The sequence below is a fragment of the Brachyhypopomus gauderio genome, chromosome 17 (genome assembly GCF_052324685.1).
Source record: "Brachyhypopomus gauderio isolate BG-103 chromosome 17, BGAUD_0.2, whole genome shotgun sequence".
In the NCBI taxonomy this organism is placed as follows: domain Eukaryota; kingdom Metazoa; phylum Chordata; class Actinopteri; order Gymnotiformes; family Hypopomidae; genus Brachyhypopomus; species Brachyhypopomus gauderio.
Genome location: NC_135227.1, coordinates 17,357,579 through 17,427,589, shown reverse-complemented (window position 1 = coordinate 17,427,589; position 70,011 = coordinate 17,357,579). Strand labels below are relative to the sequence as shown.

The 70,011-nt window shown below is 45.0% G+C and overlaps 5 protein-coding genes across 6 annotated transcripts; 2 read left to right on the top strand and 3 right to left on the bottom strand.

Moving 5' to 3' along the window:
* Window positions 1–21,557: 21,557 nt before the first annotated feature.
* Window positions 21,558–30,166, bottom strand: exoc5 (exocyst complex component 5). Its single transcript, XM_076977723.1, has 18 exons — window positions 29,993–30,166; window positions 29,295–29,389; window positions 27,928–28,075; window positions 27,647–27,841; window positions 26,134–26,198; window positions 25,807–25,835; window positions 25,564–25,673; window positions 25,436–25,480; window positions 25,174–25,314; window positions 25,002–25,081; window positions 24,674–24,883; window positions 24,196–24,343; window positions 23,958–24,066; window positions 23,757–23,877; window positions 23,536–23,622; window positions 23,076–23,184; window positions 22,737–22,952; window positions 21,558–22,509 (listed from the first exon to the last, which is right to left on the bottom strand). The coding sequence occupies exons 1-18, from the start codon at window positions 30,017–30,019 to the stop codon at window positions 22,321–22,323; spliced, it is 2,124 nt and encodes a 707-aa protein (XP_076833838.1). The 5' UTR covers window positions 30,020–30,166; the 3' UTR covers window positions 21,558–22,320.
* Window positions 30,167–30,335: 169 nt separating this feature from the next.
* On the top strand, window positions 30,336–34,039 carry ap5m1 (adaptor related protein complex 5 subunit mu 1). The gene is made up of 8 exons (XM_076977718.1): window positions 30,336–30,650; window positions 30,860–31,526; window positions 31,627–31,854; window positions 31,964–32,103; window positions 32,193–32,278; window positions 32,385–32,497; window positions 32,656–32,752; window positions 32,880–34,039. The coding sequence occupies exons 1-8, from the start codon at window positions 30,583–30,585 to the stop codon at window positions 32,960–32,962; spliced, it is 1,482 nt and encodes a 493-aa protein (XP_076833833.1). The 5' UTR covers window positions 30,336–30,582; the 3' UTR covers window positions 32,963–34,039.
* A 634-nt stretch (window positions 34,040–34,673) lies between these two features.
* naa30 (N-alpha-acetyltransferase 30, NatC catalytic subunit) lies at window positions 34,674–40,130 on the top strand. Its single transcript, XM_076979265.1, has 4 exons — window positions 34,674–35,890; window positions 37,077–37,200; window positions 38,322–38,377; window positions 38,827–40,130. The coding sequence occupies exons 1-4, from the start codon at window positions 35,081–35,083 to the stop codon at window positions 38,962–38,964; spliced, it is 1,128 nt and encodes a 375-aa protein (XP_076835380.1). The 5' UTR covers window positions 34,674–35,080; the 3' UTR covers window positions 38,965–40,130.
* Window positions 40,131–40,621: 491 nt separating this feature from the next.
* On the bottom strand, window positions 40,622–46,762 carry LOC143481285 (uncharacterized). Its single transcript, XM_076979266.1, has 5 exons — window positions 45,018–46,762; window positions 44,637–44,701; window positions 44,459–44,521; window positions 43,107–43,233; window positions 40,622–42,962 (listed from the first exon to the last, which is right to left on the bottom strand). Exons 1-5 carry the CDS (start codon window positions 45,202–45,204, stop codon window positions 42,433–42,435), a joined length of 972 nt encoding a protein of 323 aa, XP_076835381.1. The 5' UTR covers window positions 45,205–46,762; the 3' UTR covers window positions 40,622–42,432.
* A 3,127-nt stretch (window positions 46,763–49,889) lies between these two features.
* slc35f4 (solute carrier family 35 member F4) lies at window positions 49,890–68,372 on the bottom strand. Of its 2 annotated transcripts, none has more exons than XM_076979263.1 (7): window positions 67,794–68,372; window positions 56,273–56,573; window positions 55,371–55,590; window positions 54,578–54,703; window positions 54,262–54,454; window positions 53,681–53,770; window positions 49,890–52,277 (listed from the first exon to the last, which is right to left on the bottom strand). In XM_076979263.1, exons 1-7 carry the CDS (start codon window positions 68,008–68,010, stop codon window positions 52,036–52,038), a joined length of 1,389 nt encoding a protein of 462 aa, XP_076835378.1. In that variant the 5' UTR covers window positions 68,011–68,372; the 3' UTR covers window positions 49,890–52,035. The 2 variants fall into 2 exon arrangements, with proteins under 2 accessions (XP_076835378.1, XP_076835379.1); XM_076979264.1 differs by lacking the exon at window positions 67,794–68,372 and adding an exon at window positions 60,916–63,288.
* Window positions 68,373–70,011: the final 1,639 nt, after the last annotated feature.

The following is a 70,011-nucleotide window of genomic DNA, read 5'->3' as shown; positions in this document are numbered from 1 at the left end:
TCAATGGCAAAAAAATCACGTTGATAGCACAGCGGTTCGTTGGCTGTACTGGTGTGTGGAACTTCAAGCGAGTGGCTGATGACTGAAATGGCATTTTCAGCTTTGGAACAGACATGGTGAATTATGTCATCCACTTTGAGATGCTTTTCTCTTTACGTTGTGGCCTCTTTCATGCTGTTTAAAACATGCCACTGACATTTAACAAAAAAAAAAAACACAAAACGTTGCTACATTCTCAGATTTCAAACTGTGCGTGCACTCTGGACATAATGTGCAATAATGAAATAATCAAGTGTGTAAGCAATTAAGAGAAAAATGGAAAACCAGACAAGGAGTAATTGGTGTGATGACGGTGGTTTTTTCTTCCTATTGGTGGGAACATGAATGAGTGCAGTATAATAGTCAGAGGCATTCATTTATTTTCAAATCCTCAGTTAGCAAAGACATTTTATTTAGAATTACTTGATTACCTTACTGGCTGGTAATTTTATTGAGAATTTTATACATGACAAAAAATAATTAACCAAAATAAAATTACAATAAATATAAATCTATAAAAAAATATACAATTCCTTTTTAGATGCCCTAAATACACATCCAGCAATTACATAAAAGTAATGGCTGAAATATTAGGGTTAAAATGGTTTAATGCTATTATATAGAGGATTTTGGAGGCCTAAATAAATTACAGACAGTGATGAGAGTCACATATGTACCGTCAGAGGTGCTGGGGAAGGCCTCACTGCTGTGCAGTTCTGTTCTGCTTGGCTGGAGTTTGGGCAGGCGATATCCCCACAGCTCTCCTCTCCTTATTTGATGCAAATAACAGTCATCTAGAATCTAATGCAATTCCTCATAGTCGCACATTGCCTAATCAATGTGAAGTGCGGTGTAAAAAAAAAACATTGGATCTCTGTAATAGTTGTTTTTGACCGAGTCAAGTGTGGATGCTAGAATTAATCCTGACCTGAGATTCAATTATGAGTGCTTGCCCAAGCAGAGACAAGCTGAGGAGTGAGTAGGAGGTGTTTGTGTGTGTGTTTTGGTGTGGTTAATTTAAACGGTGAATTGTACAGTTCATTTTCTGAGTCATGGTAAATAAAATTTGATAGTATTGTTGCTATAGTGTACAACACACTGTATATGTGTTCGAAACAATTTAAACGTCCTAGTGGACACGCCCATGGTGGACATGCCCATGGTGGTGTTTGTGTGTGGGTATTTGCCATATTTACTGCATTCCTTTGGGGGAAAGTTTGTGTTTCATCTTGGTTGAAGCTACCACGGTGCCATTGTTAGTCATTGTATCGACAGTGCTGGTGTTAGATAGCTCCCCCAGTGAAATCCCTCCAAGTTCATTCACGTTCAGCCTATATCAGATGCTCGTGTGCAGGATACAAAGGAGGCATGCAGCTCAAAATCTCATTGCCACCTTTTGAATAAGCTCCCTCATTTGAGAAACGCATAATGTTTTCAGGAATTCATTATCTGGGGGAGATGTTGTGGATGAGGGGAGGGGCACTTACAGCGTCACTCAGGGTGTCACGACATCACGCACACCTCTCTCCGGAAATTGTGCACGTGGTTTGACAAGCACATTCGTAGCCTGTGTGGCATCTTAAGGAGATGCACAAGAGAATTCTGTCACATCTGCGCCCTGCCTAATGATATCGGCTTTTAGTTACATTAATTTGGCAAATTCCACTTTGACTTTCCAAAGTAACTTGATTCGAAACGTGAATTCACTTGAGACTATGCAGCTGTGAGGCCGTCTAGTCCTGACGCGAGTAATGGAGAAGAAGACCAAACAGAGGGGAGATGCTGAACGCAGGAAGAGAAGAAACACAAGCTATGAAGTCGATCTTCGCTTCCGGCCCAAGGACGCCAGGCAGCGTCTCTCGCCGCAAGCCCCCTCTGGGTTCCAATTCGTCCTGACGTCCAACAACAGTGGGCTAATGACAACATACATGCAAAGAAAGAAAAAGGCAATTTAGCTCCTTGTTGTCAAACTACTTTGAAAATAAAGGAATTTTAATTATGGGACATAGTGGGGAGGAAAAAAAAGGAAAAAGAACAGAAAAGAGAAGGAGAGACCAAAAACACGCACAGTAAACAAAGCTGAAACAATTATCTTCTGGTGACCAGTTTGTGTTTTTAGAAACACTCATTTAATCTTTTATTTACAGTGGGGGAAGCGCGGGTGTGGGGGGGGTGGGGGGGTGGTGCTGGGAGTTGGAGCAACGACGACTCGTGGGAGGAGGGGGGGGCAGGAGCGAGGAAGAGTAATGGTTTAAAGAAGCAGAGATTCATGCTCATTTTACACATACCCCACCCTCTTAATCAAAGGGTACATTTTTTATGAGGCGAATCATTCTAATGCTATTTGTTTTTGCAGGCTGTCCAACTATCACCCCCTTCGTCACCATGCAGTTATCTGTACTGTAACATTGTGGATGTATAACAAGAGGCAATGGAATGTCATTGGAAGCATAGCAAACTGGACTAAATATAAAGAACAACAACTCCAGATAGTGTTGGGGCCGTATCAAAGTGGTGTTGGGGCGGGATCAAAGTGGTGTTGTGGCGGGATAAAAGTTTTGTGGTTGGATAAAAGTGGTGTTGGGGCGGGATCAAAGTGGTGTTGGGGCGGGATCAAAGTGGTATTGTGGAGGGATCAAAGAGAAGTTGGGGTGGGATCAAAGTGGTGTTGGGGCCACTAAACTCTAAAGTGCTAAAAGTGCTCATAATTCTGAGCACTTTAGAGTTGCAGCTCACTGCATAGGAATATCTGCATATCACTATCACAAGTTAAAAATGATAAAGCTAACCAGTTTTTGCCTTTGTCGGCCTATTGAAAGTTATGATTTAAAATGTAGATAAACATTTTATATGCATTTCAGACAGATGGGTGGAATTATGGCTTGTTGTTTGACTAATGGCCCAAATTATATACCACATTTATGAACTGCTACCCAGAGAGTGTGTTCCAAGAGCCACAGCATCAACCCATTACAGTGTGAGAGAGCTGAAATTGTGTGGAAGTTATGTGGGCGGTACACAGGAGGAGGTGTTGCGTACACAGACCACTTTTGAATGGCACATGCTGATTAAACTAAGTGGATGTCCAGCGGGAGTCTGGCGTATAGGAGATGTAATTAATGCTATCGCTCTCAGCTACCCCGTTGTGAGCTTCATCGACACCCAGGTCCACGTCAGCCGCTGGCTCCGGTCGATCGGTATCGCAGCCTCCTCGCTAACGGGCCACTAGCGTCTCTTCTGAGGAGTGTTAAACACAAACCAAGGCATCAGCGTTGTCCCTTTCTCTGCCGTACTCGTTGACTGACGTTTGTGTGTGTGTGTGTGTTTGGTGCGATTGGCAAGGAGAAAGTGCAGCAAAGGCCACAAATCTCCATTTGCAATGAAGAGAGGAGGAGGAGAGGTGAGGGAGAAAATTCCATAGGATTAATTTGGTGTGAAGAGCCCCCACCCCTACCCTCGTGCAGTCCCCAGCCACCCCTGGCCGTAACTTCAGCTGTGCAACCCAGTGTTAAAAGGCCCAGAGGAATACCGTCTTTGTCATCCCGTCGATTTGGGGGGAAAGAATAAGAGAAGTTTAATCCCCATTGTCCACTGGTCGGGTCGGGAGGGGGGGGTTGGCGGCTGTAAGATGATCCAACCGGCCCCGCTAATCCCCACATACCCAATGGAAACCACCCCCCCCCCCCCCCCCCCCCCCCCCCCACACACACACACACATACACACACACACACCTCAACAATGGCACAGTCCTAACTGGGAATCAGACCCCAATGGGCACGTTCTAAAGGAGAAAATGGAGTGAAGTAAAAGTTGCCACAACAGAGAAGAATAGTGTGAAAGATAGCAGGACGGGATGGAGGAGTGTAAAGGAGGTGTGGGTGGCAGAGCACCTTGCGTCCCCCCCAAAAGCCCTCGTTGCTCTTTTGTGGGCTCCTTGGCAACAGGGTATATTTTCCAGGACACACACTCTCGTTCTGAGAGCAAGACCCCACATCGAGGGTAAGAGAGTGTGAGGCTAGTGAAGGACCAGCACCCCTCCAAACACACAACTCCTCCCATGGTGTCTTCAGCGGTGTCCAAAGGACCTGGTCTTTCCTCCGCAGCTCCGTCTTGGTCCGCACATGCTCAGTGAGAGGCCCATGTCCGCACACACTCTGTGTCGGCTGCAGGCTGAACGCCTGATGTTTGACACTTAAGGCAGTCTGTGGACTGTAGGAACACGGTTCTTAAATTCTCTCTGTGTACTTTGCCTTCAGTCTGAGTTCAAGCACAATTTCATGAACACACTTGATCTCGAAACATGACATTTATTTAAGTGCACTGACCAAGTATGTCAAAGCTGGGATTGGGAGCAGTGCAGAATTTAATTTAACTGTTCAGTTTTTACATTTTTATCCATCATGTTTAAGTTTTAAGTGCCCATTAGCGGTGCATGTGCTGCGTGCTCAGGGCACCGCAATGGGCCAAAATGTTAGCAACGAGGATATGAAACAAGAAAGCATGAGGTGGCAGATGGAGAGGTAAAAGAAGAACAAGAGAAGGAAGAAAAGATGAGAAATTAGAATGATACCTAATTGTGTGTGTGTGTGTGTGTGTGTGTGTGTGTGTGTGTGTGTGTGTGTGTGTGTGTGTGTGTGTGTGTGTGTATGACAGAGAGACAGAGTGAGAGAGTGAGTGAGAGAGAGGGAGAGTGAGAGAGAGAGAGAGAGAGGGAAAGAGAGTGAGATGACTCAGTGAGACTTTGGGGTCTATATGCTCCTCCTCAATCCACCACTAGGAACATCCATACAGTGACTAAATCTGATGAAGTACAGAGAGGTGGAGAACCAGAGACAAACAGAGGCGTGCTGGGAGGGAGGGTGTGTGTACATCTGTGTGAGAGCGAGCCAGGAGACAGCCGTTTCAAATTCAGTTTCCTGGGAGTGAAGAGTCTAATCCTGCCCTCGTAATTCCCTGCAGCAAAAGCCCCACACCCCACCGCTCCTTCTCTCCCCCCAACATCATCACTCTCCTCCCTTTCTCCTTCTCTCCCCTAGCTCTGTTTTTGCCTGTGTCTCTAACATTGTCTCTCGCTCGGCCTCGCCGTGTCTCTGCTTAATCTCTCTCTGTCTGTCTGCCTCTCTCTCTATTCTCTCTCTCTCTCTCTCTCTCTCTCTCTCTCTCTCTCTCTCTCTCTCTCTCTCTCTCTCCCTCTCTCTCTGAGTGACAGTACAATGCCCAGGGCTCTCACATGCTTATCTAAGTCTAGCAGATGGTCGACTTGGATCAATGCACACATGCCACGATCAATGGCTGTGATAAAAAGCGGCGGGGATGGTACTTCTTTCCTGCTCTCTCTCTCTCTCTCTCTCTGTTTCTCTTTCTGCCTCTCCCTCTATTTCCCTCCCCCTCGTGCCCACCCTGCTGCCTAGCGCGATTGTCTCTCCCCGATTCGCGTCTGCATCTGGACGGGCATCCAGCGAGGGAGGTCCTGCACGAGCGCGGTTCCTCTCGGCCCGGACGGCCGCGGGAGGGGGGGAGGGGGCGGCAGCTGACGGGCCCTGCTGGCCCACGGGCCACGCCCCCACGCCCTCCTCTCGTCCTGCTCTCCGCCGCGCTGATCCCAATCATCAGCTCACTAGGCTCTGAGTCATCATGAGATCAGCCTTCCACATCTCCGCTCCCGTCCCGTCTCCCTCACACCTGCCTTCCCCCGCGCCCCTCGTGCCCAGACCAGACATGCAGGGCGGCTCGTAGCGCATGCAGAGTGGTCCCCCCACAAGCCCTATTACCCTACCTTACCTACCCCCCCCCTGCCTACCCTACCTTACCTACCCCCCCCTGGCTCTCTTGCCCCCGTTCATATATGACCTGCTTTAGGTGTTTGCTACATGTTCAAATGCTACGTTTCTTTTTTCGATCCTCAAAAACCATCTTACCGAGGAATTGTGGGAGTTTGAAAGAGAGAGAATTTTTCGCTGGATGTCCTGTGGATGAAGGCAGGATCGCGAGGCCGTGCTGACAGCCTGTCCTGACTGCCATGTCACTGAGACTCTTCATGTGCTCATAGGTCATCCTGCAATAGTAATTCGGGCAAAGCTATTTAAACTAACTCTTGTTCATGTGCAAAATGGTTGGTGTTCATTTGAAGAATGGATTGTGTTTACACAATAACATTGTTGTTTATGCTTGAATGTTGGTGTTGTGGCATTAGGCGAGGCATCAGGGGACTAATTATTCCCAACTCCACAGCCTTGTGGAGTTCACCATCCAAAGTTCACCATTATAGTGCTTTCTGAGGGTCAGCCACATGACGCGTCCCGTGCAAAGGACCCTACGATGACGACCCATGTTCACCAGCACTACAAGGCAGTGCCCTCCTGTAAGCCCTGAAGAGGTGATTTTGGATCCACACTGCTGACTTAAACACACTCCCTCATGTCTCCCAGCTGAGCCTATAGCTTCACACACTCAAATCACTTTTTACGTACGACTTCTCCAGTGGCCTGCCCCCAAGTTTGCCCCAAAAATGCCGGCCTCCTCCTGTACTATTTGCTAATTTTAATTGGGCATTGGTGATGTAATGTGTCTCATAATCAGCCCATTAGTCTCTCTCTCTCTCTCTCTCTCTCTCCCTCTCTCTCTCTCTCTCTCTCTCTCTCTCTCTCTCTCTCTCTCTCTCTCTCTCTCTCTCTCTCTCTCGTCTTCTTCTTTCTCCTGTGCAGATTGAGAGCGTTGTGGCAGTGCGGACACCTCTGCTATTTATACCTCCTCAAATCCTCATGAATATTTACAGGCCTGGGTGTTGGGGGGTGTTGGGTGGGTTGGGGGGGGGGGGGGGGGGGTCCTCACACTGGGAGGATTTCTCTCTGGCGGGAGTCGCAGGCTGCACCAGAGCTGCTTCTCAGGCTGGCCTGCGCCTCCACTGTGGGTCAGAGTGTGCGGCCCGTCCACCCGGATTAAAAGTCAGTTCTGTGCAGAACGTTTGGGATTAAAAGGAGGTGGATCAACACGTTTTTACAGGATACTGACTGTAGTAGAAGCGAGAGAATATAAGGAATGAATTTGTTGGACGTTTGAATTTTTTCAGTGAAGGGGACAAGCTAATCTTGATGAATTTGTTGTTGTAGTGGTATTTTAATTAAACTGTAAAATACTTTAATTTCATTGATCAAATGCCCTGTTTATCTATTTAATTCAAATGGATTAGACGCTGATGCAGACGTGTGTTTGTGTTTGTGCGTGTGTGTGTGTGTGTGTGTGTGTGTGTGTGTGTGTGTGTGTGTGTGTGTGTGTGTGTGTGTGTGTGTGTGTGTGCCGCGCGCGATCGCGTGCTGGTCATGAGGCCTGGCCAGGGTGTATAATCCTTGTTTGGGGTGTATTGAGGCACAGCAGATTAGCTAGGCTGCTCCCTCTGCCACCCACAGTCACACACAACACTCTCACTCTCTCTCTCTGCCCTCCGTCTCCGTGTCTTCTCCACTTTCCTTCACAGCTCCTTCGCATTTTATTTTTATTCTCAGGCAGGGCTTAGAGATGGTTCAAAGCTACTGAAACAAACAGCATGCTTCCAGGAAAAGAAATAAACACAAATTCAATTGATTTTCAGTGTTCCAGAACATGACTATTAATTAAAAAGCAGGGCAGTCGAGCACTATTTTATTGTATGAAGTGATTTGACTAATTTATTACCAAATTTGTGTTGAGATTAAAATACTCTGGGTGCATGGGAAGCTTCTGGAAAGCCAAAGATCAAACAAGCGAGCAAAGACATCGCGCCACCAGCTAGTGGCGTCTTATTAGGCCGCAGTTGTTATATCAGGAGCTATATCTTAAAACGGTCTTATTCTGAATGCAAACTTGAACTTAAAGTGACCGCAGCATCGGTCATTAGTAGAACATCAGCTGGGACCATCGTTCCAAAATGAGGGTTACTAGGCAGACTGAATGGCATACGGTTAGTCACCTGACCCGAACTCCAACGGACCCAGGACAATACACAATGACACCCCACACACACGCTCACCTCTTAACCCGTTTAATCCTGCTTAATTTGAGAAGAAATTTACATGTGCCAGAGAGAACATTTTGCAAGTACACTGCCTCCATTTTGCCCAGCTGAAGTGAAACGCAGCTTAAGTGCTAAGCTTTATTGATCTCTCAACTTCATAACACGTGAGTGTGTGGGGTTTATTTAAGAGAGTCCACCTTCAGATTATGGGCTACGTCACGCCACTCCTGACCGACGGTCTGTTAGCAGGACGGCCGGAGGATGTCGGGGGGGCCTCACGGGAACTTCAGGCTCGTTTGTGGAGCTTTCTGTGGTGGACCAGCCTCTGCTGGCACTCGGCTGTGTGCCTTTTTGATTAAGAATATCTGCTCACTGCTCAGCGTGAATGTGTTTACCTGAGAGCGGCAGCACGTTCTCACAAGCGACGCGGATGCGTGACTGTGTTAGCACGCCAGCTACGCTACACTGGCACCACACACATAGGCAGAGGTGGTGTAATGGGTTGTAGACTCATGGGGGCTGTAGAAACGTGTTCACATTCCTCTTCCTGTTCAAATTTTCCACCCATTTCCCCAAACCTACGTTCTGTGGGTGGGCAGACAGCTCTGAGAGATGACTGTGACCACCCAGAAGCTGTTCGTTTTAAAGGTACTCGGTAGGTTTTTTGAAAACGTGTAGGATATCTCCCACAGCAGAAAGGCTTGCCATTTTGCAAAGGTTCTCAGTGAATCTCCAAATAAACTTTGGTAGGTGTGTCAGAGCGATATCAGATTATAGGCTTGTCCAGAAGAACTAGTGTGTAGATTAGAGAGAATAAGTGTTATAAAAGTGTCATAATCTTCTAACATCTGTTATGTCACAATCTGGGCCAAACTACAGGTACCTCAGAACTGATCTTGAAGTCAGTCTATAAAACATGTTTTGGCAGGATAATGTTACGGTGAAATTAAAATGATGCTTCGTGAAGGGCTGTACTGGTACTGGAGCCTACTGGAACAAACCTGGCACGATGTTTTCTGGAGAAATGTTTCCTTTTCATTTCCTTTTCATCTTGCAATTTTTTTGTTTGTTTGTTTTTTATTCCTATGAGAGGTCCAGAAGGAGACCCACTGGAATTACACTAGACACTTAACCCCAACCAAGAGCAGAGGAGGAGTGTGTGGGGCACCAGAGCTGCTGGTGCGGGGGGGACAGTGGGAACTGGGAGAGGGTGTCTGAAAGGTCCAGGCTGTTTATCTATCTGAATGGGAAAAAGATCTGCGTGTAATGTTTTCGCTTTCATGAACTATGAATCAAAGTTGAAAGGTCCATTAGGTTAATTAAGCACTTCAGTAAACACAAATCTTAAAATGCTGCCAATTTAGCATCACAAGCCTCAGAAGTGAAAATAAGGATGGTTTTAAGGACATAGAATCTCATTCCTAAACCTTGTGATGTGTAAATTGGTATTGATAAGTGTGTATATTTTAATTTATTTTCTCTTGTATATTAAGCACGCTAAAAATAAACCATTCCAGTGCTGTCGGTCCACTTTGCCTTCTAACCACTGTACATTCCAGCAGACTGTTGCTAGTGATGTAAGACCACCAGACACCACTGCAGGCGCATGAACCAACAGTGCTGTTCAATGTGAGACTGACATCACTAGAAATCTAAAAAAGTCCCAAAGCAGTTTCTAATGTAAAACCCAGTAAGAAGGTGAGCTGGTATGTTGGTGATGGTAGATCAGATTCTGAAAGGTTTGGAGCCAGTCCTACATACATCATTAAACACAAGCCCTGATTCTGGGACTCGTCAACCTGCCTCACAAACACAGATACAAAAACTCAATTCTTATCTTGCACCAAATATTCAAACTACTACAAATGGCTCCAGACTGACTCGTGGCATTTTTGAATACCGCAGTGAAGAAATGCGATTGTTAAGCAAAAAGTTTCATATTCTTAACACAGAGAATAATAAAAAACCCGCAATATGTACCACAGCAGGCCGTCCTAAGGGCAGACAAGCCTGATTGGCTGACAGTGATTGATGTGTACGGGGCCAGCATCATTACGAGCATGCAGGGCTTTGCTGGAGCTTGCGGCTCACGCCGGCCCCGGCCCGGGGGGGCTCCTTTAATTGAATGCCGTCTGGGTCTGGCGGCCGTGTCGTGGCGTTCTCCCCTCGCCCACACGCCAGCACTCGCACGCCGCTCGACGCTCCCGACCGCTCGCCGCTTTGTGTTTGGGCCGGACCCACCGCCGGCCGCCCCATTCTCCCGCTCAAATTCATTTAGCAGAAAGTAATTAAACCTTTGCATCCACAGCCTGCCTTGCTCACAACGCGCTGGAAAGGTGTGTGGTGAGGAAAGTGGTGGTGGTGGTGGTGGTGGGGGTGGTGGGGGTTGAAATTAAGAGAAGTTGGTGCCAAATGTCTGTTGGAGGTTAAAAATAATATGAGAGGCCAGAGTGGGTTAGGGTCCCTTAATAATGGAACAGCACAAGCTGGCAGAAAACACTTAACAGGCTGCGTTGTTTTTTGGCACAGTGGTTGAGGTCACAGAGTGTGTGTGGTTCACTGGTAAGGATTTTGTGGGGCTCGCTGGTAGGGAGTGTGAGATTTGCTGTAAGGAGTGTTTGGTAAGAAGTGTGGGTACTGTGGGGAATGTTTCATAAAGCCATAACACATCTGGCAGGGTTTTATTTCCTCCTGTTTTTTGTTTGTTTGTTGGTTTGTTGAAATTACTGTGATATTTCCCTTTGTAAGAGATAACAAAGGTGTTTTTAAACTAATTAGATTGCAATATGATGTGTTTTCTCAAACAGGAGCATCAGAGACACAAAAATCTGAATAATTATGTTGGTCGGACTGGGTTACAACAGTACTAACTGCTGTATATTGGGTTTTATATGCCCTTATAGAGACATATAAAGAAAATAAATATTTTCTGGATTTCTGAGCTACTTAAACTCTTGCCAAATGTCTGAAGTAAGAATCTTGGACCTGCACAGCTGGTGATTCCATTAGCACTGGACAAATATGGAGCACCTAAATATACACAAAATGTGCACTAATTAGCAATGGAAACTCTGTTGATCCAGTAATATTCGAACCCAGACCTGGGATTACCATTTAACATTGCATACTACAAGAACAACTCAGATGTTTGGCTAGTCCCACTGTGTGTGTTATACAAATTGAGTTAACCCCTGTAGAGGGTTGCTGCGGACCGTGTAACAATAGCTACACACTGGTCATTAGGGAAAGGGGGTAGTTGTGCTCTGTTAGCAGTCTGGATGATTCGTAGGAATGGGTTTAGGGCTTCTCACTCGAGTTCAGCAAGAGCCTTTGAACTACGTTGTGCTGTGTACTCAGACAGCTAAAGCAGGTATTTGTCCAGCAAATATTTTAATCCCCAACTAATCACTTGGTACGGTTTAGCGCATGAGGAGAGAGGAGGAGAGAGGAGGAGAGAGGAGGAGGGGAGGTGGGAGGGGAGGTGGTCGCATGGCCTCGTGGTCCGGCACATTCCTGCTGTCAATGATACCTTTGTTCCAGAGGGATTGGGAAACGATTCTGACATGGCGAGCCCTGCTTACGAACCACGTACATGCTCCGTAGAAACTCGGTCATAAACAAACAACACGTACTTTAAATTAGACTAACTTACTGTTAGACAGCTGCAGGCTAACAGAGACCCGGCTGCACACGGAGGATGTGCAGTCTGTATCGGGGCACTGAGATGGGGCCAAGCCTGTCACCCTGATACCGGCCGGTCCATGGCTGGCCCAAACCTCCCCTGTGACCAGTTCTCCATCCTAGCTGAACTTGTAAAGTCTCAGGTGTGTATGCATTCTGGTAGTGGGAAGATGATTGGTGGGGTGGGGGGGAGGGGGCACCAGGACTCCACCTTCACCTTCGTTCACACTCATCCTGCAGCCAGAGGCAGGAGGGCAGATGGTCAAGAGCAAAGGAGGAGAGATGTAGGCCGTCACGGCCTTCAAACGGAAGCCATAGACGGGGAGAGTGAGAAGGGAGCAGAGGGCCACGGCTGAGTTTCTTCGTCCTCGCGCGCGGGGAGGTTTCGCCAGAGCGGCGTGCCAGATCACAGCCCACTAACTGATGGAGAGGCACATGAAGGCAGAGCTGTGGCAGCAGATAGGGCTCTGAGGGAGATGTGAGGCCTGGAAGCGAACGTGCACGCCTCATCGGAGCTCTTCACAGCTCTCACCCAGCGGGCTTGGCTCTCAGAGCTGAGCACAAACACCCAGAGATACGTAGCCCATTACCAAAGCACAACTCCAGCTCTTTACCCTCATACAAACACACACTCAGCCACAGCCACCCAGCGGCACAAAGACGGTCCCTCACCAGCCCCACTGTGTCTTCTGTATCTGTCCCTTTAACTTTTTGATGGTTTTGCTGGAAAACGTGCCCCTGTACCTCAGCACACTTTCTATGCATGAGATTATACTGTGTCTGTCTCAAAGACCAAAACGAAAAATTACACTACTCTGCCAAACGTGTCTGCTCATTTCAAAGGAAGAAAACCGTTACCAAATTGGGCTGAGTTGCAGCAAAAAGATGGCAGAGCACGTATTACTTTGTAAAGAGACTCCAATGAGGCAATCTTAATTATCATGAGCTTGGGAAGATGGCCTCTGGCCTGCTCACGTCACCCTGGTGTGTATGTACAACCCGCCCCGTAATAAGTCTCATAATGGATGCAGTCGGATCAATTAGTTAGTAATCTAAAATAGGAGAATCTCACATTGTTCATGTATACACATAAAATGAGTCTTAATTGATACATTTCAAAGATAGTATGGTAAGACCTTAAACAAATGTGAGTGAGAGAGAGAGAGAGGGAAATTGAGAGAGAGAGGGAAATGAAGAGAGAGGGAGAGAGGCAGGGCAGAGAGAGAGAGAGGGAGATGGAGTGATGGAGAAGCAGGGCAGAGAGAGAGGGAGAGGCAGGGCAGGGAAAGAGAGGGAGAGGCAGGGCAGAGAGAGAGAGGGAGAGAGAGAGGGAGAGGCAGGGCAGAGAGAGAGGGAGAGGCAGGGCAGAAAGAGACAGGGAGATGGAGAGAAGGAGAGGCAGGGCAGAGAGAGAAAGGGAGAGACAGGGCAGAGAGAGAGAGGGAGAGGCAGGGTCGAGTGAGAGGGAGATGGAGAGAGGGAGAGGCAGGGTAGAGAGAGAAAGGGAGAGACAGGGCAGAGAGAGAGAGGGAGAGGCAGGGTTGAGTGAGGGAGAAGGAGAGAGGGAGAGGCAGGGCAGAGAGAGAGAGGGAGAGGCAGGATGGAGAGAGAGGGAGAGGCAGGGCAGAGAGAGGGAGGCAGGGTAGAGTGAGAGGGAGATGGAGAGAGGGAGAGGCAGGGCAGGGCTGGATTGAGATCTCTGGGCTCCCGCTGACACTCCCGCAGGCAGATCACAGACTCATCACGCTGGCCCTGTTTGCCCCGAGCGTCCCTCATCAAGCCTCACGTTTACCGCATGTTTATCTTTACCAGATCTGCACAGAACAGGAGATGAGAGGAGGAAGCTGGGAGTGTGTGTGTGTGTGTGTGTGTGTGTGTGTGTGTGTGTGTGTGTGTGTGTGTGTGTGTGTGTGTGTGTGGGAGGGAGGGAGGTTGGGAGTACGAGTGCACCTCTTTCTTTGTTGCTGCCATCGCCTGGGGCCCAATTACCTTCACTTCCGACAGTAGCAGTTCATGCCTAGTTCTGTCATTCTCATTCTCTCTCTCTCTCTCTCTCTCTCTCCTCTCTCTCTCTCTCTCTCTCTCTCTCTCTCTCTCTCTCCTCCTCCTCCTCCTCATTCTCCTCCTCCTCCATCACAACCACAGCAACATCTGGCTCTGAATATGCAATAAACTTGTCACAGAATCAGAAAACACACACACGTCTGATATTTACTGACATCAGATCTGTCTGTTCTCCCTCCCTTCCTATCCAGTGGCTGGAGGCAGAGACAGCAGGGGGGGTACTGCCCCCCCGGGTCCCCAGACCCGCGGGTCTCTATCATAAAGTATGACCATGGACCTCAGAGTGAAACCAGCACCAGCACCAGCTCACCCTTCTTCTTCACCAGCACACAGCCTAGACTGCAAAAGCGCTGCCTTGACTTAAACTAATTAGTAACCCAAAATGACCATGGAGGTCTCAGTGTCGAAGCTGCACCACAAAGCCAAGGAGGACTATTATCTGTGACTAATTACTAATTGTGCACTAATTGGCTGGCTGTGCAGTCAAAAAGACTTAATAATAGTCGAATGCTCGGCCCCATATTTAGTTGGTCAGGGGGTGGGGGGGGGGGGTTGTAAGTTTAAGCGGTCGTGTTGGGCTGGATGAAGTTTTGAAGAAAGAGCAAGTGACTGCTCATTGTCAGTGTGAGAGCAGAGTTGGAGATTGAGAGAGAGGGGCAGAAAACAGAGGGACGACATAGATTCAGATGATCCTCTTTTCCGTTTGGCACTCAGAGACTGCAGGAGCCCTTCAGATATGAGAGAGAGGCAGACAGGGGGGGGGGGAGGTAGCAGGAATGTCTAATATTTTGACATTGCCTCATTGACGAGGCCACTCGCTACCACAGTGCTCTGTACCCTGAAACACAGATCCATGTAGAGGGCTGCTGATCGTCCCTTACTGCTGATAATGAAGGAGAGAGCAAGCGTACAAAAGACAGACTGCACAGTTAGAGAACACGGAGTGACTAATGGAAGAGCAGTGTAGAAAAAAGTGGAAAGGAGAGAGAGAACGAACGAGAGAGAGAGAAAGAGAGAGAGAGAGAGAGAGAGAGAGAGAGAGAGAGAGAGAGAAAATTTGCATAATGTCCTCCACTTTAGTTGAAGCCCGGGGCTAGCCATGCTGGATAACAGAGGGCCAATACTCTTAATTCAATCTTGTGCCCACCCCCCCCCCCCCCCCCCCACCCTCAATGCTTGAGAAATTAATCATTCTGGCCCCCGCCTCCACAAACCACCGTTAGTGTGAGCATCAGAGAGCTGCTGAAGTTTAGAACTTTAACCCGTGCAATTGATGTGGGGAGACCCTTCAGGCAGACCTACTAATGAATGGATTGTGAGAGAGGCAAAGTTAAAAGATGGTCTTTTATAAAGTAATTTAAGAAAATCCTGTTAGCTGGATCAAGTACAAGAGCATAATGTCTCAAAACGGGGGAGGAAGTGAAGTTTTTTTTTTCCTCCGCTGCTTTTGCTCACATACTCAGATAGGTGCTGGAATGTACACACACACACACACACACACACACACACACACACACACACACACTCGTGCTTAATAACACATGAACTAGAAGTGAAGATCAATTACACTGGTTAACAGTGATGATGGTTTATGGTCTATGAGAGAAGGAAGGTGTTAGTACATACACACATGGTCCCAGATACCATAATTCACAGCATCTAACACACACACACTCACTCTCTTAGTTACACACGTGCACATTTGTATACGTTTGCAAGATGCACACAAACAAATGCAAAAAACACATTTAGTAGCATCTCAGACACTGTATTCTCACACTTCAATACTTGCTGCAAAATACTAGTAGTGTTAGTAGTATATCATTATTGTATTAGAAAGGTAACACAGCCTTTTAAAATAGTACCATTAGCATTAATTTGTTTATAATTTGTTATAAATTCGGTCACTACTTTTCTTTGCGACACAGTCTATACCTTCTTACAGTTTTCGGGTTAGGTAGCGATTAGACTGCTTCTCCAAAAATCCTGTTACATATGATAATCTTACACAAGAATTCCTATTATAACAAATGAAATATGAGTGGATTCATTTATACAGGGGTTTGTGTTGGATGTTTTTTTAAATTGAATATATATTAATGTGTTTACATATCATGGATGGCTCACAACATACTGAAAGATAGGTAGTAATAAGCTGCCATTAATGATAATAAAGGGAAGTGAGAGATGGTTGACACAGATTTCTGCTCATACAATGGTGTGTCTGTCTCACTCAAGACAGGAGAACTGATATATAATCACCCTGTTCTGAAAAATTCCAAAATATCATCAAAATACCATCTTCATGAACTCTGTACGGAGAGGCTCACTATTAAATTCTGTCAGCATCACAGTAACGGAAGAACCTTTTAAATGACTGTCCTCATCTACCTCATGGGCTTCACGTTGTACCAACAGAATGTGCTACTACAAATTTATCCAAACTATAAAAAACTTATAAAACTGCTTAATATTTGATGCATTTGACTGACAGCACATGAAGTGTAAAACTACAAAGTGTTCCAGTTCACGTTCATGACAAGTGCTTGAGCTCTTAGAGGTTGCTACGACACTAGTTTTAATTTCTCCACTCCCTTATTGTAGTTTACTATAGATTCTTCACATTTAACTAAGACAGATAAAATGTCATGTCACTGTCTTAAGAAACTTATTTTTTGTCAGTTTTTACAGTTTTACTTTTATTTACACCATTTGAAAACATCAGTTTTGATTTATACTGTGAGAATATTTCATAATAAATGGACTAATAGTGTGCTAGTGTTTTTTCTCCAATAAAGTTTTGTTTTTAAAAATAGTTTTCTTATTACCCTGAATATAAATTCCTACTTACTGTAATTAAATCTGAAATGTGATTTTGTGTTTCTAAGCAATTGACTGGAAATTTCTGGATCAGTAGCTAAGAGCACTTATGCTGACTGACGAGGTATAAGAGATAATTGTTCCCCTTTCAGGAGGTTTTATCTTGTTGAAATAAAAGTACAGATTAAATGTGTCTAATACTGAATATCTATTCCACAATCAAGTAATATCTGTTAGTGTTTGTGTGTGTTGTTTTTATAAAGCATCAACTTATTAATTTTGTTAAATGAGTTGATGTAGTTTCTTCTGAGTGCTATTTTCAGATTACTGGTGAAGTTCCATATATTTTAATCACAAAATGTTGTGATTGTAAATGCCTCATTAATTAAGTTAATGCTAATTTTGTATGCTGCTAATCTTTTTCTCATTCTGTGAATATACACTCTCTCTCTCTCTCTCTCTCACACACACACACACACACACACACACACACACACACACACACACACACACACACACACACACACACACACACACACTCATCCTCAGTTCTGGCAGACACATGCAAACATTTTTGATTTCTCATCTTTATCTCTCTCTCTATCTAATTCTCATCATTCTCTCTCCTGTCCATCTCTCTCTCTCTCTCTCTCTCTCTCTCTCTCTCTCTCTCTCAGTCCCACCCCTTAACTCTGCCTCCTTTCTAAATTTTTCTGTGTCCTCTCAGCTCTTTCTCTTTCTATCTCCTATTTCTCTTTTTGTTCTCTCTCTCTCTCTCTCTCTCACACACACACACACACACACACACACACACACACACACACACACACACACACACTCTTTTCCCTTCTCTCTGCATCTCTTACAAAGGCAGCAGGCAGCATGCCTCCCCTGAAAATGAGGCCACGCACGGCAAGTATGCAAATGAAAGCCGTGCTCGTGGATTAGAATGGGACACCATATACCCTAAATCATGATTGTCAATCATGGTGAGGGATTAAGGGATACGGGCTTATAGACCTAAAAAAGCAACACTTCCCCCCCGGGCGCACTCCCATTGTGAAGAGCTGAGAGGAAGAGGGCTCGGGAAGGGGGCTGCTTTAGAGCACTACTGCCCTCTTCCTGCTCGTGAGGGGTACTGCACAAGGTCAGTCATGCAGCTCAGCTTGTCCACATATTTGCTTTGCAGTTTTGATCAGGTGGCTTGTGACTTCCAGTTGAATTCTTAAGGATTGTACATCGTCTTATTTGCAGTGCGCTCAGCTACATGACACCAGCTCCCTGATGAGCTTCTGTACTGACCACATGTAGACCCATATTAAGGACTTTTCTCAGCTGTGAACCTTCATAGTTGGATGGTCCATTGCAGGCTAGTTTAGAGTAATGTGAAGTCAGGAAAGTCTTCTAGTTTATTCTAGTCCTTGCCAATGGGAGGCTATCCTAACCAAAGATTATTTAATACAATTGAGACAAATTTTATTGTCTCAAAACAAATTTCAGTGAGTTGAATTATGAAGGTGTGTTGAGAATTTTATCACAATGTTAAGTTTTCTATTACTGAAATTTAAAATACTTCTGAAACTGGCAAATATATATTTAAAATTATTTAAGGTAATTTAAAATGAGTTAAGTATGCATCTGTCATTGTACACCTTATGTATTTTGGTATGAGGAAAAGTAAAAGTTGGAATGTAACCGTGAGACAATAGCTGGGTGGCACTTTATTAATTATCCCCAGTGCTATGAGTTTGCTTATTGCAAACAAATAAATCTGTTCATAAAGTCAATGCATTATAAGCAAGTATGGGAGAACACTGAGGGTGTTCCCTCCACTGTCTAAAGAATGCTAATAATAAAAGCCATAAATGTTGGACATTTGTCAAGTTGTAATCTTCCTAAATAGGTAAATGTATATATTGAGCTGTATGGAGTGAGAATGGTAAAATTCAGAGCTCTAATAAAAACATATTCGCATGTGACATTAGCAGTCAGACTGGCGTCTGCCAGCTATCCTGTGTCCTTGCAGCTTCATAGAGCCGCGGTTCATAAGGTAAGCTAGGGGACGGTGCCACTTGGTACAGATGTTCTGGTTGGCCCAGAGTTGGGTAGAGGGCAATGTCTGCACTGCACCATCTGACGAGAGGCCTGCCACCATGGCCCATTCTCTGGCTCTCTGATCCATTCCCTAAGGCCGGAAACATGAAACTGAGTGACCAGTCAAAGTAAGCTTTGAAAATCTTTTTCAAGTACGGGGCTTCCAAAACCAGATGTGTTCTCAAATCACTTAAGAACCTGTATACCTAGTGTATACACTGGCGCTCTTAAGGCCATTCAAGAATACATAACCATGTATCTATACACCCTATTCAGAAAAGGGAAAAAAAACACTAATTGATGGAAGCCCATCAACAGACCAAAGACCAAGTGCTAATCGTCCTGCATCATTAGGTGAAGATTTAGCTTAAAAGCTTTTAGCTGGCATTAAGCAAAGCTGCTGTTGACATGGATTGACTGCTGTAATTCTGTATTGTCACTGCTCCAGGAGACAGAGGGAGGGCCGTCTGAGGGAGCGGTGAGCTCAAGCATAGATCTGTGGGCTGCTACAACCACTGGATGGGCCTGGAGGCAGGACAGTTCACGCGGTCGCAATAATAACAGCTGAAAGCATCAACACACCACGTGTGTGTGCGCTCACCCTCTGGAGACATGACGCTCATACATACTCATGAACTTCCCAGAACACTTGTGAGGTCTGCCCTGGACCTGCAGTAAAGCATGTCTTGAGTTTGGGGGACTGACTAGAAAAGAAAAAAAGAATGACCCACTATATTATAAGCAACACAGAGAAAATTGGAGAAAAATGGTTAATAGGAAGTGAAGCTTGTGATCAGGAGTCTGATGCACATGCATAAAGATACTGACTCAGTAAGATCACTCATGTCTGACACATAAGACACCAGTACAAGGACATATTTGGCTGAAGGCAGACAAGACACTTATGTTAACAATAAATTCCCCATATATATCATACATGCAATGACACACACACACACACGTTATCATTTATTTCTAGTTGCATTACTCCTGAGAAGTCGAGGATTCCAAACTGAACAGTAACCTTTCCCAAACAAATCAGGAAAAGGCTGATCTGTCTCTCTGTATGTGTGTGTGTGTGTTTGAGAGCGACTGAGCGAGAGTGTAAAATCATGAAATCATGAAGGCTAATGAGCAGCGCTAAGGAGAGCGCGCGCACCGAGCCTTTATCCAGCGTTCCAGTGTTGACGGAGCTACTAATCCGCACCACCTGCTCAAACAGAGACCCCCACATACAACAGCGCTCCCCCCTCCCCTCCAAGCCGCGGCACCGGGCCCCCCCCCCGGGAGCCTCCCCGCTCCTCTCCCTCCCGTTATCGCTCCCGTGCCGCTGCCCCTGTGCGGCGCGACTGCTCGCTCGCTAACGGCGGGCGCTAATCGCCACGGAAAACTAACAGTTCTCAAATGTTTGGAGAAGGCCTCGGTTGTTTGCACCAGGGCCTAACAAAATAATTTTTACAAGCTATCCGGTTGTGATTAGGGCTGGGAGAATTGAATTTCCGTGGCATTGATCATATTAATATTAGCCTAATTAATTGTGCTGTTTAACTTTGTTCATTTGTCATTGTGTACCTTCCACACAACAGTACACTTGGCTTGAGCTCAGCGCGCTTCCCAGCGTCTCTATCTCGCTTGGCCCTCCCGGCCCTCCTCCCCGGCCCTCACGCAGGGCTTACACGCTGCCAGGCGGTTCAGCCCGCGGTTTTCTCCCGTTTTGCCACTTAAAGCAGGAGAATAATTTCCCTCCTTTGTGAAGACATTACCCTAAACCGTCCTTTTGGGACGAGTGCGTTTCTTAAGGCCAGTTCAAACAGTTCACGATGGGATATTGTTAATCACACTGGTGAAAAAGAAAGATAGTTTATTTCCTATACAGAGGGCAGTGTGTTGAAGTGCCGTCTTAACGCCTCTTGGTGAAAAAATGCATGAGAAATGTTTTCTGAATCTTCTTAACAAGTTTAAGTTTAATGTCTGCGAGGGAGGAGCGGAGGTGAAGAATTTATACTCAGAGTGGTCATCTCAACTTATCTCAGAAAACATGCTCTTCCCTTACTTTTTAATGATCAGTTACTGATAAGTTAAAAAATGAACAGATTAAAACTCATCTGAGAAGTACGAATGTCTCTGAATAAATGTATGAGGCCACTGGTAAGAAGTTCTAGAGAAAGCCCAACTAATCCTGCTGATAGTCTAACATGCAGGTCAGGCACAAGGGTCACATGTTCCTGTCATGTCCAGGGGACCTTAGTGTTTAAGTTCAAAGTTCAAATAGTGTCATGTGATGCACCATCGGCCATACCATTCTTGGATTAAAGGGCTAAGGTTAAGACTAGTGAACTAGAGAGCAGTGCTTGTGAAAAAACAGAAGGGTCACTGAGAAATGGACCTGTAGATGGACATCTGGATCAGACAGCACAAACCAAACACTAAATGTATGTACGCGTGGTCTTCTTTGTAGGCTAAAGGATCCATTCATTATTCGTAATAATATCGGCACCCAGACACTGGTGTATTTTGGTGTACCGATATATTTTTTTGAGGAAGAATTCTCAAGTAGCACTAGGGTAGCACACCTAAATCAATCTATAGGTTAATGAGACACAAGAGCATGTGTAAATCCAAATTCACTTACATTTCTTATATCACACAGTTAGCATGTTTTTTTGTTGTTTTGATACTCTGTTAAGATCCTGTCGGCATCCTGGTTGGTTTGTGGTTATAGAACTGTACTAAAGTTCAAAAGTTCACCATTCGAGCCTGCTGAAAATATTGGTTGACTATCATGAATAACATGCCCATAAGTTCTTGCAAAAACTCTAGATTGAGACAGTAAACATCAGAATTAGTACATTTTTGTTTAACAGTTCAGTTGATTTATTCAGTTATTTTAAACAGTGACCTGTCCACTATAGTGAATTGTAGTTTAGTTTTTGTTGCTTAGTCTTGAATACATTAAATTAATTGCATAAATCCTATAAAGTGTGACCTGTACACCAAGTACAGAATTAGCATCAGGTGTCTATGAAGCTCTGTACTGGAGGAAAACTACAGTGACTAATTAGTGCTCATTAATGAGTTAGCGCATGGTGTTCATAGCTAAGGTGTTTAGAGCAGATAGTTTAAGTGTCTCCAGTTCTGACAGATATATTTGGTACAGTAAAGACATAAGCAAAGTGAGTCTCCTGACCTCTGCATTATTCCTTATGGAGTCCATTGCAGTTCATTTATCACTGCCCACTTGGCATCAGAGTACAGAGAAACATAATAAAACAGCCCTCTTTACAATGTAAATCACAGATCTGTATTAGATCTGTATTAAAATAGGCCTTAAAATTGTAATGCACGGACACTGAAGAATACGTATCAAATGAAATGACACATTCGTATATGCAGTTTATGGGTTAAAAGGTGAGCAAAGGGCAAAATGCAAATTTTGAAATAAAACTCAAAATGTAGTGGGTCAGATCCATAAATATTCCATAATGGGACCACACAGTCTTACGTCCAGGGGTACTGATTCATTACAGGCATAAAAAGACCAGTCAGCAGTTGTGCTGCCTACCACGTGGGGCTGTTCTGATTGGACAGCTGCTGGCCAGGCCCGGCAGTGTGTCGGTAGCCTCAGCCTTCATTAGCTAAAGTGGCGGCCCAGCCTAGATGAACGATAGTCCGCTCTGAGCTGCACAAAGGCGTGCAGGAGGTTCCTGTCCAGGTTGGTCAGCTGTTCACCGGAGCACACCTGCTTGAGATTGTCAGGAGCCACAACCAGGAGGTTACACAGTGCATGGAGTGTGTCAAAGAGCTGGAGCACCAGAGGAACCTAGGGAAGATATGGACACGGGTCTTTACTGGGCTGGGTCAAAAGCACTTTTTTTCCCTTGCAAAATTTGTGGAATTAAAACAATTTAATAACTAAATACTTAAAAAATAAATAAATAAAATGTCATACTACATTATGGATGTCCAAAATGGCATGAGGTTACATCGCATGAGCTTGTTAGGCAAGCTTGATGCCCATGTGACCTCTGACCGTTGACCTTGCCTTACCCGGAAGTCTTTGGCGCAGCGGCGATACTCGGCCACGTCGCAGATGGCCAGCATGCCCCCCATGGAGCTGTAGCTGAACTGCTGCAGGTGCTCGTGGATGAGGCGGTGGAAGCGAACGCCCAGCTCCGTCAGGACCGTGTCCACGTTCTTACCGTCCATGGACCTCCGCACACGCTCCACCTGCTTGCTCACATAGGCACACACCTTGGAGCACGCCTGAGGAGAGACGGCGCGCACACACACACACACACACACACACACACACAGTCATTCTGTAGTGGCGCTAAGCCCCGACTTAGCTCCTGTTCAAATACAGAACTTGCTGTGAGGGTCTCTTACGGTAGTGTACTGTATCATGACATTATTCTCATCTTCTGGTCTGAAGTCAGTTTTCTTCTGCTCAGTAGCCAGAATGTGCTTCATCTGGCCAATCATGCAGTTCAGTGTTCTAAAAACAACCAGCAAAAACCACAATCCTTTATGACTAAAAGGGAGGTGTGGTGGTGGTGTGGAGGTGTGGTGGTGTGACCAGTGAAGTCTAGCTCCACATTTTACCATTTCATGTGCATGTGCACATATCTAGGCTTAATCAGGCCTCAGACTCAGACAGTGACCGCATGAATAAAGCAAAGTGCAGCACAGAATCATGCACTAAATCAGAATCACAAAAATAATTTTAAGACCTGTGTTTACCGTTTTTGTCCATTTAATACATAAAATGTCCAGCCTCTTAAATCAAATATGGTTGGCCTGCCATGGATTGATAGTTATAAAAGGAGTTTTATAACTGGAGACTAACCGGTCAATCCCAGTGTCCAGTTTGACCTCCATCTGTTCGATCACCTCCTTTTTCTTGTGCAAGCACTCGGTCAGCTTAGGGGAGGAGCTGCAAACGTAACAGCACACAAGGTCATGGGGTCACGGAGGTCTGTGGCAGAGAAAACCCCCTCCCCAAAAAAAAAAACTTGCATTCTCCACAGTGAAGTGGACCGTGGTGATCTGTTCATCATTTATTCTCACCTAATAAGAGGCATGAGGTGATCATTAAACTGCTTATCAAAGAGATGAAAGATGGTGTTGGCTTGCTGGACCACATCCAGGAAATAGAGGTTGGCATTTTTGGCATCTGAAGAAGGAATAGCTGTGGATGGGAGCAGAAATACTGTTAAATAACTTCACAGGGAAATCCATTGGTGATGCATTATACAGCATCTCTCTTACCTGACAGCCCCATCTCCAAGGCATAGTCTATATGGTCCACACACAGGTGCTCTACCAGCAATAGGAAGACAGAGAAGGCATTCCTAGGGAGGTCAGCTGGGTCAGACAACTGCAAGGAGAGAATACAAATATACAGATTTGTCCCCCCACCATCCAGCAGGCAATTAACCAACATTTTACATCTAAAACAAGCAGCAAGATAAATATAAATAAATATATATATTATATATATTTTTGCCTTTTGGCATCTCTGGAAGGCATGACGCGTTTCCTGCAGCAGGTTGACCACAACCTCCTGAGAGAGAAACGTTTCTCCATGCGTGTCAATACTGGGGCCCAATGTGAGGTTGGTGCGCTGTCTTATTCTCTCCTTCAGCTCCTGGATGCTGAGAGAGAGAGAGAGAGAGAGAGAGAGAGAGAGAGAGTGAGAGAGAGTGAGAGAGAATGTATTCATTAAAGAATTCTATTGTAACCAGCATACAACTCATTCAGGGATGAGCGTGTCAGTATGGAGGAACCAAGACTGTAACAGCTCAGCATTCCTCCTCCAGTGCACATCAATAACAATTCAAAGGCAATCGGTTCCCACAGATGTGCAGGAGCAGAGAAACTACTGAAGCACGTAGCACTGCTGCCTTCCACAGCTGAAACCGATACGTCCTTACATTGTGTCAAACTCCAACACCGTCCCTGCAGACAGCTTCATAAGATCTCACCTCCCTGTGCCCAGTGGCCGTTTCTGGTGGTTCTTGGAGTCGTAGTAGCGCTGCAGAATGGACGCACTGCGAGACTGCAGGTACTGCCGCTCCATCTCTATGTAGCTGTCCAGGTAAGAGGAGAAGATGCTTTTGATGAGCTTGGACAGGAAGGTGTGTTTGTCCGAGCCCAGGTTGAACTCTGTCAGTTTAGCTGCAAGCGCCACGGTCCTGACGGAAGGTACAAACATAGTCAGAAGTTGTTCGAAGAGGCCGACACAAAACGCCACACCGCTGAGATACGTATCTCCAGAGAGATGGAGTGCGTGTAGGGACAGTGGGGGAGTACCTGGTGTAGAGGTCGTAGAGGTTTTTGAGGTATTGCTCCAGTTCCGTGGGGCGAGTCTCAAGTTTTTCTTTCACGTGCGCCTGAAAAAGTGTTAACGGAGCTCAAATGAGCAAACGGCTTCACGGCACCCGCGTGACCGCGAAACCAGCACGCGTGCGAGTGACGGGATTACCTGCAGCTTGTTCTCAAAGATGTTCTGGATGAGCTTTGCCATCACCGTTTCTGGGCTGCTGAAGACCTCCCCCACCTGCTTGTTGACCCGCTGACACAGAAGAGCCGTGTCCTCGAACACATTGTTCTGCATATATGCACCCTGACGACGGGAGGAGACGGCGTGAACGGTCTGGCCTGCTTCCCGAGTCCTGCAACTGTACCTACAGTGTCTCTGGCGTGCTCGAATCATTGTTGTATTGCGTTCACCATGTGGCACTCACCTCTTGGCACTGCTTGATGTAGACGTCTATGCAATGCGCATACCCCTGTAACAGATGGCAGTTAGGGAGAAATGAGAAACCAATCAGAGACCAAGCGCTACAACTAGGAAGATGTGGTGGAACTTCACCTTGAAGTGCAGCAGGACGGCGGCCACCTCCCTCATGCGTCCGATCTCCCCCCTGCGCTGGGCTGCCGTGAACTCCTGGATCAGCTGGCGCTCCAGGTCGTGGTATTTACCTTCAACACACCACACACATCCCGCTCACGCCAGGTGCACAGTGCATGTGTGTGGGGCACAAGGGCGCATGCACCGGGAGATGCTCCTTAGCCCAGGCGCGATCTTTGGTCAGTGAAAGAAACAACCACTCACTTGCTATCTTGGCCTTAACATCAGCAAATCTTAACGAAGATGGAGCAGGAGAAGAGTGGGAAAAACAGAAAACAAAATGACTAAATTGTAAACACAACTTAAGAGCCAAAAGCAATTTTCCTAATTCCAAGTAAAACATCGAGAAAAATCTATGAATGACACACAGCAGACTATGAGAATCAGACTGGTATGAATATCTGTCTGAACCCACGCAGGACATCTGTCTCGTGATGTGTTGTTGTGTTTCATTTCATGAGTATGCGAGTGTGTTGTTGTTCAGGGTCACTGGTGGCCCGTGGGCCCGGGCTGCTCCGTCACCATGCCTACCTGTCGAACGGCAACTCCTGTGCGATCAGGTGCAGCTTCTGAATGATGTCAGCAGCTTCTTTTATCTGCATGGGAACAGGACAAGCAGAGCGATGATCAGAGCTGGTGGGTGGGAGAGAGACGCGTGAGAAGGTCCGGCGCCCAAAGACGACGGCAGGAATCAGCCGGAGACCTGAGGATCGGCTTACGGCAAATCTCAAATCCCCCCCCCCCCCCCCCGGTTGTCCAGCGCGGGGCAGATAAATGCGAGCCCCACCCAGCACACCTGCGCACCAGCGGCCACGGCTCCGCTCCCTCCCCCTGCTCCGCCCGGACCACTCCGCCCGGACCACTCCGCGCTCGGTCCCTCACCGCCGCTATGAATGGACCACCGCTAATCCCGTAGCAGGCCTTGCTAAATCGCCTGCCATAATCTGTCCCCATGGGCAGGTGGGAGGTCTCGCCAAAAACAGGGCCCCGACCAGAACCGCCCTCCCACCTAGCCCTTCGCCCCAACTCTCCAGAAAAAAAAGAGAAGAAAAAAAAATGGGAAAAGACTCCGTCATCCACACCTCCTCTGTTCCCTGACTCCTTTCCCTGCCTCAGCTAACATTATTACTGTGCTCCCGTGAGGTAGAGCCAGCCCTTTTCTGCTCTCCTCGCCGAGGTTTTCTAAGTATCTGTCCCCCAGCTAAGATTAGCTAAATCCCATGTAAGTGATGTAGCCGTCTCCCTGCAGTGGGGGTTTTTACTAGAGCTCGTCTCCATGCTGCCTGGGCCGGCCCTCCCTTTCCCGGGGATTAGCCCTGCCTTCCTTTCCTCCATTTCCTCTGCCTCCTTTTCCTGGTCCCCACCCCCACCCCCCCCCCCCCCCCCCATTCAGCGCTCCTCACCGCCACCTTCTCTCCTCGTCGGCTCTTTTTTTTCTTCTGGAGGCCAACGCGTTTTGAGAAAAGCTCAAAAAACGTCTGCCGGGTTCCCACATGCCTCTCAGAAGCGTGCTGGTGGTCCAGTGCTAATAGCATTGGAGATGTAAGACTTGCCACCCAAGGTTGGTCACACCATGACTCACAGACTAGAGAGATAAACCCATGAAGTGGGCCCGCCAATCAAGTTGGGGCACATCAGCGTTCCCACGGATCAGATCTATTAACCCGAGGCTATTATAATGGAAAAGGGTCCATAACCATAACTCTCTCATATAATTAGAAAAGGCTAGTTTTAAGCAATTCAGTGCCTCCAATTAAAGTGCTTACACAGACCATTAAAAATATATTCCTCATATACTCAAAAGTGTATATAAACTCTCATGTGTCAACCCTAACAATTTTCTACACAAGGGATGGATTTAGTGTTTTCACATCACCAACATTTATTTCATATTCACTAATGAGTATTCAAGGCTTTTGCAAGTTCAGTGGAACGCTGACAGTGGGATGAACTTTAACCCCTGCAGCACTTTGACCCTCTCTGGTTAGTTGGCTGGGAGTGGCCCATCCACCATTACGCTTGCTGGTTCCGCTGGGAGAGTTACCTTATCAGGGTTGTTGAAGACATCGCTGCGCAGCTCCCCGTCCAGGAACTCGTTGAAGTAGGTCATGAGCCGCTGGGCCTCCACAGCCCTCTGCCTCGGGGTGTTTACCCCCTCCAGCTGGTCTCCAAGGTGGCACACTTTTGTGGCCACGTAGCTGATGTGGTCATCCAGCTCCTGGAAGTGCTGGAAGGCCACCTGTGGAGATGGGGAGATGTTCTCGGCTCACAACTCAAACGCAACAGATTTGCCAGGCGAAAATCAGGGTGGTGACTGCATCAAACCTGGTTGCTCCTCTGAAGCTCCTGGACCTTGTGCGCAAACTCCTTCGCCTCGCGATGGCACTGCTGTTCAAGCTTCTCCACTTTCCTCTGAATCCTCTCATCCAGCTGTTTTAGTTCCTCTATGTGGTTCACAAACTCCTCCAGCAACCTACAGAACATCACAACATTAAGACTATGAGTGAAGAAAGCAACATAGCAATTGGACTGGGTTAAGGCAGGAGCTACAGGTACATAAAGAATCATACCACTGCTGCACTGCCTTACATCCGTGTAGGGATTTTTTACAAATAACTAAATGTTATTTTTAGTGATATTTGGTCTTCAATAATGAATTACAATTAACGCTAATCAGGAGATTTCATTTAGCACTTACAATGACAGTAATGAGAACAATTTCTCACTGTACTGATCAAACACAAAGAATAAAAGCTAGAATGCGGTTTGTGATCAACACATCAGAAAACCACATGACTACACAGAAGTGTCACAAGTATACTTAGAGTGCTGGTATAAGAGTTTATGTAGTTTACCATAAAACTAGAACTGGTCTTTCTGAAAAGAGAGAGAGAGAGAGAGAGAGAGAGAGAGAGAGAGAGAGAGAGAGAGAGAGAGAGAGAGAGAGAGAGACTACTCTGTCAGTTGAATTTCTAAACACTTGCAGGACAGCAGAGTAAAAAACTCCACGTCAGCAAGCTTGGATTCTCTGGATGCTAGTAAAACCATTCCAAAATGATGACGGGGTAATCTCACAATAATTCCCCCAACGCAGGGGCAGCTTAGGGCTCTTCCTCTTACACTCTTGCGCTAAAAATTCGTTCTCTACCATCACTTGTGAGTCAGTGGACTTGCAGCTCATATCAGCCTCTCCACGGCTGGTATTTTTGAGAGGTGAGTGTTAAATGTGAGCTGATGTCTTTGCGTCGTCAGTCAAATGGCTGTAGCATACTGTTCTATAGCACTCCCAAGAAGTTTCAACATGGCCAACAATTGTCAGATGTCACAGGCAAATATTTTTGCTTTTATTAAAGTATCTGAATAAATTGCACATTGGTATAGAAACACACAATTAATAGCCAAATAGCCAAAAAAGTTGTAATGAAAATGTGAATAACAAGTATTACCAAATAAACTGCACAGGATGCTAAATGTAAAACAACGTAAAACAAACCGTGCAATGACATCACAACATATGCACAAAATAAAAATCCCCCCAAAATACAATCAAAACATCTAAACATTTAAAAAGTTGCTTTAAAATAAATACCATGGTTTGGTTACCACACCCATTGTCTATATGGGAAGGTGTAAGTCATCGTACAGAAATAACCCTGGATAACCACCCATGGTAGTGATTCTTCACCGCTTACTTTTTGGGGTCAAAGGCCTCCGCGCCTCCTTTAGATCCCCCTCCTGGAGTCCTCCAGGCCAGCCGCTCTATGTACTCATCAGCGTCGAAGGGCTCCTGTTCAAATGAACACACCACAAACATCACACACACCACAAACACACACATCACAAACACACACTCGGCCTTGTTGAAGCTGTGACCGAGACTTGTACTGAAAAGTTAACACGCTGCATTTGCATGTCACACACACACACACTTAGAAAATTATACACATGACGGTTAAACATGTAGCTAACTAAAAACGACAGCTGGCCAACACCGTCATATACTTTGAAGTAACGCACCTATGAAAAATGCTGATTTAGTATGAACATCCCTACAAATACGTATTTAGCTAGTTATTTAGACTCGACTACGTGGTGCGTTTGACATTTGCACTGGCTACAAACGGCCAGCGTAGAGCGATACACGTTCATTCACCACAGGGTACCCAGCTCGGACGCTAGGTAGCTAAATGCTAACGCTCTCACGCATCCCTTACGCGCATGAAATAAAGAGTATATACGCTTACGTAATTCAAAACACCACATTTAGTATTTATTCAACAACATTAGTTAAATGTTTTGCTCAGACGGCTGTTATTGAGCACACTAGACGCCTTGTTAGCTGCTGCTAGCTAGTTAGCGGTAGCTAGGGTTGCCTGGCCAACACTTTTACCTCAAACAACTGCGCGGACGCTGCCATGGTGAGCAGCGCGAGACCTCCAACACCGCAAACACGAGCGCGGAGTTGAGGGCTGAAGTTTGACACGATGCGTCGGTGCTTATTTACACTAAACCTGCTTCCTGCCTCCAGCTCCCCATGACCGGGCCGGAAATAAAGGAACGAAACCTACACGCAAAAAAAAACCCCGCAGCAGTTCTGAGATCAGCCCGCGCTCGTGTTTGTGCGCGGCAGTGGCGGGAAGTCGAAGGCGTACAGCTGATCTGAGGTCAGCGTTCAGCGCGTGACACGTAAGCAGCCACGCCCCTATATGTCACATGATGTTTCATAACAGGAAGCATTCATAATTGGAATAACGTTAGATAGCTAGGTTTTTTTTTAAACATTTTAATTAAGAGTTTTGTGAGTTTTCTTTTTAATCCAGTCATTGTTTGTACCTGCTTTTCAAAAACCTTTGAAACGCATGTGTTCTTTGGGCAAGGAAAGTGAACCGATTGCTGAGTTTGTTCCACGATTTGGTGACTAGCTGCTAGGTTAGACTGGGCAGCCTGAAATATCCATGTGGTAGAAGCAGCGGAGCCTCCATGAGTGTTCGTGCGTTGTGGGTCGTTTCTCACGAAAATGGTGAATCTGGAAAGGTGCGATTTTCCAGGTAAGCAAGTAAACTGTTTACAGTATGCAGCTTTGCTCAGTAAAAAATGTTATCTGGCGTGTACTCTTTAAAATCCTATAATCGTGGTTACAATTCGTTTGGTCTGCTCATGCAGTAAAGCTAGCTAACCTGACTGAAGTGCTTGTTTGTTTTTCTGACTCATTTAATTCCATATGATTATTTGTTTTAATTTTTTGTCTTCTATTCAGACGGTACCCCACGGTGGAAGTCCGTGCTAAATCTCTGGCAGGAGCTGACTATGTGTCTGTTCCTGAGGACCACGTGATCCACCAGCTTCTGCTGACTGAACTGGGCTTGATCGAGCCTGACAAGCCGTATATGGCAGTACGTGATGACTGCGCCCGCCCGCAGCGCTCGCCGGCGGTGGAGCTCCGCCTAGGTGGCCCAGGTGGAAGAACCCTCTGGCCTTTACTAACCATCAGCCAGGGTGGCCTAATCCTAGCCTGCCTTCCCTTGATTGAAGCTGCGCCTGAACCCCGGCCTCCTCTCTCCAGCCTGGCTTCGGTCTCCCAAGGTTTAGCTCTGCTGTCTGGCCTGCAGGGCTTCCTGTGTGGGACTGTAGGGAAGTCGCCAGAGCCTGATGTGCTGGCCTCCCGCTTGGCAGCACTCCCTTCAGTGCTTCTGCAGGTGTGTCCTCTGGGCATGCCCCTGGACGCCCCTCCCCAGGCTGGAGCACCGCCCACCGCCATGGCTCCAGGCCCAGGAGGTGCTCAGAAGCAGCCAGCCTGGAAAGCCGGCGTCCATCGAGGGAGAGCGGTGGTGAACGTGGCCCTCACGGAGATGGTGAGGTCCATGCAGTACGGCAACAGGAGCCGACAGGATATGTGGGATGTGTATGGAGCAGTGATGTGCAAAGTGAGCATATTCTCCCATTTCACTGTATATTCAGGTGTATTGTATTTCGGTCTTGGCTAGCACAATCTTACTTTCTATGTTTTGTGCATTTTGACATTAGTGTGAAGTGGAGGGTGTTTTGCCCAATGTGACCGTCACCCTCACGTTGCCACCCAACGGGTCTCCTTTGCAAGACATCCTTGTCCACCCTTGTGTGACATCACTAGACTCCAGCATCCTCACAGCCAGTAGTGTGGAAGAGAATGACGGCTCCGCCTTTTCAGGGCCGTACAAATTCCCCTTCTCTCCACCCCTAGAGCCATTCAGACTCTGCAGTTACACCTCACAGGTAGACCTGCACGTTTGCTAGTTATGTGTTTAGTGACCTGTTTTTTTTTGTCTTGTCCACTGCATTAAGAGCATCAACATTATACAAAAGTGTATTTCCAATTGACTAGGTACCCGTGCCACCGATACTTGGCTCCTACCAGCTGAAGGCCGAGGAGAACCAGCTAAAGCTGAACGTGGTCCTGAAGCTCCATGAGAGTGTTCGCAACAGCTTCGAGTACTGCAAGGCACACCTGCCCTTTTACAACAGGTGCTACAGCTCAAACATTCCTATACGCTGTAATGAGCTGTAGTGCTTACCAGTGAAAGCTACTAACTCTGGTTTATGGTTCTGTACAGAAACTTAATGGGCAATGTGGATGTAAAAGTGAGCTCAGGACAGTTGGAAGTGTCTAAAGAGAAGAATCTGCTGGTTTGGATTCTTGGTAAATTTAATCTCAAAATAACAGTACACCAGATTGTACTTGTAATTGAACAAATGACTTTGAATTAAAAAATTTTTTATGTGTTTTTAAATTTTTACTTTATCAGGTCAGAAGTTTCCAAAGTCACGAGAGGCAACACTGGATGGTGCTATTCATTTCTCTGGCCATCTTGCTGGACCAACTGACCCTCTCTGCACAGATCTTACCGCATATATAAAAGTATGTGTAAATTACGGATAGATTTAAGTTCTCCTTCTGTAGCAGAAGGTTGAGCATTTATGTATTTTTCTAAACAAAAAGCACAGTGGCTCTTTCCACATTTCTCTTCTCATGGCCTGTGAGGAGTGGTCTGTGCTTGAACTGTGTTTCCCCCCCAGCTGTACTTCCGTGTGCCAGATATGACGTTGTCTGGATGCTGTGTGGACCAACACTCGGTGCAGGTCTATTCCTCGGCAAAGCCACGCATTGTCACAAGTAAGATTGTCAGTGAATCATTCTAGTTTGATAGTGTTCATAGTTTCATATGTATCACTGCAGTGACGTGTTGTTGTAATATGAAAGATGAACATAAGATTTCTTCATGTGACTGATGTTTCCATAGCGCGAGAGCTTGTTTCCTCTGAATACTACATCTGGAACTCAACTGGAGATGCTCCTGTGTCTTCTGGACTCATGATACTGTGACATCGTGACTTATTACCACCTCAACTGGTGCCTGGAACACTGGGCTCTGTTCTTCACTCATGCAGACTGAATGTCAGGATTAGCTAACTGGATTAACTTCAGTTACCAATGATTGTTCTTTATGCATTCATTAATGGACAGTGATATTGAATAATGTGCTAAATCAACATATGAAATTAACTCTCTTAAGAGCCCTAGGTAGGCCATTGAGTTAGCACACTAATTATGCTCCAACCCTGCATACCAATCCCTCATATTTGTGCTAATGTTTTCCTTCTTTGACGAGGTGGCTGGTCCAATAGTAAAATGAGGTGGTCCTGTGCAGGGTTATTAAGGGAAGAAAATAAAACCTGCAGACACCATCAGCCTCCACGGACCGAGCCCAGTCCTTCAGAGTAGAAACGCTTAATTTCTGCCGATCTTTTCTAACGTGTGGTGCTGAATGAATTAAAAATGAAATCTTTTATACAATTATCGAGTGTTTGTTTTGATTAGCAACATATTTATTTCGATTCAATTAACTGCTCCTTCGTTTTGCTATAGGCAGGACTCTGTAGTACTTAGCACTTGCAATTAGCCTTTCAGTGCGTCTGTAAGGGTGCTCCTTGAGTTCTTTCACAAGGGGCTTAGCCTCTGTCTGTTTGGTGGGGTTGTTAATGGTCTGATGGAGAGAGGGACCTACCCAAACTGTTATCCAGAGGGGGAATTAATTAGTCTGCCCTGCCCCTTAGAAGGACCACTTTAGTTTGTCTCTGCTTCTTATTTTTCCTCAAAAAGTACTCTTGCTTTTCACAAGATGCTGTCTACCAACCACAACTGTGGCTTTTAACATAGCCTGGTATTGTTTGTTTCTAATTTTTTTTACATGCTTTTATTCATTATAAAATGACAGATTGATAGCTTCATTACTGGTCAAACTTGTAATGCATGAATTTCAAACTACCTCTGACAGAGATATAGTATACTTCTCAGAGGGTCAGAATAATTGACAAAAATATTTTTATTGATGAATTTGGTGGTTTTAAAACTCATTCTTTCCTGTTAAAAATTAAGTAATTAATAAATTATTGGAATTAACATATGGAGTTATTTTAATACTGGTGTGCCCAAACATGAGCAAACACGTGTACAAATATGTTTGCTAAAACAAAAAGAGTACCTAGATTAACCATGTTAAGATACGTAAACATTTTTACTGTTGAAGTTGATACTAAGATTGTGAAGTCTATTCGTCACTTTCATTTTCCGAGCTTCTAAAGAACCATGAAAGGTGAGGTTTCATGTTTTGGACTTACACCAGCCAATAAAACAGCAAACGTATAGTGTCAAAATATACGCCAGTAATAATGACACTGACATTGTGGATAGTAGGACAGCACTAAATAAATCAAATATATATTTAATTTCAACGAATCCGTTATGGAATATGTTATGTTTTACAGCAAGCTCATTTATGCGGATGCTTAAATAAATAAATAATATATTTTTTAAACATTAAGAATTATCTGATTAGATTTACGTACATTTTCCTTTACGTTTAAAAGGGGAAACGAAAGGACACGTCGTAGAATTAAAGCCAGTTTCTCTTATCTGCACCTGCTTAATAGTTTAGCATATTGGTCCCTCTAGTGGTCATTTATGGGAGTCTACGTATTTCGGTTAATAGGGAAAGTTAGTTCTAGCACGGCGTTACAATGACGACGGTTTAACAACCTTAAAAAACAACCTTAATTCAAGGTACACATAAACCCAGGCTGTCACTCTAGGGAATAGTCTCTATGAAAAATATTACGCCGTGGGCTACTTTACATTTTTGAATCTATTACACTAGCCTTTCAAGTCTTTGGGTAAACTCTGTACTTCATTTCCCAGAATTCTGTAGGTGTCGCAAATTGTCAAACCTGCTTTGCGGCAGATGCCAGGCCAGCCAGTGTGGAGTGGGTTGAGTAATGGCTAGGGAGGACACGAGATAGCGAACGAACTTGGACCTATTTGCTTATTTAACTATTTTTTTAACCGACACCTGTGCCCGACAGATACGTGTGTCACTCCGCCCTCGCGTCGAGGCCCTGGTTTTGACTCCGTTCTTGCGTGTACATCGTTACTGTATGCAGTGGGATGGCTGAAGTGCCGCCTGGGCCTAGCGTGCTGTCCGCATCCCCGGTGGAAAGTGTCCCGTTACCCGCGGACGGGTGCTCGTTAGGCGGCAGCGACGAGGCGCCGGACTGCGGTCGGGGAGACTTCATAGCTCCGGGCGCGGAGGAGCAGCGACGGGTGACGGGACCCAAAGGGAAGATTAAAGCGGGGCAGAACAACGTGCACGCCAGGACGGCCCAGTTCCACTCCACGCTGAAGCAGCTCAACGGCGTCGGCAGCCACGACGAGCAGCGCGGCCGCGTCCCCGTCCAGAACCACGTCCAGCAGCACCGCCACCGGGCTCGCAGGGAGCCCGACCACCAGAAGGGCGACTCGGGGTGTTCGGACGGGCACACGGGGAATCACGTACCACAGACCAAGTGGGGCGGTTCGTGTCCGAGTCTCTCGCCGCCCAACAACGGAGTGGACCCGGCCGGGTCTGAGACCGGTCCCGGCCCGCTGGGCAGCGACAGTGGGAACAGCAGGACTGCGGGTCACTTTCTACACGCAGATCCCAACGATGTTGGGCCGAGAGCCCCGCGGACACACGGCGGTGGTTCCGAGGACACGGCGGCGGTCCGGGCCCACGGACGGCCGCACACACCGGTGTCCGAGATGGGCGGTTTGTCGTTGATAGGAGGATCCGCTGACCGCGCCATCAGTTACGTGAGATACGAGTCCGAGTTACAAATGCCAGATATAATCAGGCTCATAACCAAGGACCTGTCTGAGCCTTATTCCATATACACATATAGGTACTTCATTCACAACTGGCCACAGCTCTGCTTTCTGGTACGTATAAACTCCTCACGGTTTTTGTGCACACTGTAACTGGCATATTGACTAGAAGTGGTTTTATAAGTGGTTCTAGATCATGTAACTAGTTATCCGGTTAACTCGCCATCGCTAGTCAGCGTGGAGGTGTGCGCATGCGCGGCGGGGCTCAGCCTGGCGGCGTGAATTCTCCATTAGGCGTGTGATGTGAATCAGGTTTTTCGGGTTAAAATCGGAGTTTTAGACACTTTCCCGTATAATTTTCGACTCACTGCCTGAAAACATATGGCAGCAAGAATCATAGCAGTTTCAGTGAAATAAATTAGCTAATGTAATGCTAACAAATGCTGGATAAAAAACCTTTTGACAGAATAGTGTAGGGTATTCAAAATTATATTGATACTATTGCATAATGGGCCATATTAAGATATAGCTGAGACAGCTACCTAACGTGGTATATGAAATATCCTATTTAAGTTCAACTGTGACAGGTTCATGACTCAAACCCTTGGAGACTAACATCAGTATATATTGCTGAGATGACAAACACTTTAAGATTTGTACAAATAACATTTTTAATTTTCAATATCTGCTGTCTCGTATTGGTAGAAATGTATTGCATTTCAGTAATAGGGAAATTAACAGCATGTGCGATTATGTTAAATCCACCCGAAGTTTCTTTTCGTTGCTTAGCCACCCAGCAGTTATGCTGCAGCTTTTTAAACACTCTTACAACTACACCTGAAAACAAAATGGCTGACTTTGTCATAACTGTACGGCATATAGATTCTGACGAACCTTATCACAAATGTTCAGAAAGTCCCTTCCCGTTATCAATACTTTATACGTTTTCATGCAAAGCTCCAGTGTGGCTTATTCATTTACTTATTTCAGTGCATTTTCTGCAGATGGTCTTTATTACTAAGCATCTTAAAAACATTTTTTATCAAGAACAGCACTTGTCGTGTGACTTAGAGGCTATTGGATGTATGCTGTATATACCCTTTGCTTTGTGATCAGCTTTCATGCTGTTTTGTATAACATGTACCCATACTAGGACTGCCAAACCTCAAAAACAGCGATACCTGTTGTAACAAATGTCAGGTTTTTGCATTTTAGTTGCAGGAACGTTTCCCACACCTCATTGGGAGAAATGGGTTGTATGAGAATTCCCCTGAGGCTCTGCTCTGCTGCTCTGTGACAGGCGATGGTGGAGAAGACGTGTGTTGGTGCCATTGTGTGTAAGCTGGACATGCACAAGAAGATGTTCCGGCGGGGCTACATCGCCATGCTGGCTGTGGACTCCCAGTTTCGCAGGAAGGGCATCGGTATGTGTATTTCATGCATTGGTGACTCACCGAGGAAACTTATTTCTTCTCTGTAGTCTTATCAGTCAAGTAGTAATGTTTACTACTGCTGATGCTTACGATTAATGTTTTAACTTGATTTTCAAAATGCTATAATCAAAAATATAAAATGCTAAAAATGCGAGATTGTTAAATAAAAAAAAACACAGTACATAATTATGAAAACAGGCAGCAGTTCACATAGAAAAGAGAGGAGGAAAGATCACTATTGAATTGTAATGTGAAGTGAGTTGACAGACAACAGGTGTTGAGCAACATTTATTTAGGAAATGTCCATGCTCAGTAACCTTAATATAGACCATAGTAACCATTAGATAAAGATGCATTTCATTGTAGTAAACCAAAGTAAAACACAGAGATAAAAGCGAAACGGAGATGATTACAACATGATAGAACAACACAAGTCAGGAAGTGAGCAGGGAAGCACATAACATGAGACAAGGGTGGAGACAGAACTTGAACCAGAGCAATAGCAAAGTAGCATGGACACCTCGGTGTGAGCGTGGGAAACCGGTGCCGATATTACTGGGGAACTGGTACGGATTTGAAAAGTTAGATGTGGGATGAATGAATGTAAAATGTGAGTTTTTGATTAGAATATGCAGCTAAAAGTTGGAACACACAACATTTGTTCCAGCGCGTTGGCTATGACACAAACACAAGCGTATGCTAATGTTCTGCTAGAAAATACTCATTTTTTAGTGCTGTTCCATATGACACAAAGAAATCACAGTTGAAAGAAATCACTAATTGGTAATTCACATCAGGAAAAACTATTGTCCAAGGTGTATCGGCATTGGAAATAGCTAAAATATTTTGTTGCATGGTTTTGTTGTACATGCACATTATTGGTTATTATTACTCTTGCACATCCACAGTCAATCCAAAAAAATAAGAGTCACCCTTCAGTATCGCCCGTCACTGCAATCAACCTGTATGCTTATTCCATATAGTTCTCACCCTGTCTAGGACTCCAACAATACTTGAGCCATGAGGTTTGTTTTGTGGGTCCTGGCAGCTGATTGCTATAGTGTGTGTTACTGTACGTCATTGCTAAATGAAATAATCCTCTGGTGTTTCAGGTACAAGCCTTGTTAAAAAGGCTGTATATGCCATGATAGACGGAGACTGTGATGAGGTAAGAGATTCCAGTTTGCCTTGTTTTGGGACAAACTCTGCTGTACATGTCTGTTTAGGTTCAGATGTGTTTGTTACATGGGAATAGCTATTGTTATACAACTCTGAAGTACTCGATTCTGATTGGTCATTAAGATTATAAGGAGATATTTTAAAACAACAGACTCCCAAATTTAATAAATGACCACTGCTATGGGAAAACATTGCAAGTGGTTGATAAATTCAGAATTATTTAGTATAAAGGTCTAGTTTTCTTTAGAAATTATGGTGTAATAAGATGGATAATGTACAGCCAGTTCATCAGTGAACCCCTTCAGGGGAGGACTGAACCCCTTCAGGGGCGGACTGAACCCATTCAGGGGCGCACTGGGGTTCTGGCTGTATGTTCTCCCTTACTTAAAGCGAAACTGTTGATGTCTGAATACATACGACGCATGCACGTGTATGCAGGTTGTGCTGGAGACAGAGATTACCAACAAATCAGCCCTGAAACTTTATGAAAACCTGGGCTTTGTGAGGGACAAGCGGCTCTTCAGATACTATTTAAATGGCGTGGACGCACTCCGCCTCAAACTGTGGCTGCGCTGAGTGCACCCCTCCCTCCACTCGTCCGTCCTCCTGACCCTCCGTCCCCGGCCCTCCTGCACCCAGGAGGAGACGCCTCCTCTCTGTGAGCACGGCGGGTCAGCCTCCCGAGAGCCACAAGGGGGAGTCGGCCCGCATGACACATGAGCAAAATGTAATAAAAGAGTTGTGAGTACTTTTCTGTGAGTGAGAAATATTATTGCAAGACGAAGGGAAAACAGTTGTGAAAGCAGTTCTGGACTTCGAAGAGGAAAAGGGTTTTGTGCTTTGACGTCAAAGGCCAGATCGCTGTGTGATTGCGTCGGCCGTTGAAGAATGACTGAGCTGGATGATAGTGTTACTTTTGCGAGCCGTGCCGGTCCAGATCGGGTTAATCAAAAGCAAACAAAGCATCACCCTGCTATCATTTTATTCTCTATGGGTAATGACATGAAATTGAAACCTGTGTGGTCAAAACAGCTTAACAGAAGCGCACGGGACAACATAAACTACACTAACAAATCTTATTTTTCATTTGCTTCCTTCTTGTTTTCTGCAGAAGAGTGTTTGAAGATTCTGATTGCGTTAGGGCCTTTTGCGTTGGCTTGTATTTCGGGGGGGGGGGTCTGTTCTTTTGTGTTGATTTTATTTCTGATTTTCGAGAGCACTGAGCAGAGCTCCATTCATTTTAGGAACCTCAAGTTTCTCAATAAATATTTGCACTTGCTGGAACAGAAGACACCACGGTGGACTCAGGATATTGTCCATTTGAGCACAGAATCGGGGATACGATTCATCTGGGATAAAAAGTCAAGTTGTTAGCGTAAATCACACCTAAAGTCCAGTTAAACAGTTTCTTATTCAAAGTAGGCTGCATTTCTTTATGCAGATATTTGAGTAATCTTGTGCTGGTTTGTTGAGTGAATGATTCTAGTTTGTCTCTCGGCCTCATACGCATTTAAATATTTATCTAATGGCATAAATTGAAAGGGGGTTATGCAATTATATAAATATAAGTGGATAACTGCTAGTATTTTTCCTGTTTGCAAAGTTTATTTTAGCCTCATCTGAAAGTACATTTGATGCACTTTTTAAATGGTTGCCCACGTATTGAACAGATTTAAAGTATTGTCATGACCATGTTTATAAAGTATGCAATAATGCATAAAACATTACGATTTTGACATGGATTACATTGGTCGGCTTTTTTCCGGTGTGATTGATCCTTGCAGACTGCCAAGGGCACGACTTAACAGTGTTCATCATTAGTTAAGTAATAACAAGTGAACATTTGTACTCGGATATGCTGTCCTATTACATAAAGCATTGTGAAATAACCATCTTCTCATTTTGTGCACCCCTCAGTAGGGTCAGCATATGAATCTAACCAGCTCCACCACTAGTACTCCCAATGTTGAGCAGGTTATACAATCTAAATTTAACTTAAGACGTTTTACAGTGTGCGCACACTAGGATTGTGTTACCGTTCGTGTGGTGGTGGAATGAAAGTCAAAGCTTTGCAAGGTAAATGTCTATGTGCTTGTGTGTGCGTGTGTGTGTCTTTATCTCTCAGGGTCTTGCGGCCCCACTGATGCTGATTCACATGCTCTTGCGTTCAAGGCTGGTAGACCCCCGGTTTGCTTTGCTGCTGGTTCATTGGTTCTTGTTGAAAACTCAAACATTTTGCTTGGTGGGGAGATTTTTTTTTTCTCATTCTTTGTACAGAGGTGCTGGGCTCCAGTATTTGTGAGATGTGCATATACATTTTATGTTGAAGCACTGATTGGTAATTTTTATGGTGGGGAGGGAATCCGAAGGTGTGAGAATGTAATGGTCAGAAGAAAAATGTAATCATTAAAAGGTTACTTGGACACATCCCAGATGTTGTACGTCCTCGCGTTACATGGGCTCAAGTGTCTGGTTCATTTTACATTCTTCTCGATCTCTTCTACCTTGTCAAGAGCTCCTCGTATGGCCCCATGGTCATAAAAAAAAAAACTAATCAAAACAAAATACTTCAGAGGCAATTTTGTTTTTGAAAGTGTTTAGTCTCTGTCACGAGGGGAATAGCTGTCGATAGTGGTTACTCTCCAAACGCACATTCTCTTCATTTAGATGCTGTTTCAGACCTAAAACAAAATGGCCAAAACTCTCTTGGATTGAGCTGTACAAGGTACCAAACTAAGAAGATGTCAACACATGCTTGGCAGCTGCGTGGGTTTCTCGGTGCCTATTAATAGTCCATATTCTTCTATGAGAAGTAATGTGTAGGACTGTACAGTGCAAATTCCCAGATTGGTTTTCTGAAGCTGAATTGCCATTCTAAGGATTCCATGGTGTACTCTATAGCTCTGTGCTTAACAGCCATTGGCCATACAGAGCTGGCAGGTTCTAGCTGCATTCTGATTGGTCATTTCCAGCAGACGCTAATCTGAGTCATGTGCTATGGGAGCTTTTGGTTCAAGGAAGGAATAGACCGTCTGCATTTGTGGATCATTCTTGCCACCATAAATGTCTGACACTCATCACGCCAGTGATGGCGCTGAGCAAAGGAAACCCAGTGAGGTCGGAGGTGTGTCTCCATGGGAAGGGCGGAGACGTCTGGTTGGTCCTGGCTCCTCCTCCTCACTCCCACCTCTTACAAAGGGTCTTGCAAATTTTCTTTTGATTTCAAGTGGACAACAGACTTTGTTGAAAAAGTAAAAAAAAATAAATTATTTGATTTTTATTGCAAATGTGCAGTGTGTTTTTGACCTACAATGGAATCTCTGATTTGTTAAATAATGACATTGTTTTTGTGTGCTGGTGCATTTATTGTTTCATAGATTAATTTGAATAGTAGTTAAATGAGAATAAATTGATAATGTTTATTGTAATATTTAACAATACACTGACTTTAATGGTACTCCATATGTGCCGAAATCCATACTTTGATGAAGTAACGATAGCACACGTTATTCACCACGTATTCAGACACTACAGCTCAATTAGCTGCCCCACACAAATGGATGCTTGATTATTCATGTATTGCTAATTTGCATTTCCAATTAAACTAATTTAAATCAGTGTTAGAATTCATATTTCGATTGGGAACAGCTGTACAGCCGATGCCAACAATGTGTATTTTATCATGATAATGATGTCAGCTGGGAGCCATTCACTAGGACTGGACACACCGTTTCCCTCATGCCTGGGATCAGGAAGACCACCATACTAAAGCTCCACTTCATCTGTCCAGCGTGTCAGCTACATTTATTTGGGGTTTCAAATCTTCGTTTGAGTTGAACTTTGGGACTGGGAAGTGTCCTTGAGTGTAGTATCAATGTGGATAAGTATTTCACGTAATGTATAGACGTCTAGATTCATTATTTCTCATATTTTTTTCCTTTTAATTAAAGAACTCTCAAACATATTTGATCCCAAATGGGAGAAGGAAAATGACATCTGCTAGATAATATACTCAGTTGTGCCTTTCTCTGAATTGATCAATGTTTATCCTTTATCAATGGTCCATTTCTGATGAACTGCGTTCACGTGAGTGTTGATATCTGCACCCTTCTCTCCTTCTTCCCCTCCGAGTCCTCTCCTTGGTGGCTCTAGCCACAGCTCATGTCCCCACCTGTCCTCCAGGACATTGTGAGAGTTTACACTAATCTGCTCATGTGTCCTGAAGTCCTGAAGCCAGGGTAGGTTTTTCCGCCGAGTCTCATAATCTGGTTCTTGCAGAGGGCTTGTCCGACCCCTCCCAGGACTCCTCACGCTTGCACGCGTGGCCCGTGGGAACCCGCCCTGGTTTCCCTGTGGCAGGGTTCTGTCGTTGGCCCCAAACCCAGCTGTGTTGTCTGGATGTGGCGGTCTTCTCGTTCCTTCTAACACGCGTGGCTTTGTTGCTGGCTTGCTTAGACGCAGGAGCTCCCTGAAGTCGAGGTGCTGGCCCTTTGTCTCATCCCAGAAGATGTCTCTCTGGGTTGGCCTGGAGACTAGTTGAATCCTTTGAATTTCCTCATCACCACCACCTCCAACTGGTAAGATCAACAAAGTTAAATGAAACACCTCCAGCTAATCTGCTTTTCAATCATCATTTTATATATAACACAATTTATTCATTAAATTTTTAGATTCACTCGTTAACATGACTCAATGATGCTGGGGTATATCAGACTCACTACTAGAGGTGTAAATTCTTTGCTGTTCTCTCTGCTTCTCTCTCAGGTGTCTCTGCAGGGCTCGCTGCTTTTTGGTCGCGTGGTAATTGAGGACGTTCTGTGCTGGCAAGAACCCTCTGGTGTTCCTCTGTGAAAGCAGTGCGCTGTAAATCCACGACCGGCCTTCCTCTTACTTCGCTTACGTTTCGGGACCCATCATTTAAAGTGACTTTTTGCATTTACCTCTTCACCTTCATTCTCACATGCGGTTCAGTAGCCCCCTCATTGCTGAAACTATTCACCCAACCGAGCCTCCTGCCCGTCACGACGGCGAGGCTCTGTACATCAGCGTACCGTCGCCAAAGTAAACATATGCTGGAGTAAACGCTCTTGAGTTCAGATGCTCTTTGAGCTTAAACGCCGGGGCTTGCCGCTGACGCCTCAGATATGTCTCACGTGTATTGATGCCGGGGGCTTCCTACGAGGCGGGAGGGGCTCTCGTCCTGCTCCCTGTGCTCTGAAAGTGGATCCCGCGGAGCGATCGTGGGGCTACGGCCCAGACCGCTTTTCGCTCCAGCAGCATGGTAATCGGACCCAGCGGGAGCAGCAGGCCAGGGCTCAGTGCGTAGCAGCTGTCTCCCCATCTCTCTGTCTGCATCCCACCGGCTTCCACATGCCTTCTTTGTATTGTTCTATCATTATTATTTTATTATTTAGATTCCTTTATTTGCTATAACTAGTTTCAGCAAATGTACTGTGTTTACTGATTTAGTTTTTCTTCAAACAAACCAGTGCAGTCTGAGCAGATTGGCATGGAGGTGAAATATCAGAAGGAGAAAGATTTTCTCGTGGGGATTTTGGAGGGGAAATGGTTGATGTAACACTGAGAAAACACCTTGTAGTGCCTTGTAGTGTGAACATTACACTGAACGAGATGAATATTGACATTATGATCTTGACATTACAGTGATTTGGGTAAATGGTACCAATATCTTTAGATAATGCACCCTTAAAACCACACCAAACCTAATCATTTCACAATGCAAGCTCTTACCAAGGATAAATATAGCTACCACTTATTCATACATCCTGTTTTGGCACACACACACACACACAAAATAAGCACTGTACCTGTTGGCTGCTGCCTGTGTCACAGTGCTCTCCCTGGCTGGGGTGGGATATTGGTGACCAACCCTTGACCTAACTGAGGCTTATTTAATTACATTCATGCTTTTTTTTGTTTGTTTGTTTGATTTTTTACAGTCACACCTCTCTTTAAGCAGCACCCTTTAAATCAGCCTTGTGAACATATGGGTATATATGTGAACACATGGCGTTATATGTGTCACACAGCTGGGTGCATGTATGCTTACCATGGAAACATGCTCGTCAGACGCCATGGAGGGCTCCTTAAGGGGTGTGTCGGGTTGCCATGCCTGTGTGAGGGCACAAGAGTACAGGAGAAATATGCATCGTCACTGCCAGCGTCGAGTTGGTTAGATGGATGTGTGTGTTTGTTTCTGTATTGAAACGCATGCTGAGACTTCAGACCTTTTGTCGAGGTGGATGAGACTTTATGATGCTGTGGCCTCTTTTAGTATATAGATCCTGTGAGCCTGTGAAGGACAGTTCATATCTCATTACATAATCATTGTCAATGTAAGTAAATGGCAAGATGTTGTTGACTGAACATGTTTGAAGCTAGGGAAATTTGACCACACGGTAGAAAGAAAATAAACGTAATCCTTTTGTGAATCTCTATCTTGCCTTTAGGTTTGGAAGCCCTGCTTCCTCAATTATAATATAAATGGAAAACCGAGTCACCAGTGGTGTTGATCCAGACTATAAAAACAGTATTAAATGCTATTGAAGTACCACAGAAATGTTGAAAGTACATGCTAGAGTTTTTTTATGGACTAAAAGTGAACTGACCTGGTAGTGAGTGAACAACGTGAGGTTTATTTTGCTTTAATGGTGGCAGTGGGCAGGTCGGTCTGTGTTCCAGAACCGTAGTGATCATCCATGGTGACACTGATGGACGTGAAGGGTGTTCCTCCCCTCGTTGACTCCCAGACGGTGCGACTTGGCAAGTTTTCAGTCTAGAGTTGCTGGTCCCCATTTCTTAAATACCCCAATAGTGTTCTGGATTTCTTCAATGGGACGAGCGCTGAAATACCTGTTTCACTGCGCTAGGAGAATCGACGAACACCTACAAACTTTAAATGTTTGTTGATGTTACACTCAAAATGTGCTGTGTTCTTAATTAGAGTGAAGTGATCCTTAAAGCGGAGGAACCGGTCCAGTAGACTCCAGATGAAAGTGAGGATTCTGGGGTTGTGATCCAAGGCTCCAAGCCCTTTGGCCCATATCACTGTCAATTCCAAAGTCATTACTTTGTCTGTTCCTTTTGATCCGGGTTAAGATTCTGGCGCTAAAATCCACAGTGTGAATTACCCCGTATGAGTCATTCACTTGCTCCTGAATGAACCCAGACCAGACCGTTACTGTTTGCCTCCTCTGCTCTTAAACCTACAAACTACGGTAACGTTGAGATACGAACTGGCAGGTGTATGCCCCTCTCCTCGCTTTATATTTATGATTTGTCATAATGAGGTGGGTTTCCATGGTGACTTTACCCGGGCGGGTTACTCTGTAACTGGGTGGAGGTGCTTGGGAGGGGGGGGTTGGTTGTCTCGCTGCCTGGTCAGGCATGCCAGCGCTCCAACAGCTACGCTTGATGATTGACAGGGTGTGTGACACTTCTGCTTTTACAACCGCTTTAGGTCTGACGGTATCAGATAGACCCAGATTTGGGCTTCATCTGGTACAACACCGAGATCAAACCTGTCAGACCTCAGGACGCAGTCGAACTGCAGATACTGGTACTGATACTGTAACAAGGAAGGCCTGAACATCGCCACTGTTAGAGGTCTGTGAGGGTGAACGTACCCCCCCCAACTTTCTGAGTATTGGCCCTCTGCAATTCCTAATTCAGTGTTTAGTCAATGCTCAGCTTTCTATGTATATTTGTTTTTGCTTTTCTTGATATACATCAGATATACGCATGCAGTGTGCTGGACTGGTACACGCGCCTGTGTGACTTAAGAGAAGTAAGTCATCTCTGTGTGGTGAGTGGGCACACACTGTGCTATCTCTGTTTGCCAAGGTGCCCATGCTGCGTGGTCCTAATGAGTGTAATGTGGATTTAAACACTTCTTCAGCACTGTGTACACTTCCAGCCTTCCTCAGCCGAACCCCTTTTCTCTGCCTCATTTGATTTAATGGGACGTCGTCGGCAGTCGGAATGAGGAATCTGTTCACTAGGCACTTTCCTCATTAGAGAGAATACATCCCAAAGACATTCTTAAGCACATTAGTCACAACACACGTCAGTGCACAAGCAGTGTAGTTAGAACCAGGGCGTGAGGCTTATCCCATATGGCCAAGGGATAGCACCAGCACCAGCCAATGGGGTGTTCATGCGGTTTATGTAGCCCGACTGCCTACATAATCCTGACTACAACACAGCAATCATGTATCCTCACTGCATTCTCCATGACTGCTGTACCACAGGAACAGCAATGTACTAGTGTTTATTATTTTTCATATTTCAATACCATGAGATTTTTTTTTCAATTTGTATGGGGTTTGATGCCAGACCACCTAGAGGCAGGTGTAGGAGAGGCATTATCTCTCACTGAGATGTGCTTGGCTGAAAGACGTGTGCACTGCCTAAGGAGTCACCAGCCTAGTAAGACATCCGCTGCAGAAAGCAGAGGTGACGCTGGGTTGGCTAAAATTGTCACTTCATGTAGGTGTGTGGGGTTGCTTGAAATGTTCCTGTACAGAGAAGTGGTGCGAAGAAGGACTGCGGCATGAAAGTGTTTCACAAACTGTGCCGTGTTGTTCTGAAGAGGCACTTTCTTGTTTACAGACTGACTAAATCCCATTGTTGAAACGCACACATATTAAGAATCACATTAATGCACTAGCGTGCAGGATGGTTGGTGAGGTACATTTGTGCCGTTCCAAGTAACTGCTTGGATGTAACATTGCTTGATGTAACGTTGTACTAAGTTAAATTAAGGCGTCTGAGGTTGCTTTTGTAGATTTAACATTATAGAAATGGGTTAGTATTTGCACAAGCTTTTGTAGAAATGCGTGAACAAGACATCTATGTAACACAGGGTTACAGGGCTATCCAGATCCAGGTATCTATGCACAGAAACTGGTTAGAAGACACAAAATACACAAAATACACTAGTGCTATCTGATTGTTTTCCATCCATGGACATTGTAGTCAAGTGATGCACAGGAAGAATTATGATAGCCATCTTATTTTCTCAAAGTTAACATTAATGTTTTTTGAGTATCCTCTCTAATGCTGAAAAGCACAGAAGAGATTCAACTGTCACGATTAAAGGACCAGTATGTAATTTTTATATCAACTGTTACAAATGAGCTTTCCACTCAATATTGAAAATATTGGAGAGATTTTGATTCTGCCCCTCACCACCACCTCCCCAATCTAATGGGTTACTGGGATGAGGAAGATGAGTGATGTTAAACTCATGGGTTACTGGGATGAGGAAGATGAGTGATGTTAAAGTTATGTGAACACTTCAGTGACTGCGTCTCTGTGTACAGACCACAGAGTATGAATTCAAGTACTCGATATATTGAAATTACTTGCCCATTCCTACTGGAAGCCATGATGAATTACTTAAAGTTAGCCAACCTCAGCTGAACCTCAGTGCTTACCTGTTTAGGAGAAAATTAGATAACTTAGCATAAAGTCCTTTTGACCTCTAAGTTGTCTCCATCTTTCGAATGCATTGCCAGGATATATATATATATGCTTCACTGTCTCTGGTTTTGGAACTTTTTAGAAGGATGGGGCTTTTTGGGTGGGGCAGATTCTAGCATTGACCCGGTCCACTTCATTGACTTGCTTCAATACTGTAGCATGTTGGGACTGCAGGTTTGTTCCATATATGGCAAGCAGGGTGGGGTGGGTATGGGTGGGGTGGGTATGGGTGGGGTGGGGTGGGGCGGGGACAAAATGGTTCTAGGAAGTGGGCAGTGAGCAGGATCTCAGGACAAAACACACAGCACTGTTGAGAAGTTACGTTTAGGTATAATTAACAATAACAATTAACAATATTTTGCGCACACTACACAGCATATTAACTGTCAAAGTAGCAGGGCTCTGGGAATTAAGGCATTTTATTTTTTCGTTAAGGCACAGATGACCGCACATTCTGTGTCCGTCTGAGATCTTTGAGCCTTTCAGATGACATGCTGTTGATGCTTGCATAAACTGGTGTGTGCTAATTGGTTGTCTGGTAAAATAGGCTTTTACATAAGAAAGCATTCAGAAAAAATTGTATCAGGTAATTCATAAAGGGTGAAAGGCTAAATCTGCTAAATCTGTTCCTTTTTCTGTTAGTCATAAACTGCAAAAACAGTGGAACCGCGTGATCAAGCATACAACAGGAAAACACATACCACCATGGTAGTATTGCTTTGGTTCAGTGATATTGGTATTTTTGGCTGCAATCCAAATTTGTGTGACTGTGAGCAAAGGATATGATAGACCATTATACCAAAGCAACTGAGGATGAATGGACCCAAGTATTTGATTTATTTTATTTGTTCGGGTGCAAATTTGGTCTGACAAACTGGTGTGGGAGGATGGGGGTGCTAGCGTCATTATACAGATAAAAATTACGTGAACATATCATGAAATAAAGTAGTTGCCATATCATTGGGATTGTTTGGTAATCTGTGTTTGCTTGCATACAAAGCTGATGTTACTAATCCTGTTCTAACATTTCTTGTGGATCATTTGTTATTTTGGAATAGGACAAGTGGTGGCAGAAAATGGAGATAACATAAATACTATGAATATAGAAAATATAATTTAGACCAGATTTCCCAGCACTAGTTCAATTGGATTAGATTTAGTAACTTTGTTTTCCCTAAACTAGCAACATTTTGGACAAGCTGCCTTCTGTCTTTAAGGAGAGTTTCATGTGCTGCTATGGAAACACCTCTCAACATCTACCAGGTTCAGTGAGGAGCAGCATATCCACACGACAGCTCATGTAGCTGTGAGCAAACTTCACGTGTGCTAACAGTTGTGCCAAAGCCCAATCGCTAATGTGTATTGTTGACTCCTCCTTACTTTTACCTTAACCTGCTTAATTTGCCCATTATCACTCTGTGTGCTGTGAGAGAAAATAAAGCTATTCTTTTGCTTCTAACTTTCTCTCTAAGTGCTTAACTTGCACGTAAATATAGCCGATATCACAGTACAGCTGTTCTCTTTCAACTGTGAATGATTTGGTCAGGCAACAAATTTTGAACTTTAGCAGAGCAGTCGATTGGAAATGAGTTGTCCAGCTGGTTAAACTATTTCATACTTTGTCCTGCTGTCTGACAACAGAAACAGTGTAAATGAGAACAGCTTAATTGGGAATTCGTCTCTATTAAAATGCAGTATATGTGGGCGCAGAGAGCAGGAGAGGAGAAGCTAGACATAAAGGGCTGACACCATCCGACATCATGCAGCATGCAAATACGACAAGATGACATCACAAATATGCTAATGAACACATGACATCATCTAGTAACATTTAACAACTTTTTGAGCAGACTTTAGCCACGTTCCATTGAAAGTAGCCACTGACTTTAGCTGGACAGCCGACGAATACAAAATGAAGACAGGGCACAGGACACATTAGCTTTGTGCAAATTATAGCATTAGTTTCTTAGTCACTCAAACTAGTTTTGAGTCATTGACTCAAACATAAACACTGAACAAACAATCTCTAAAATTACTTATCACACTTCTTTTTTTTTGGCTTTAGTGTTCCAAAATGAGCAAATTAAATTGCCATTTCATTTTCTGGTTTTTTTTCTGATTTGTAATTTACGTGCAAGTTTCAACAGATACAGGAAGGACAGCATTTTTAGAGGGGGGGGGGGGGGGGCAATGGAATATTGTCATGTCCTGTGGTTGTGGTTGTGTGTGTACGTATCCTGTGGGTGTGGTTGTGTGTGTGTGCGTCCTGTGGATATGGTTGTGTGTGTGCGCGTCCTGTGGTTGTGGTTGTGTGTGTGTGTGTCCTGTGGTTGTGTGTATGAGTCCTGTGGGTGTGGTTGTGTGTGTGTGTCCTGTGGTTGTGTGTATGAGTCCTGTGGGTGTGGTTGTGTGTGTGTGTGTGTCCTGTGGTTGTGGTTGTCTGTGTGTGTGTCCTGTGGGTGTGGTTGTGTGTTTATGCGTCCTGTGGGTGTGGTTGTGTGTGTGTGTGTGTGTGTCTTGTGGTTGTGTGTATATGCGTCCTGTGGTTGTGGTTGTGTGTATACGCGTCCTCTGGGTGTGGTTGTGTGTGTGTGCGTCCTGTGGGTGTGGTTGTGTGTGTGTGCGTCCTGTGGATATGGTTGTGTGTGTGCGCGTCCTGTGGTTGTGGTTGTGTGTGTGTGTCCTGTGGTTGTGTGTATGAGTCCTGTGGGTGTGGTTGTGTGTTTATGCGTCCTGTGGGTGTGGTTGTGTGTGTGTGTGTCCTGTGGTTGTGGTTGTCTGTGTGTGCGTCCTGTGGTTGTGTGTGTGTGTCCTGTGGTTGTGGTTGTGTGTGTGTGTGTCCTGTGGTTGTGTGTGTGTGCGTCCTGTGGGTGTGGTTGTGTGTGTGTGCGTCCTGTGGGTGTGGTTGTGTGTTTATGCGTCCTGTGGTTGTGGTTGTGTGTGTGTGCGTCCTGTGGGTGTGGTCGTGTGTTTATGCGTCCTGTGGGTGTGGTTGTGTGTGTGTGCGTCCTGTGGTTGTGGTTGTGTGGGTGGGTGTCCTGTGGGTGTGGTTGTGTGTGTGTGTGTGTCCTGTGGTTGTGGTTGTGTGTGTATGCGTTGTGTGGGTGGGTGTCTATGCGTCCTGTGGATGTGGGTGTGGTTGTGTGGGTGGGTGTCTATGTGTCCTGTGGATGTGGGTGTGGTTGTGTGGGTGGGTGTCTGTGTCCTGTGGGTGTGGTTGTGTGTGTGTGCGTCCTGTGGTTGTGGTTGTGTGTGTATGCGTCTTGTGGTTGTGTGGGTGGGTGTCTATGCGTCCTGTCGATGTGGGTGTGGTTGTGTGGGTGGGTGTCTATGCGTCCTGTCTGTGGGTGTGGTTGTGTGGGTGGGTGTCTATGTGTCCTGAGGGTGTGATTACTCGTTTCCACATCCTGGCAACCTCACACATTACAGATATGTTCTCATAAAACAAAGAATATGGGCTGGTGGGAAAATATATGAGGGAAGATGACATAATGTAGTAACTGGGGGCAGGAGGCTAAAGGGGCCGTCCCCAAGACCCACGTTGCACCAGTGCTTGTAAAAACAAAAGAGAGCCTTGTTCATATATAGCATAATATTTCCCCTCTCTACAATATGATACCATTAGATACAATTTAAATAATCTTTGTGTTATAGGTATAATGCATTCATTTTAATACAGTGAGCCAAATTGGCCCTGGTTGAGTCTGTATTCACAGAATACAGTCCATGTGGGAGGCAAGGCTTCAACAGACCGCTTCCTTCTGTTAGTCGAGAGACTGCAGTTCGCCACAAGATGACTAGTTCCTTGGCCGAGAAATCCCAGCTGTGTACTGTAAATAAGCACCTTTCTTTTATGAAAGGCGTTTCTCTTCAGCATAGCCCCCCCAAAAAACCAAAAAAATTCCGTTTTCCTTCATCTCGTGAGTGAGGAAAAGTGAGAGCAGCTTCACCCGCATCCCCACAGCTGCCGTTGTAGTGTCACCACGAGTCACCGTCCCGATTCTCCACCGCCACACTCCAGTGGTTCCTGGCCAAACACCCTTCGCGAGCTGCGATGAAAGCATCCGTCGGTCGGACGCTCCGGGTGGATCTCCGCCGCCGTCGCGTCCCACCCCCCTCGCGGTGCGGGCGGGGGCGTCGGGCTCACGCCATGGGGATGGAGACGGCCCCGTTGGCCCTGCTCCGGCTGCGTGTGTGCACGCTGGACTCCGTGAGCTCCTCTCCGTGCTCCTCGGACTTCTTGTCGGCGAGCGCGGCGAGGAAGCGCAGGGTGACGGCGTCCCACTCCTCGGGCAGGAGCAGCAGCAGGAAGCCCGTGCAGATGACGCAGGTGGCGGACAGGCGCACCACGCTGAAGATCACCTCGTGCTTCAGAACGTCCACGGCTGGGGAGAGCAGGAGAAGAAGAGTGTCGACAAGGCACAGAACCATGAGGGGGGGATGGGAGACCTGCAAGCTTAGCCCGGCAGTTTAGACAGTTTAGCTGACCGTCATAAACGCATTAAAGCTTTCCCCAAGAACAAAAAACCTGTGACTTAGAGGAGAAGACATGGCTGGCAGTCGACGTGCCAGATCAAGCCAGAAATGTTCAGTGGGGTTGAGGTCAGCATTCTGCAGACCACTGGACTTGCTCCGCACAAATCTTGTCAACCCATGTCTTTTATGGACCTCGGTTAATACATCGCGGCACAGGCATGCTGGGACAGGAATGTGCCTTCCCAAAACTGTTGTGACAAAATTGGAAGCATACAATTCTTTAAATGTCTAAATGAATACCGTATCAATAACATCGCCCCCTTACTGGAACTAAAGGACCTGGCTGAAACCCTCCAACAAATCTGTTCTGTTAAGTGCTGTTCTGCTGGCATCCACCAAACTACGAAACGTCACTCATAGTGAAGCATTCATCATTCCACGGCTCCAGCTTCCAGCTGTGCCATGAGTCCATACTGCCTGTTACTTTGGGGAGAAACTATTGCTGCTCTTAGACGCTTCCGTCTAATAATAACAGCACTTAGTAAATCAAGGCAGGCCTGGCAGGGCAGAAATTTCATCTGTGCGCTTGTTATTTAGACATCTGTCAGTAATGTGTGTGACGTGCACTCTGATTATCAGGAGTATCCACTACATTGCCTCCTGTTACCAAGTCAAAATGATTAACAACCCACGAAAGACTGCAAAAAGTCGTCATGTACAAGGTCATGACGGCCACTGCATGTTCACAAAACAACGTAAAATACCATGAACATTGTCTAGTGTTCAGGCCCACAAATCAAAGTCAATACTGCACCTCACCCAGCACGAGAGACTCAGGGTGTTGGTGGATTTCTCAGAAGTTGAGCTTGAATTAACCCACCGACCTTGACAGACGGCTTTTAAAGGTAAGTGCTTTCATCAGGCATTTAGTGTTGCCTGGGCAACGTGATCTTGTTTTATGATTGGCCGTTACTGTTAGTGAGTATGCACGCTGCTGATCAGGTTTCTTTTATTTACTTAAGTGAAGAGAGAGAGAGAGGGGTACTGGGTAAAGCAGATTTGCAGTGCGATGGCTTTGGTGCCTAAAGCAGCAAAGAGTTTTGGGGGAGCGGAGCATAAAACTGCTAGTCAAGACTTTCTTCACAAAAGTGTGTGTATGAGAGAATTAGAAACAGAAAGTACAAGGAAAGAGGGCAAATGCACGGTGTGCTTCTGGCAAATTTAGGCCGCCATTTGCATTGAAAAATGACAATGAAGGTTCGCAGTGGTTTACAGTTCTGCCCCCATTTCAGTGCACAGCGACATTACCCACCTGCATTACCAGGGATGCTGAGTAAGGTGCCAATAGATATGAGGATGGGGTAGGTGAGAACCACGCCTACATTTACCAGGATGTTGAACACTGTAAAATGAGAAAGAGAGAGAGAGAGAGAGAGAGAGAGAGAGAGATGGAGATAATTACTCAAAATGATACTGTCAGAGACTCCTGTAACTCTGTTGGGTGGATGCGTGGGTGGAGTAGACACTGCCCTTTCCCCCAGAGAGTCAGTGTACCTTAAGCTTCTAGAGTCGGTAAACAAGTGGCTCCCCTACTATCAGTCCTTACGCATGCTGACACATCACATATAGGAGAGCTGAGGTGACGAAATGCTACTTCAGAGTGTAACCTGATGATTAAAACCCAAAATGTCTGTCTTGCTAAGCATTAAGTGCTTTTTTCAGCACTCCTGAAAGTTTACTCCAGTTTATTTTGTGTTGAATGCAGCATATGGAGCAGAGACTTCTCTTGTTCAGTGTTTTCCACACAGAGCATTCAAATTGTGCTGATGGTAATAAAAAATTAGACGGAACACGAAATGTTAGCAGTCTGGTGAATGTGCTAGAGCCCCTCACCCAGCCACAGGCCAGCCACTCCACAGAGATAGCCCCAAGGTAGGGCAGATATGGAACCCCAGTGTTCCACTCTGGTGAAATATAGGATGATAGGCACACAGGAGATGAAGATCAGGTTGAAGAACCCCATGGTGGAGAAGAAGTGGGCGATCTCTCCCAGGTTTGCACTGCCCAGAAACATCTTGAACAGCACCTTAGTGAAGAGAGAAGATGGTGTGTGTGATGGCAGGGCCACTAAAAGAGGGAGAGGAAGCAAAACGGATCAAAGATGTGAAAAGACATTTTGCAAAAAAGTGGGACTGCCAGTTCTACCAACCTTGTACAGTGCTGATGTAGAGGCGGAGCCTACTGCTAAAGCCACGCCTATGATGGAGTCACCATGGAAACCATCTGCATAGGCCATCATGACAATGCCTGTGATTGCCATAATGGCAGCTACAATCTGAAGAGTAAAAACAGGGATATTGGAGGAAACTCTTTAGAATTACATAGTAATGTAAAATATACTGTCACTGGATATATTCATAATATTTCATTTTTGGTGCCTGCAGAAAAACCATAGCATATTAATTTAAGGCACTGATGGGTCCAAGGCTGGATAATCAACATTCACATTACAAAGATGAAGAAAAACCACATGACAAGAAAAACTTTGGTTAGTCTAAATAGACCCAGCCTACTGCATGAGGCCCGCTGCGATGGTGATCCATATTTATATTGGGTTGTTAAATCTTTGGTGATTATATAGTAATATTTCTGTATTATAGTAATAGTATAGTAATATTGGTTTGTTAAACCGTTGGGTATTATAAAGTAATATTTCTGCATTATAGTAATAGCATAGTTACTATAAATCTTTCGGGATTATATAGTAATATTACAGTATTAGAATAATAGTATAGTCATATTGCGTTGTTAAATCTTTGGGTATTATACACAGTATTATAGTAATAGTATAGTAATATTGGATTGTTGAATCAAGACACATCAGCAGATAGATGTGATTTTCAATCAGGTGGTTTCAAAAGTCCCTCTTTTTAAACGACTGTAATGTATCTCCCAGTGTTAGTGGGTCTGGGTCAGAAAGGCTGTGTGTTGAAGATACGGACCCGCACACCCATGAAGCGGTCCTTCAGCACAATCCAGGACAGCAGAAAGACAAACGCCTTGTGGCAGCAGTAGAGGGCTGAAACGTCTGTGGCCGTGAGCTTCTTCAGGGCCAGCAGGTACAGGTAGTTGGTCAGCGTCCACAGGATGGAGAACGGAGCCGTTCTCTTCAGAAACAGCTTCAGAGTCATCCCATCTTCACCAAAGAGTCGGCTGCACTCCCTACAGAGAGAAGCACTTAGCGCTGCGTTTTCTACAGTTCTTCATGACATCCACCACTCCAAATAACAAACTGCCTCCTGTTTCTCATTCGTAAAGCTGCTGAAATTAACATTGCAGTTGTTACTAACTTCTTCCGTAATTGGACACCGTAATTGGACTTCAATCTTCTCCAAAGACCTGCCCACTTATTGTTTAGGCTAATCTTCCATCTTCTGATCCTTTTTTTGTGCATGTAGTTTCATTGTCTGTTAATTTGGGAAATGGGACTTTTTATATCTTATTTTTTTCTTATACCCTGCCTTAGTTGCTAGGGTGACAACTCTTTTGGTCTGTCCTTAAATCTAACTGTCTCTGCACAAAATGCAGAACTCACTCTGACTGTCCTCCTTCCTGTCTCTCACTGTCTCCTAGAAAGAAATGTGAAGGTTTGGTATTCTTCACCAATATATATATTAGTTTTCAGCTATTGTTTATTCGTAATTCTGTGATAATTTCTTGTTTTGTTGATCCAGCCATAGAGATATTATTAAAACAGCAACTATTTTTATGGCTATAAGGATACAAAGACAAAAACTGCTTACAGCAGCCTCAGTTTGGAATAATTGCCTAAAATTGCTGGATCTCCCCTGTATTACTCTTCCACTCTGTGTCAATCCTCCTGACTTTCCGAACATCTACTCACCTGAATTTCTGAATGGGGGTCTGCTTCTCCCGTGTGATGACGGCGTGGCCAGAGTAGTAGAGGGGGAAGAAGAAGATGTTCCAGTTGGTGCTGAACCAGGAGATGAAGAAAGGGCAGGAGAAAGACGTGAAGGTGACCTGCACCACCTGAGTGGTGCCCACCCAGGACGAGGACACACACAGGACCACCAGCAGGCCTCCCAGGACCTTCAGGGCAACACTGGCACAGGCCTGATAGGAAGTGTCCTCTACATTGGCCTCGCTGGCTGGAGTCTCGATATGGGAGTCTGAGCCTTCCTCTCCTACAACAGATGGCACAGTATAATTGGTTTTTCCTCTCTGGGTGTATCAGTGTATCAGGTATGTCTTGTGATGACCCCCATTTAATTTATTTGTATATATATATACTTTGTCAGACTTGTGGAAGGTTTGCATGACAGAGGGAAACCTCCCAAAGGGATCAATAAAGATAGATCGATCGATCTATCTATCTATCTATCTATCTATCTATCTATCTATCTATCTATCTATCTATCTATCTATCTATCTATCTATCTATCTATCTATCTATCTATCTATCTATCTATCTATCTATCTATCTATCTAAATGAAGATTACAGGCCTCGTATGCCGTATCCTCACATTTGTAGGGTTACTTTGTTAGTCTCCTGGTATTATCACTGTAAAGTTGCCTAGACTGAAACGTATGTTTAAAATAGGTCCAGTGTGCAGCAGTGCCACATGGTGCATATAGACAGAGGCATTGAAACCTGACGCCAGTGGGGTGTGTGTGTGTGTGTGTGTGTGTGTGTCGGCTCAAGCGGACGACACCCTGCTGGTCATAACCTCCATGATGGACATGTGTGCTCCTGCAGCGTCCCCACTGCTCTGTCGTGTCCAGGACAGTGGGGACAGTGAGGACAGTCTCCTGCGTGCAGCTCAGATGTGCTTCACAAATGGCTTTACTGGCACAGAGCTGACGGACAGAAACCAAAACTGAAAGGTTGGCAAATGTGACCTTCCTGTTTTTGCTTGTTGCAGGAGATTGAATTGATTAGTGGTCTTTTGAAATACCCTACACTCAAAAAAAAACTTTTTTTTTTAAGTATTTTATTTTAAGTATTATTGCTGAATCGCTTTTTACACGTGAACAGTGAGAAATTTTTTGCTTGTTTTGAAACAGTGCACTGGAGTTTTCTCGATAGTATCAGGGTTTACTAGCAATAATAATAATTATAATGAAGTCCTGGCCTATTCCAGAACATTGGTGTGTGTTTTGATCAAGCTTGACATTCATATGAACAAATGTAAGGAATGTTCAGATAAACAGTGTAGTATGATCTATAACCTTTGCGCTGTTATGGTTGAGCTGTACTTGAATGTACTTTTAATATAATCGCAAGGCATGATGGCAATCAGAATACATGCCATGTAATCCCAGTGTGGTGCGTTTGTCCTGTAGTGGTAGGGATTCAGTAGTGGTGACAGACTGAGCCAAGGGGAAGGGTGATTGCAGCAGAGGGCCAAGATCCGTTATGCAGCAGACAGAGCGTGATCAATTTACACCAGGCTAGGAATAAAAAATGACATGTGCTAGGCCATCCTTGCTAACTTCCACTGCACTTGGTCAGCATGCACACACACACACACACACACACACACACACACACACACACACACACACACACTATTGGTGGCTTTCTCCTTCCTAGCCACGAATCTCGTTTAAATCTAGAGTGATGGTGTGTAAAGCCTTTGTAAGGACAATGTTAAATCAACATTAGTTTTCCAGTGTTTGACCCGCTGATCTGTAAAATCTGTTGTGGATTCAGTTAATCATTTACACGCATTGTTTTACAGATGCAAACAATTACTGCTCTACCAGGGTCCAGAATCTCTCCTCTGAAGCGCTTAATAAGGCGCACACTGCAGGAAATCTTTCATGCAATGATTCTAGAGTCATGGCGCTATATTTGAGTGATTCTGGTATGTCTCTTCTCTTTACTGTTCAGACGGTAATTATTTCAACAACTTGAGCCCTGGCAGAGAAGAGGCTGACCTTGTCAGGCAATGGAACAGTGCCAAGATGGCCAAACCATGTGACTTTCAACTCAATAACTCGATAATAATATTCAGCTTTTTTGGAGCATTGGTTTCTAGTTGCCATTTTGTTAACAAAAACAAGAGTATAGTACAAAACTACAGTTACAACACTATAGTATAGTACTATAGTATTGTGAGGTATATCTTGTAATCTACAACAGACTGGTCTTTTCACACCAAATCATACTTCCAGGGCTGCAGTGGAATAAATCTCAATGTGAAAACATCCTCACACACTAACATCCAGAATAGACAGTAGATCAAAATATACACATCACGTGTAAAAAGCAAGAGGTGAAACAACCATGTTGTCCACCAGAGGTGTTTAAGGGAGAAGCTGTTCTCAAGTTCACAAATAAAAAAAAATGTCAGTGTGAAATACTTCAGTACTGCTAGTGGTATGACTAATTCTTGTTTAAATGAAGGTACTAACATTTCATTCATGTCATTCAAGAATTTTTGTTTTTTTTCCTCAGAGCTCTGAGGTTGTCATTCCTCCACTCAGCACTAAGCAGTGCCCATCAAGATGGATTATTTGATTTACAGTATATTCACCTACTGAGGTACTAACTGTAATGGTAGAATTTTCCACAAAGGTCACGTGACTTTTTGGACATATATCACACTAGAAAGGCAGTGCATGTGTGCCAACACAGGCCTCATTTATATAACCTCTGTGTAGCAACACATTAGGTCAAAAACAGCAGATGTAATGAAATACAACCACATGCAATGCCAACCATACAACGTGGTTACTACATTTTCCCCTTCCTCCAGTTCTGTCTTTGCCCAGATATCCATTGCCCGGATGTCCAGGCCCATTAGTGAAATATAAATCTACACTGACAGGATGCTGCATTCACTCCTTCCCAACTCACTTCATTCTCTACTTGTGACAGTCGAAGAATGGAAAACTCTTGATAAAAAAACTTGTAGGTTCATATCTGCAGGTCTATAATGCTGTTATAAAGGCATTCATTGAATTTGTCTTTGGTCATCAGTTTATAGTTTTAATCAGGGTGTGGCTATATTATTAAATGATTTTGGCACATATTCCATCCACTTTAGCAGAAAGACCTTGTATGTGTACATTTAGTCTTTTGTCCATCTTATGCTATGAAAAGTTTGTTAGGCCTTCATAAATAATCGGTTTTGGACCACAGAACAGTAGCAGACTACTGTCAAGCCTGTGACACTGACACACGTCAAAGCCCTAACAAAGACACTGCTGTCCCAGTTTCAACTGTGAACCCACACACATAAGAAAGCACATAGGTCAAATTTGGTGCTTGACTACACTTGGTCTTTGGTCATTTGTAAGAGTAAAAAAAATATATGATTTCTCCAAAATAGGCCCTAGAACCCATCTACACACAATGAGTTCATTCACTCTTTGTTAAGCCTACAGTGAATGCTGTTATAAAGTGGTTTTATCTCAGCTATGTGTAGAAAAAAGCAGGTTTGCTAGAAAGTTTTAAAATGTCACTCGTAAAGTCACCCCTGATGAAATCAAGAAGGCAAAGATGCTTTAACTTATGGTTAAATCAAACAACGGCAGTGGCTTGTAGCTGAGGCAACACTATTCTGGAAGTCTGGGATGGTTCCACTTAACACGTCCTGGTCATTTTCATTCCATTATATCCCTAGTATCCCAAGTGCCCTAACTGTAGCTCAAATACATCTAGAGCCAAGTGCCCAAACCATAGCTCAAAGCCAAGTGCCCTAACTGTAGCTCAAATGCACCAGAGCCAAGTGCCCTAACTGTAGCTCAAATGCACCAGAGCCAGGTGTCCTAACTGTTGCACAAATGCATCAAGAGCCAGGTGCCCTAACTGTAGCTCAAATGCTTCAAGAGCCAGGTGCCTTAACTGTAGCTCAAATGCTTCAAAAGCCAGATGCCCTAACTGTAGCTCAAATGCATTAAGAGCCGGGTGCCCTAACTGTAGCTCAAATGCATTAAGAGCCAGGTGCCCTAACTGTAGCTCAAATGCATTAAGAGCCAGGTGCCCTAACTGTAGCTCAAATGCTTCAAGAGCCAGGTGCCCTAACTGTAGCTCAAATGCTTCAAGAGCCAGGTGCCCTAACTGTAGCTCAAATGCTTCAAGAGCCAGGTGCCCTAACTGTAGCTCTAATGCTTCAAGAGCCAGGTGCCCTAACTGTAGCTCAAATGCTTCAAGAGCCAGGTGCCCTAACCGTAGCTCAAATGCAACAAGATCCAGGAGCCCTGACAGTAACTACATGTCATTCTTCATCACAGTACAATTCAGTATTCCATCACAGAATAACATGCAGAACTTGGTAAACAGACACAGGAGTGATGCGTCTGCATCCATACATCTTTCAAAAGTAAAAGACACACAAGCATAAACACGTAAACATATATCATGTTGCCTTTTATGACGCTCCTTTTAACACTCCTGCTTCATGACACACACTGTGCACTCTGTGCCTTCCTCACTCCTCACACACACACACACACACACACACACACACACACACACACACACACACACACACACACCACTATTTACTAGTGTTTACCTTCTGAGATGGGGCAGGTGAGGACCTGTGTGCTGTAAGAGCTGAGAGGAGCCACTCTAGCAGAATGCTTCTTCATCCTGTCCGTCCCAGCACCACGAGTGGGTGTGTGTGTGTGTGTGTGTGTGTGTGTGTGTGTGTGTGTGTGTGTGTGTGTGTGTGTGTGTGTGTGTGAGTGTGAGTGTGAGTGTGAGTGTGAGTGTGTGTGTGTGTGTGTGTGTGTGTGTGTGTGTGTGTGTGAGCTACACGGCTCAACTCTTCTGACAGATCTTCTTCATCCCTGCACGCACCTCTGCCGTGATTCTTTCTCTCTCTTCCGTGTTTTTTTTCACTTTCCTCAGTGCTCTCTCCTCCTCCGACTGTCAGTCTTCCTTTCTCAAACTCCCTCTCTCATTCTTTTTCCCTTTCTCTCTCTCTCTCTCTCTCTCTCTCTCTCTCTCTCACTCTCCCTGTCTCTGTGTGCATATATAACCCTACTACCATGCGGCGGTGTTCTTAGCTTCCTAGTTGCACTGTCATTCTGTTCTCCTGCGTCTCCCAGGGAGACTGGGCTTCAAGTGTGTGTGGAACGGTGCAATCATTCTCTTCATCTCACTCTCCCTCTCTCTCACTTGCTCACTCCCCACCTCCCTCTCATCTCATCCCTCACTCCCCACCTCCCTGTCCGCTCACTGGAGCCTCCTCTTTGTTTGGAAGGTAACCAAGCAGCTCAGGCTAATTATGCTGCGTTAGCCCCGCTCACCCCCACCACCCGTCCACACACAACCTCCAACGCCTCGTCCTTCCTCTCTCGCCCGCTGGACGTCGCCTACCCGGTCACACGTCCCGGGATGGAAAGGTCGGTAATGTAAGGGTTAAAAAACATAAAGTGTGCTTCTAAATCCCCCCAAATCCGCCCTTCACCAATCACTCTATCCCTCCTTCAGCCGCCTTTGTCTTCCGCTCAACAGCTCTCAACCCTTACGTCTGATCGAGGTCTTGTCCTCATGTGTCACTACAGTTCTACACTGGCCAAACATGCAGTCTTGCTGGCGACGGGACCTCTCGGAAAACCTTGTGCTCCGCTCTTCCTCACATTGGTTCAGACTGTGCTGGCATTCTGAGGTAACTGTTCAGAGTAACAAAGGTTCAGAGAGGAGATGTGTCATTTTATTGGTGAGGGTCATGGATGTTTTTGTTTGTGTGTGTGTTTTTTAATCTCCCATATTTAATCTCAATCACATTTACCCAAGAATTGGTGAAAAAGACCTCCAGTAACTTAACATAGTTGTGTTGTGTGCTTCACAAATTTGATTACCAGATCTCCTATGTACTTGTAACCTCCAAACTATTTAGTTTGAATTCCGGGGTGCTCCTTCTTAGCTTTCAAATAGCTTAGCTATTTGACAAGCGTGCTCACACTATAAACGGGTTAACGAAGACTGGGTAGGTGTGGTGTAGTTGTGTGTTTTTTGGAGTCAAAAAGGTGGAGGGCTCAAGCAGAGCCGGGCTGACCATCGGCCAGGCCTGGCCTGCCTACGTGGGGGTGGGGGTGAGGGGTCTTGTTACACAGCGCCATGCTGGTCAGAAAGCTCCTTCTGCGGTTTACCATGGCCGTGCCTTTAATGGGGCTCACTCCTGATTGCTTCAGCAGCCACACTCCATTGGTCAGACACCCACGTACGAACGCTTTGGTCCTGATGCTGCTATTGCCTCCAAGCCAAACACACAGCCAGAGTGATGTTACTGGCATATGCCTTAATATAAACACATTTTCCTCTGTGAGCATTCACCCCCTCTTTTTCCACTCTCACTCTTTTCTGTCTCTTTCTCCTTCCCTGTTTTACCTTAAAACACATAACAGAAAGGTCTTTTCCTGTGAAATGGGTCATTACTCACTTCAGTCATGATGGTACGTCACAAAAACAGGGGATACACGTTTCACACTCGGGCTGGAGACCACGGGCTGCTTTGAACAGAGCGCCAGCCAGCATGGTGGGCATGTGCCAGCCTCACGCTGTGAGAGCACTGAAGTCGTCATTATGTTCTTCCAGAAAATGTATTACGCCAGCCATTATACCACCATATCAGAGTCACAGTGAATCCTCCCTAATCCCTTACACAGATACACACAATCTCTCTCTCTCTCTCTCTCTCTCTCTCTCTCTCTCTCTCTCTCTCTCTCTCTTTCTGACCATCCCACAAAGTACTTAAAGCAACCTCATAATGCATTTTTCATATCAGTATTTTATGATTTTAATTACAGTTATGATCATACACTGAAACACTTATCCAAATATGCCTATACAGTATTTATATGCTGACAAGTAATCTGATTTTTTTGGTATTTTAATTTATATTAATAAAGCAAGGTGCATGCCTAAATATATCCAGGTTAAATATCCACTTAAGTGTGATATATGAAGCATACACTTCCTTGAGGTATACACACACACACACACACACACACACACACACACACACACACACACACACACACACACACACACACAACCCTGAAACTCTCAGCTACTTCTATTGTTGTTGTATTGTGTATGATTTAAGCATAACCATGGTGTGTGTGTGTGTGTGTGTGTGTGTGTGTGTGTGTGTGTGTGTGTGAGCGAGATAAAGGGACAGTGCAACAGACAGACAGGATTAGTCTTGCAAAATTACCACATATTCCCACCCTCCTATATACACATATAAAGACATATTACAATAAATTAGATGTATTTTTTATATGCTAAGTACTTGGTGCATATTATGCTATTTTAATGGTAGCATCTTTACTGCTGGTCTGTTATTAATTGTTCTTAACGCCTCACCTGGGTCACACTTTCAAGTCACCTGGGATAAACTTGCAGAAGGATAATATAATCCATCCACCCCCCCCCCCCCCCCCCCACACACACACACACACACACACACACACACACACACACACACACACACACACACACATGTCACGTCACGGCCCGTGATTCCAAGCACCCCCCCCCCCCCCCCACCCTGCCATGGCAACGGGCTGAGCCCCCATGTTCTACCCCAATGTCCCACTCACACCCCTTTATCATTTAGATCAGGTCCATGTTCCTGTATTATTGTGCGCAGATCCAACCTGCCTTTTGTACATGTCTATGAAGCAGCGCTCCAGGAGACGAGAGAGAGGAGAAAGATGGAGAGAACACCCACACACTGAATGTGTTACACACACTTCATGCCCACTTACTCCACTAAGACACCGAGAGACCCACGAGCCTGGAGGCGAGGGCTGATTTGCATAGATGTTTGGTGACATCTCAGCACAGACTCCCCAGCTCTCCATGGCTTAGAAAGTGAATGTCTCTCTCTCTCTCTCTCTCTCTCTCTCTCTCAGCTTCTCAACAGGCAGTCCTCCAGCATCTAGGGTCTGGCGCGGAAAAAATGTGTTATCTCACAGTTTCAAAGTTGAATGAAGTTATATTAAGAGCATGGCTTTGAATATGTGAGATGTATAGGACTGAAAATGAGGATGCTGACATCTTGTGGACAGGACATTACATTACAAGTCTATTACAAAATAATCTGGTCATGGTGTGTATCGGGACCTATATTGGTCAGTTTAATTACCTGGACAATTACAGACTCTAGACCACAGATTACTGTGCAGTTTGTCAGCCAGCATTTATCCAGATCAGTGCTGGTCAGTTCCTAAAGGACCATTGTTACGACTGTAGTGGTGATGGATTTGTCTCAGCATAGCAACAACACACGCATTGTACTGGCATAGCAACAGGTGCTCATCTGGTACAGGTGTTTTAGGCACAGCTGATGGTTGTTACTGGTGTCAGTGTTGAATAAAGGAAGAAAATAGAACCAGCAGAGGTCACTGGGTCAGAGGTCACTGGGTCAGAGACTGCAGAAAGGATAATGCAGAATCTGTTTGGCCACTGACTGTGCAGGACTAGAGGCTCTAACAGTACACTCGGGAGGTCTTTCTAATAAATGTGTGTTATAAAGTGCGTGGTCAGGGCATATTGCAAAATCTAAATAAACATTAAAAATCCTGACAGTTTACATATGATGTTACTCTTTCAGTTGCCCACGGAGTCTTTAAAATAGCTCAAACCAATGACTAACGGCCTAAGTGCATGCATGTGACTGTGCTATTCGGTATGTGAACACTTCACACTAGACTCACTGCATTCGGGTAATGACAGTATGCTGGTAGTTACGTCAAGCCACCAGTCGGGGGCAGTGTTGGAGCGTCTATGCTTATTTGGTGCGCTGAGCATGCCAGATTCTTGTGTAGGCAGGACTTATTTTATCTTCTGAGGAGTTGTAGTTAGTTTGTAATGCAGTAGTGCATCTCCAGTCTGGAAAGGACACAGGTGTACCAGCACATGCACACACACCTACCGCATGTCAAGTCTTTTTACTTCATCCATACGGTGCTGCTGAGAGCCATAACGTTTGGAAGAGTAATAAACACGTGACTGCACAATCGGCATGCAAATGTGACCACTGCCACCTACTTGATGCACAATGGTTTGCAATTTTGTCCTTTGTTGTCTTCTCTGGAGCCGAGGGCAAAATTCCAGTGCAACAAACCAGGACAGACCACAGCTAACCAAGACCCCAGATTCATCACTCTTATGTAGGGACCAACCATACTGGTTTTAACAGGGCAGAGTTTCCAAAGATCAATGTCACCACCATTTATTCCTCAGTGCTCCCATTACTGGGGAAAAGGAAATCCCTTATGTGCTCCACCCCCATTAAGCATACACGAAAGAGTAAAGCAAACAGACTCCACACCTCGCTTCATCACTACTGTATTGGTATTTCACAAATGCATGAAGCACTAGCACACACTTAAGTTTGAGCAGTTACGCTTCGAGGTCTCTGGTGGTTCAGGGCAGATTCGTTACGTTATACCCGCCGGGTTAGGGTTAGTCTCACTGTTCCCAAGTGTGTTCATGCTTAATAGTGGCTCTTTGGTTAAGTAAATGTGCGGTTGTCCCATTACACTTGTGAGTCAATAAACCATAGTGCACACAAGTGAATGTGTTTCTTTCACAATCATGGTTGTTGGATACCAATCATGTGGAAGGGGACCACAATTGTTTCTTCCATATGACAAATATAAATTGGAAAACAAATACGATTATAATATATTACAAAATCTGAAAAGAAACTTAATTATTTGGTGATGTAAAATGATTCCCTCTTTTCCAAGTCAATGCACTGTTCCAAAACAAAAATGTTAAGTACACTAAGGAGTATTTTTACTTTGCATTTGTAACAATTTGACCATTTGTAAACTGCGATTGCTGTTAATAGGCCAATATATGTAAAGAAGAGTGTAGTGAAAGTAAGAAAGGAAGCTTTTCTGTGTTCTCTGTATCACACTCTCTCCCAGTTACCTGTAGAACTGCCAGCTCAGATCTGAATAGCTATGATGAGTGGGTGTAATTTCAGAATCAAAATGTCCTAAAGGCGCGACCTATGACCACTTACGTCAAAGAGTCAAACTATCAAACTTTCACATGCTGGAAATTGGAGGGGGGGAAAGCACTTGCTGTAAGGCTGCCAGAGAACAATTTTCTTGGGAATGACTCTAAAGACATTCCTCGTGCAAAACACATTTAGATCCCCCACTAGTTCCCTTTGTGACGTTGCCAGTGTCGGGCTTTATTCTGCGGCGCGTGGAACAGCCGTGCGCTTGGAACTCTTACGTAAGACTTGGAGTAGGGCGCGCGTTCAAACCGCGGCATTACAGCTACAGGCCCCTGGACACTGATCAATATCGCACACGCTGCGATCTTTATTACACATGATTTATGAAGTCGAGTCCTACCACGGTGCGAACACGGCACACCAGAGACTGGGAGCTGGCTTTCCTCTTCTCGGGCTTTGCCACTGTTTGTGAGAACAGTAGGTTTATCTTATGTGCTGCTCGTGTCCACGTTCCTACAACCCACTGCATTATTGCTTGCTCAAGCAAAAACATTTCAAGTAACTTTCATCTTTCTTGAGACCCAACTGTGGATTTTGCACTGCACAGTATTGCACGCTGCTCCAGGTAGCATAGAGGGTGTGCACTGTTAGAATGTTATGACCCAATCAATAAAAACTGCATATAGAGTTTATCTCCATGTATATCAAATAACGTGTTGGATTTATTATCGTATAATACACTACTGACTCTATATTCTTTTTGTTGTTTCTTTCCTTCTAAGTTGTTCTCTAAAGGCACTCTTTAATTAGCGGAGAGACTACAACTTGTCATTTAGCAGGAGCTACAAGAGTAAAACGGTGATATTGAACAAGCTCCTACAGGCCACTGTTGTGCCCTCAGTGGCGCGCGCTGTATGGGTTCATTACATACTGTTGCAGTTCATTTAAAAAACCGACAATTCGACACAGAATCATACGGGAGATTACCTGAAAAAGTGTTTCACAGTAGATAGCCTAATGAATGAAACTGTCACTCGTGACCTTGCTCAAGAACTCAAAGGATAAGAAAGCATACGATCTTGCAATTTGTTTAAGCTTAAGTTTAAGGTTTTGCAGGAAGTTGTGTTTCTTTACCATGAAGCAGTGCAGACTAGCAGATGTAGCTGAAGTGGAATCTGAATCTCTTAGCTTTTCCCACACACACTCACCAGCAGTATTACAACCACATCCACCTAAACCACCAGTTTTACGCAAACACTACTCCCCCACCATATCTACGCACAGAAACTGGCTCGCCTAGATAACACCAAATGCGATCCGTGCGATACACCGTGTGGTCACGCTCAGCAGCGGGGAACCGTCCAGTTAACGTTCAACGAAACAAAATGCGCAGGATGACCGAAAACACACTTAGATCCGACGCGCTCTCGATTTCATGTTCGTGCGGGTTCGGCACTTACTTCTATGGCTAGAATATCCAGGATAATAGCCATAATAACCCGTCATTCGTAAAATCCGGTCCTCGATGTCATGCACGCCGTTAGCTGTCACTTTCGGTGAATCGTTGTAAGTGGAGCGGCTGTCGAGCTGCGGCGACGCTTTGCCCGGTAGGTGCGTGCTCCTGACACGCTCCAGGGACACGTTGGGCTGCTCCGCGTCCTTCTCCGTGGCGCTCATTCTACAAGGCTTAGGAGGAAAGTGCAGCTTCTAGGTAACGACCGATGACCGTGCGCATCTCGTCGCCAAAGGCATCACACTCCACGAGACGCATTCCGATGCACGACGCTTCGAGGAGTCGGGGTTGTGAAACTTGTGTTGCGCCCTTCACGCATCACACACCAGGGGGCGTAACGACGGTCCTGCGGGAGCGCGTCGCTCTGTCTCCGGGACGGATGCAGTGATGCGCCGAGGTGATTTCAAACGGGGATGCGTTGACACCTCGTCATGGAATTATTCGCTTCCTCGTGCTGTTTCGGCATGCGGTTCCCGCGCCACAGGCACGCGAGCGCTCCTGTGACGGTCCATATGGCACGCGCTCTGAATGTCATGGTTCACGATGAGGGAACGCTCTGTTAACACTGTATTTTACTGAGTATTCAGAAGTAGTCTCATCAAAGAACTATTAGATAGATCAGTGGTGTGGAAGTTTTGAGAGATAGGTCAAATAGACGCGTCACGCTGAGAAGATTTTTTATACCATATGAGTTTGTGCTTGGAAAAGCTGATATAATATAACTATACGCGCACGCAGACATTGAAGCCGGATCATTCTGGCACCGATGTTTACGCTATACATTTCACGTGAGCATAAACCCGTCCTGAACAACCTCACGTGGCTTTATCTATTCTGTGCTCGAGGTGTGACCTCCGTCTTCTGCATACTGGACCCTACGTTAATAGTTATTCTCTGGCTGCATCTAGATCTGTTGCTTTAGACAAAATTTAGACAAACTGCGCAATATTACTGTTCGATTCTTTTGATTTTACGGTGTCCTTGTACAATGTGAGGCGTCTTTTGATGTCGTCCTTCTTGGACCTTAAATTGACAATTTTAGTGCAAAAGGAAGCTAAATTATTTTGCTGTATGACAAAATATTATCAGCATATTGCATGTTATAGCGTCGAGTGTCGCCTCTTGTCCACGTACTGTGATCAACAGACATATAAGAAAACTTCCCACACACAGTGCGTTTGAGTGTCTTGCCTCTTGGGCGACATCTTTGCAGTTGCCGCTGTAGACAGTCTGCAGGAGGACTACCTTTGTCCCACTGGCAATTGCTCTTTTAAACAAGACTGTTGCTGGTATACTGCCATCCACTTCAGGAAACTAGCTGCAGCAGACTCTATACAGTATACGAACTCACGCTGCTTTGGTGGGGTGTATTATAGGTTTTTAACATGTATGTATGTTGTGTATTGTGACCGCTGTACAGCTATTTTGGAATTAGCCCTGAAAATCACGGTCTGATTTAAATTTTAGCAATGTGTATAGATTTATTTTATTTATTTATTTTTTTTACATTTTTGAATTGTTTGTTCTTGTTTATTCTGTCTAACATTGAGAAACATTTGCATTTATTTGTTTACTTATTACTCAAATGTGACTAGACAAATTTCACTCCATCTAAATATAGCCTATGCCATGGTTATAAGCTTAGGTTAGACAACATGGGCGGAGTGAAATATGCTAAACATCTGGGCCTTAGCCCAAATGTCCAGAACCATGGTCCCCTCTGAAGATTTATTTGCCATTTACAGCAGTGATATGAACTCTTTTTCAATCCATCTGAGACAACAGAAGCTTTACACTGTAAAACGTTATTAACATTCAAAATAAGCAGAGCCCCGTCTCAAGGGTTCCGAGCTAACAACATCTAACGTTTGTTTATTACATTACCAATTTACCCATTCACTGGTGTGGACTCACCTAAAACATCTCTCTTCTCTTCACCAGTAGTCGATGGTGAAGTTTAATCGCTTTCTGTTGCTGATGGGTGCAGTTCACTCCTCTTCAAAAACATTCTTATGTCCTTTTTTACTATCCACCACTGCATTCTCAAGCTTGCTTACTGAGGTGAATGACTGACCAGGTTGCCAGTCTAGTGTTTGTCAGAACACAACAATAACCAGCTAAAAGAACTTCCACAATTGTTTTAAATCTTTCATTAATATGAATTA

Coding starts and splice junctions, on each gene's coding strand:
- exoc5 (XM_076977723.1), bottom strand. CDS start 30,019: ATGGCAGCGTCCGCGCAGTTGTTTGAG. Junction 25,481..25,563: donor CCGTCCTGCTGCACTTCAAG/GTGAAGTTCCAC, acceptor CATCTGTTACAG/GGGTATGCGCATTGCATAGA. Junction 25,082..25,173: donor TCTTTGAGAACAAGCTGCAG/GTAATCCCGTCA, acceptor ACACTTTTTCAG/GCGCACGTGAAAGAAAAACT.
- ap5m1 (XM_076977718.1), top strand. CDS start 30,583: ATGAGTGTTCGTGCGTTGTGGGTCGTTTCTCACGAAAATGGTGAATCT. Junction 31,527..31,626: donor ATGGAGCAGTGATGTGCAAA/GTGAGCATATTC, acceptor TTTTGACATTAG/TGTGAAGTGGAGGGTGTTTT. Junction 32,279..32,384: donor TCTGCTGGTTTGGATTCTTG/GTAAATTTAATC, acceptor TTACTTTATCAG/GTCAGAAGTTTCCAAAGTCA.
- naa30 (XM_076979265.1), top strand. CDS start 35,081: ATGGCTGAAGTGCCGCCTGGGCCTAGCGTGCTGTCCGCATCCCCGGTG. Junction 35,891..37,076: donor GGCCACAGCTCTGCTTTCTG/GTACGTATAAAC, acceptor GCTCTGTGACAG/GCGATGGTGGAGAAGACGTG. Junction 38,378..38,826: donor TAGACGGAGACTGTGATGAG/GTAAGAGATTCC, acceptor ACGTGTATGCAG/GTTGTGCTGGAGACAGAGAT.
- LOC143481285 (XM_076979266.1), bottom strand. CDS start 45,204: ATGGGGACCAGCAACTCTAGACTGAAAACTTGCCAAGTCGCACCGTCT. Junction 44,522..44,636: donor CTCATCCACCTCGACAAAAG/GTCTGAAGTCTC, acceptor GCCCTCACACAG/GCATGGCAACCCGACACACC. Junction 43,234..44,458: donor CTGACGAGCATGTTTCCATG/GTAAGCATACAT, acceptor CTGCTTTCACAG/AGGAACACCAGAGGGTTCTT.
- slc35f4 (XM_076979263.1), bottom strand. CDS start 68,010: ATGAGCGCCACGGAGAAGGACGCGGAGCAGCCCAACGTGTCCCTGGAG. Junction 55,591..56,272: donor ACCCCCATTCAGAAATTCAG/GTGAGTAGATGT, acceptor TTCTCTCTGTAG/GGAGTGCAGCCGACTCTTTG. Junction 54,455..54,577: donor CTACATCAGCACTGTACAAG/GTTGGTAGAACT, acceptor CTCTTCACTAAG/GTGCTGTTCAAGATGTTTCT.